The sequence below is a fragment of the Glycine soja genome, chromosome 17, assembly GCF_004193775.1.
Source record: "Glycine soja cultivar W05 chromosome 17, ASM419377v2, whole genome shotgun sequence".
Classification (NCBI taxonomy): domain Eukaryota; kingdom Viridiplantae; phylum Streptophyta; class Magnoliopsida; order Fabales; family Fabaceae; genus Glycine; species Glycine soja.
The window spans coordinates 20,142,475-20,214,563 of record NC_041018.1 but is presented as its reverse complement, the minus strand read 5'-3'; the positions used below and the strand labels follow the sequence as shown (position 1 = coordinate 20,214,563).

Below are 72,089 nucleotides of genomic sequence, written 5' to 3'. Positions count from 1 at the left end.
GGAGTGTAGAAGGCACAACTCCCACTGAGTGGATCCAAGGGCGCCCCAACAGGCAGCTGTAGGGGGGGGTTAATATCCATTATTTGGAAGGTGACTTGACAGGTGTGAGGGCCGATTTGTACTGGGAGATCGATCTCTCCCCTAACCTCTCGGCGAGTGCCGTCGAAGGCCCGAACCACCATTGAACTTGGTTTTAAAAGGGAAGCATTGAATGGTAACTTGTCCAAAGTGCTCTTAGGCATCACGTTTAAACTGGAACCATTATCGATGAGCACCTTGGCCACGATATGGTCCATACACTTGACTGATACGTGTAAAGCCTTATTATGCCCTCTCCCCTCGGCGGGGATTTCTTCTTCGGCGAAGGCAAGATAGTTGTTGGCAGTGATATTGTTGACCAGCCCTCCGAAACCTTCTACCGAAATATCTTGGGCCACGTGAGCCTCGTTCAGCACTTTTACTAGCAGAGCCCGATGAGGCTCGGAGCTCATAAGTAACTCTAGCAGCGAGACCCTAGCCGGGGTTTTGTTGAGCTGTTCGATAACCTTGAATTCGCTCTGCTGAATTATCCGAAGGAACTCGCTGGCTTCCTCTAGCGACACCTCCTTTCTACCATCCCTTTTCTCTGGGGGTCCCTTTGCTGGAATATCTTTATTCGAAGCGTGGGGTGCTTCGCCATCTTGTTCCACCACCTTTCCTTTTCCCTTGACGTCGGCGGGTTGGACCGGTAGGTCCGGAGGTGCGAACACACGACCACTACGGGTCACACCACTCAGTCCCGTGATATTTGTTACTTTAGCCGACAGCGAGCTGACGTCTGTGACTTCTTCTTCCTTCTTCTCCGGAGGTGTATATCTCCACGGGACCGCGTGACTATTCTGGTACGGGAAAGGAACAGGTTTGACCATTAAGGGATGCCCGGGCTTTTGCGAGGCTACACTTTTAGTGAAGTAGATCACCAAGGGTTTGGGCTTCGCAACACCACTCCCCTCCGTAGATTGCATGCATATATGCTGCTCTTCTTTTCCTTCAATGCCAACTTCTAGTCGACCCTGGTCTATCATCCGTTGTAACAATTCCTCTACTTCCAAACACGTCTCCATGTCATGCATCTCGCCGGGATGTAGCAGACAGGAATCCTCCTTACACCCACTATGGGGAATTACACCTCCCTTCTGTAGGGCCTCAAAGATAAACCTCCTAGGGGTTGCCACATCTCTCAACGGTTTAGACCTGTGGGGCCTATCGGATTCAACTGCATTAACTGCTCCCCCTCCATGATTGGCGAGCGGGTTGGTCCTCACATTGGGCCGATCCTCTTGGAAAGTCAGCCATCCGGCATCCATTAGATGTTGGACCTTGTATTTAAGGGCCAAGCATTTTTCGATGGAATGCCCCGGGGCCCCCCCATGGTACTTGCAAGTTGCATTAGGGTCATACCACCTCGGGAAAGGGGGTTCGAAGACCCTTCCGGGAGTTACCACGGCCAAATGATTGGCAATGAGGGATGGTAGAAGATCTTCGTACGTCATTGGGAGCGGGGTGAATTCCGGCAACGGCCTCGGAGGGAAGTTCCTTGTCGTGTTGGAATTACCGGCTGGTCGAGTCGCGTTCGGAGTTGGAACTTGGGGAGCTTCCCTCTGGGTGGGTGCCTTAGGCTGCACGGGTGTTGAGCTAGAGGCGTTCCCAGCATGAGCCGAGAAGCTTGGGTGATGTTGCGCGTACTGATGGGTACCATGAGGTGTTTGCTGGGGTTTGACCCATGCGGGTGTTGAAGAGACGGCATGGGCATCTCCTTCCTTCCTTTTTGCCCCTGTTGCCCCGATTCTTTTGGCGTTCACGTTTGTGGAGGAAACGTAATCAAACTTTCCTCTCTTCAATCCCACCTCGATTCTTTCCCCGGCAAACACCAGATCCGCAAAGCTGGACGGCATGTAACCCACTAGCTTCTCATAGTAGAACACTGGCAGAGTGTCTACCATCATGGTGATCATCTCTCTCTCAACCATGGGAGGAGCTACTTGTGCCGCCAAATCCCTCCATCGCTGCGCATATTCTTTAAAGGTTTCACCCTCTTTTTTGAACATATTCTGCAGTTGAGTACGGTCAGGAGCCATATCAGAATTGTACTGATACTGCCTTAGGAAGGCGGTAATCAGATCCTTCCATGTACGGATACGGGAAGCTTCCAAATTAGTGTACCACACTACCGCAGCTCCGGCCAAGCTATCCTGAAAGAAGTGTATCAACAACTTTTCATCTTTAGAATGAGCGCCCATCTTACGGCAGTACATTTTGAGATGGTTTTTGGGACAAGTCGTCCCTTTATACTTGTCGAAGTCCGGCACTTTGAACTTCGGGGGAATAACAACATCGGGTACTAAGCAAAGATCCGTCATGTCTGCAAACGGATAGTCCCCAAATCCTTCCACAGCCCTCAATCTTTCCTCAAGGAGATCGAGCTTCCTCCTTTCTTCAGTTGCCGGGGACGGCCCTTCCATAGACAAAACTATTGGCGACGCTGCGATGTTGGGTTGGGGCAACGTGCCTGGTGCCGGCCCTTCGGGGATCGGGGGATAAAACTCGACATTCCTCCGAGCATAATCTTGAGGGTCTTTATGGACTTCGTCGGGCTGCTGAGGAGACTCTTTTTCATGGACGGGAGAAGCAATGTGGCCCGCATCTTCTTGCAAGATGGGTGGTGAATAGTTGGGCGGCAATCCATAAGGGTAAGCCGCTCGGTTGTATCCCAGGTGAGGGCTGCCATCGTGCCCCAGTGCGTCCCTTCCCCGTCCTACTATGTTTGAGGGAGGATGGTGCGTAGTTGCCAAGGGAGTCGGGTCTGCTTCGGCAGCCGAACTGACAGCGGCGGCGGTGGCCGCGTTCTTCTCTATGAGCTGCTTCATACTTAACATGGCCTCCATCATGGAGGCCATTTGTTCTTTCAGAGCCGACATGTCGGCTTTCATCTGTTCCTGCGTCTCCTCTTGATCACCCATCGTTCTAGATTTGGATCTGGTGCGATAGGGATCCCTTGCGGCGCGTTTAGTTATGGTGTTTTTCCCTAAAAAACCAAACGTGAGGAGTGGGTAAAGAAAGAAAATGCATGCTAGAGATGAGATGTAGGAGTGATTTGATTTGCACAAGCTTTTTGGAGTAGAAACCTGGGACCAACTCATTTTATTTCAAAAAGGAAGTCATATCTAGTCAAGGTCTGAGAGACCATACAAGTTTCCTAACGATTTCTAATTATGTGGGCCATTAAGTCTATCATATGCTGACAATAGCCGAGAAGCCCATGAATCTCTTCGGGGGCGGAGTAGGTGTCTGCCATCGCCTTGGCCTTGGCTAACAATCGGGGAAGTTCTTGACTCCCGTTCAAGGTAAGAGCAAACCGATCCATCCACATGGTTGCCTCTTGGTGTAAAGAGTCGATCACCCTTCCTCTAGCCTCTTTTTCCGCATATACTTGGGCATACTCATCCACGATTCTATGCTCGTGGGCCGTGGCTAGACCCAACTCTTCTTCGTACTTGGCGATGATAGCTAACATGTTGGTCTCTGTCTCGCATAAACGCTGAGACAAGCTTCTTTTGGACCTTGAACAAGCAATCAACTCCTCTTTCAGAACCATGCTATGTGCTCGCGACTGGTCCCTTTCTTCCCTTCGCAACTTGAGTTCACTATTGCTACCCCATAGAGCTCCGCGAAATTTGTTCCGGCCATACTCTTCCTTGCGAGCCCTCTTGGTCTCTCGTTCAAGGGCCCTTGCAGTAATTGCATTCTCTTCCCGTAACCCGGCACACTCCTTCCGAACGTGTGTAGCAGCCAACTTGAACTTCTCCTTGGCGAGTTTTGCCTTTCCTAACTCGCTTTTGAGAGCTTGGACTTCCTCGTCCTCTTCCGGTGCTTCAAAATTCTCTTCGCTGACTACTTTTACGAATGGTACCCACCAATGATGCCATTACGAATGCCTCTAAGCTCTTGATCTTTCCTTAACGGGGTTTCCCATGCTTTATGGATTCTTTGTATAGTCTTGGAATTTTGCGCGCCGAGATCCCTCATAAGGAAAGGAGACATGCTTTCTTCCGTCGGTGCTCCCCTCATGGGGTACCCTAGTTGTCTTATAGCGAGCGTGGGATTGTAATTAATACAACCCCTCGTTCCTACCAGCGGAATGTTTGGGTACCTTCCACATGAGAAAAGGACTCCTTCTTTTCCTTCCTTCCATAGGGGGAACCAACTGATTGTTCTACCTCCTATCCCGGCCAAGAGCTGGTCCCAATCCATTCTCCTCTTTTCAGTGCACGAGCGATGACTCAGGAGCGGACATGGATGTCTTGTGTCTTGTTGGAACAAGTGTGAAACCAACCAAACACAGAGGGCGGGTAAGCAACAGATGATCCGTGCACTACTCTTCTCGCACCTTCGGTCAAATGTGTCAAATAGATCTGCCAAGACAGCTACCACCGGACTTTCCTTACTATGGTGGTAGGCAAGGAAAGCGTCGATTGCTGCTAGGTCTATCAAACCATCCACGTTTGGAAAGAGGACGACCCCAAAAATTATTAAAGCTAACACATCCATAAACGGGACCCAGTCTCCTTGATTGGCCATACCCCTCGCCTTGTCTTCTAGGTACTTCTGTGGTAGGCCCGCTATGCCGTTCCGAGTCTGTTTTATGCGGTCCAAACCTCTGGCTGAATCCTTGACCACAGTTGCAATTCTGCTCAAAGAGGGGAGACACCCGGAGGAAAGATATGGTTTCCTTCCCCCGAGAGGACATCCTAGAATTTCCTCAAATTCTTCAATGGTTGGTACTAATTGGAAGTCCCCGAATGTGAAGCATCTCAAGGGCTGGTCGTAGTATTGGGTAAGTGATGCAATGGCTTCTATGGACACCTCTGCTATGGTCAATTCTAAGATTTTTCCGTAAGTCTTGCGGAAGGCTTGCATTTGGAGGGGTTCCATCAACCGCCCTAATTCCTTGATGCTGGTGGTATCTGGGCTTTTGACCTTGACTTGGTAGAACCTCTTGCCGGTTTGATTTGTTCCCATGCTTACTAAAGTGAGATAAAAGCCGGTGCAAATCAAAACTCCGATATCTCATGGGTGGAATGGATGAATGCATGATGGAATGCATATGACACAGATGCAATCTAGGAATGCGGGGGTCCGGGGAATTTGTCCCCTTCTTAGATACGACGTATAGGGGTAGCAAAATGCCCCAACGCACGTTTTTAAGAAGGCGACACGGACCCTCCGTTGGTTTGTTTACAGTAGGGATCAAGACAGAACCCATATGCAATGCCTATGCAAAAGACACAATGCGGGAATGTACACAGTATGACAATACTTATTGAACATAAGCAAAAGGGTATATGATACTCATGCATGGCAGTGTGAAAAATGGCACGCAGCGTGTTTGCTTTGTGCCCCTATTTAAAGGACCTATAAGGGAGAGAACTAACTAGGCTTTTAGTAATAATCCCCAAGGTAGTTATATCTCTCTTGATGGTTTCTAGAGGTATCATCCCCTTTGAAAAACACATTGTAGCAGTAGGGACTACTAGCAACAATAGGTTTTCAAAGAGAAAAGCTCTAGATGAGGGTTCACTGTAATCAAGCAAGTCGGAGACCTAGCATGATCACAGATTCACCTCCACTCCTTATGCTCCCATGAACCCGGGTATAGGGCCCTTTTTCACTCACAGTGTGTGCAAATAGTGTTGGTGTTTGTGTGCATCAAATGAATAAATATTTACTTCATGCATACATTTAAAACGCACTAAAAGCAACAAAGAGTTTATATAAGAACATAAGACAAATAAAGGGAAACCAACAAAGGAGAAAGTCATGATAAAACATTGCACAAGATTAAATGGCCTAACTCTCTAAAAAAAGTCCCCAGTGGAGTCGCCAACTGTCGCAACCTACCCTTCGGCGGGAGGGCGACGCGTGACTCGCGGGATACGTGTTCCACGAAAGGAATACGCGCGGAGTCGCCACCAACGTTTATTTGAGGAAAACGTCGGAAAAACCGGAAAAGACGCGATCTACGAACTTTTAAGTTGAAAGGTTCGGGAATTGTATTTACGCACGGGGAAGGTATTAGCACCCCACACGCCCGTCCCAAGGGACGGCAGCCTTTAATCGAATGTGCAAACATGACTTTGATTTTTTTGTTCCCTTTTATGTTCTTATATCCTTTATACCCTTTTTATATTTTTTTCCTTTTTTGTGGTCGACAAGGGTGTTTCCCTTTGCTCCTACGTATTCCTCAATTTGGGATGAGAAAATCAGACCTACGTAGTTCTTTCGGAACAAAGTGTTTGGTTAAGTTGTTTTTTTTTTTTTTATCTTTTTGCAAGATATATTTTGATTGAAAAAAGGTCATTTGAGGTGTTGGACCATTAAACGGTCTTTTGATTTTGAAAGGAGAGAAACGTTAAGGCATTGGACCATTAACGATCTCTTGTTTTTGAAAGGAGAGAAACGTTAAGGCATTTGGACCATTAACGATCTCTTGGGGTGGTCGACAAAAGCGGGGCTTTTGCTCCTACGTATCCTCAATTGCGATGAGGAAATCAGACCTACGTAGTTCTTGCTTATCAAGTGATTCTTTTTTATTTTAAGAGGTGATCATTTTAAGGCGTTGGACCTTAAAAATGATCCATTTTACTTAGTGAGAAAATGAAATGACGAACTTCAAAAGCCTATTTTTGTGGACGAGCTTGACTAGGTGGATTGATTTTAGCCTTTAGTTTCACTTTAGTTATTAATCAATTCGATTAAGAATGAGAAATCCCAAAGAGAAAACGTCCAATTGATTCTCCGCTTTATTTTACTAAAAAGATATTTTTTGATTATTATATTATTTTTTACCCTTTTTTGATTTCCAACGTGGTTACGGCACGACCGAGCGGTCGGAATTGATTTTAACCGAAGTTAGTGGATAATACAATTCAAACGTTCGGTGGAAATTTATTTTATTTTTAAGTTAAGCGAGAAACGACTTAAGTAAAATGGCTTAAGCACGTCAACAGGGGGTATAAAAAGTAAACAAAACGAGAATCAAAATGCACGAAACACAATGTGGACCACTACGGGTACATAGAATGAATCGAAAAGCTTGGTTCGAGGTACTTACCCGTTGAAGATCGAAGAACGATGAAGAACGAATGAAGAACGTCGAAGAACGATCGAAACCTTTGCGAGATTCCTCACGGAAAATGTTACGGAAACGTTTCGGAAGCGCCTCGGCTTAGATTTTCTTCACGGAAACAATTTTCCAAGCAAATTTGAAAGAGAGAGAAGTGCCTAAAGGGCTGGGATCCGTTCCTTCTTCATTTCCTCCCCTATTTATAGCAAAATAGGGGAGGTGGTTGCCGCCCAGCTCGCCCAGGCGAGCAGGGTTGCTTCCTCCAGAAGCAACCGCCTTCTGGAGGAATCTTCTGGAGGGCCCAAGTGGGCCTGGGTGCTATTTGCACCCCCATTTTTACTAAATACACCCCCTCTGCTGTTTTTTTTGGTGATTCTTTTTTCGTAAAGTTACGGAAACTTACGAATTTCGTAACGATACTTGTTTTCTTTCCGTAATGTTACGGAACCTTGCGGATTACATAATCATCCCCTTTTTGACTTACGGAATGTTACGGAACCTCACTTAATTATGCAACGATGCTTCCTTTTGATTTCCGGTGTGTCACGGAAACTTACGGATTGTCCTGGAATTTCATAAATTGCCTAATGATGGGTGCCAAGCACCTCACAAGGACCAAAGAATGGTCGCATGTCATCGAGCAAAGGTTCCCGGACGAAATTAGGGTATGACATTCGGCCATGTTGTTGGTGCAGTCGAATCCTAGCCTGGCTGTGAAGGGTACACATTGATTGTCCGGAGAGACCAATACTGCCCCAACGCCATGGCCTAGAATGTTTGACGCTCCGTCAAACCATACGGTCCATTTGTCCCGATCTTCGTCCGATTTTTCCTCAAACAAGGCCATGATGTTCTCATCCGGGAATTCAGGATGCATGGGCTGATAGTCGTTAAGAGGCTGTTGAGCCAAATAATCTGCTAAGGCGCTTCCTTTTATCGCCTTTTGGGTGACGTAGACTATATCAAACTCGGATAGCAGGACTTGCCACCGGGCGATTCGTCCCGTGAGAGCTGGCTTTTCAAAGATGTACTTAATCGGGTCCATCTTGGATATCAACCAGGTACTATGCCTCAGCATGTACTGCCTTAGACGATGAGATGCCCATACTAAAGCACAACACGTTCTTTCGAGCAAGGAGTAGTTCATTTCACAGGTTGTGAACTTCTTACTTAGGTAGTAAACAACGCGCTATTTCTTCCCGGATTCGTCATGTTGCCCCAGCATACACCCCAGTGACTCGTCCAAGATTGTCATGTACAAAATGAGAGGCCTTCCAGGTACTGGTGGCATAAGCACGGGAGGATTCATAAGGCACTTCTTGATCCTTCCAAAAGCTTCTTGGCAATCCTCATTCCAGCGATCAGTCTAGTTTTTGCGTAAGAGCTTGAACAATGGCTCACAAATGGCGGTGAGCTGCGATATGAATCTGGCAATATAATTCAAGCGTCCCAGGAAACCTCGGACTTGCCTCTCTGTACGGGGTTCTGGCATCTCAAGGATAGCCTTCACCTTTTCGGGGTCTACCTCTATCCCTTTCTGGCTTACAATGAAACCAAGTAATTTCCCTGATTTGACCCCAAAGGTACACTTAGCGGGGTTCAACCTTAATTGATATTTCTTAAGCCTTTCGAACAACTTCCGCAGGTTGACAAGGTGTTCTTCCTCGGATTTAGATTTAGCAATTATGTCGTCCACGTAGACCTTGATTTCTTGATGCATCATATCATGGAACAAAGCTACCATGGCCCGTTGATAAGTTGCCCCGACATTCTTGAGTCCAAAGGACATCACCTTGTAACAGAACGTCCCCCACAGGGTGATGAAAGTAGTCTTTTCCATATCCTCGGGCGCCATCTTTATCTGATTGAAACCGGAGAAACCGTCCATGAAGGAAAATAAAGCGAAATTGGCCGTGTTATCTACGAGGATATCGATGTGTGGTAAAGGAAAATTGTCCTTGGGACTGGCCCGATTCAGGTCCCGATAATCCACACACATCCGTACTTTCCCATCTTTCTTAGGGACCGGTACAATGTTGGCAACCCATTCTGGATACCGAGCGACGGCCAGAAAGCCAGCGTCAAATTGCTTCTTTACTTCTTCTTTTATTTTCAAGGATGTTTCGGGCTTCATCCTTCTCAGTTTCTGCTTTACCGGGGAACACTCGGGATTTAGAGGTAATCGGTGTTGTACAATGTCAGAACTCAAACCGGGCATATCTTGGTATGACCAAGCAAAGATGTCTTGGTAGTCTCTTAGCAGGATTATTAATTCTTCACGGATAGGTGCGGTAATACCTGTGCCTATCTTTACTTCTCTTTTTCCACTGCCAATTCCCAAGTCTATCAGTTCTGTCTCTTCTTGATGAGGCCCCATTTCTTGGTCCTCATGGGCGACCATCCTTTCTAATTCCGGGGGAAGTCTCTCATCCTCGTTCCCTCCATCTTTCGTTTGATTCGTTTCTTGCTCGAAGTTGATAGGCGGGTCCCAGGTATTAGTACCTTCGAGGGACTTGTCATCGGATCTGCCGTTTTAAAAAGTAAAGAAGTAAACATGCAAATGGATGAGAATGGGTAGAGACGTTGGAACAGATGAAGAAAGATCCTTGTATTTATAAATTCAAAACAAAGGACACAAAGCCTTAACAAAAGAAAAAAACTCTAAAGCCTAGGCCCAACTATAGAGCTTTTAAAACCGTAAAGGTTTACATTATGCTCGTTGCGTAAATGCCGGGGCGTTCCTCCACTCGCCAATTTCCCAGCTGGAAATCAGGAGGGCATGGTCGTACCAAATCCAATGTACTCGGAACATCATCTTTGCATATCACGACCACTTGACCTTTGTCTCCCAGACCCGCGCTTATAAAGCTTCTACTTATGTGGCAGGGCGGGCTTCCTTCACTTTCTTGTCTCCAATGCGAGCTTTGACCACCGCTCTTCCTTCCCGCGATGCTTCTCTTCATATCCGCCTGAGTGGGCTTATAGCCTAAACCATATGTCGCAACCTACCCTTCGGCGGGAGGGCGACGCGTGACTCGCGGGATGCGTGTTCCACGAAAGGAATACGCGCGGAGTCGCCACCAACGTTTATTTGAGGAAAACGTCGGAAAAACCGGAAAAGACGCGATCTACGAACTTTTAAGTGAAAGGTTCGGGAGTTGTATTTACGCACGGGGAAGGTATTAGCACCCCACACGTCCGCCCCAAAGGACGGCAGCCTTTAATCGAATGTGCAAACATGACTTTGATTTTTTATGTTCCCTTTTTATGTCTCTATATCCTTTATACCCTTTTTATATTTTCTTTTTTTGTGGTCGACAAGGGTGTTTCCCTTTGCTCCTACGTATTCCTCAATTTGGGATGAGAAAATCAGACCTACGTAGTTCTTTTGGAACAAAGTGTTTGGTTAAGTTGTTTTTTGTCTTTTTTGCAAAATATGTTTTTATTGAACAAAAGGTCATTTAAGGTGTTGAACCATTAAACGATCATTTGATTTTGAAAGGGGAGAAACGTTAAGGCGTTGGACCATTAACGATCTCTTGTTTTTGAAAGGAGAGAAACGTTAAGGCATTGGACCATTAACGATCTCTTGTTTTTGAAAGGAGAGAAACGTTAAGGCATTGGACCATTAACGATCTCTTGTTTTTGAAAGGAGAGAAACGTTAAGGCATTGGACCATTAATGATCTCTTGGGGTGGTCGACAAAAGCGGGGCTTTTGCTCCTACGTATCCTCAATGAGGAACTCAGACCTACGTAGTTCTTTCTTATCAAGTGATTCTTTTTTACTTAAGTGGTGGTCATTTTAAGGCGTTGGACCTTAAAAATGATCCATTTTACTTAGTGAGAAATTGAAATGACAAACTTCAAAAGCCTATTTTTGTGGACGAGCTTGACTAGGCGAGTTGATTTTAGCCTTAGTTTCACTTTAGTTATTAATCAATTCGATTAAGAATGAGAAATCCCAAAGAGAAAACGTCCGATTGATTTTCCGCTTTATTTTACTAAAAGATGTTTTTTTGATTATTATATTATTTTTACCTCTTTTTTTGATTTCCAACGTGGTTACGGCACGACCGAACGGTCGGAATTTATTTTAACCGAAGTTAACAGATAATACAATTCAAACGTTCGGTGGAAATTGATTTTATTTTTAAGTTAAGCGAGAAATGACTTAAGTAAAATGGCTTAAGCACGTCAACAGGGGGTATAAAAAGTAAACAAAACGAGAATAAAAATGCACGAAACACAATGTGGACCACCACGGGTACATAGAATGAATCGAAAAGCTTGGTTCGAGGTACTTACCCGTTGAAGATCGAAGAACGATGAAGAACGAATGAAGAACGTCGAAGAACGGTTGAAACCTTTGCGAAATTCCTCACGGAAAACGTTACGGAAACGTTTCGGAAGCGCCTCGGCTTAGATTTTCTTCACGGAAACGATTTTTCCAAGCAAATTCGAAAGAGAGAGAAGTGCCAAAGGGGCTGAACATTTTGAAACAGCTCCCCCCTCCCCTATTTATAGAAAAAAGGGAGGTGCTTGCCGCCCAAAGACTTAATGAAGAAGATTTCTAAGCGCACCCGAATTACTAAGTTCACCCCCTTTTTCGTATTTTACGGAAAAGTTACGGAAGCCTTACGGAACTGTTTTCGAATTTGATTTTCATCTTTTTTCTCTTCCCTTTCACCAATGTTAAGTGGAATATGCTTACCCAAAGTTTTCGGAAATTTTACGGAAGTATTACGGAAGCCGCGGAAGCCCCGAAAACCATTTTTCAAAAACGTGGAGGAGCTTGCCGCCCAGTTGCTTCCTCCTTAAGCAACCCAACTTCCAAAATGTTCTGGAAGGGCCTAGATTTGAATTTCTATTTACACCCCTATCTTGATAAGTTCACCCCCCTTACCTTTTTTGGTGATTCTTTTTTCGTAAAGTTACGGAAACTTACGAATCTCGTAACGATACTTGTTTTCTTTCCGTAATGTTACGGAACCTTGCGGATTACATAATCATCCCCTTTTTGACTTACGGAATGTTACGGAATCTCACTTAATTATGCAACGATGCTTCCATTTTATTTCCGGTGTGTCACGGAAACTTACGGATTGTGCATCAATATTTTTTTGGTTTTCCGGCATGTCCTGGAATTTCACAAATTGCCTAATGATGGGTACCAAGCACCTCACAAGGACCAAAGAAAGGTCGCATGTCATCAAGCAAAGGTCCCCGGACGAAATTAGGGTATGACAGTTGCCCCTCTTTACTTGTCTTTTATTGGAGATAAAAGGAAAGTAAAGATAAGACACTAATTTCGTTCCTCTCGATTTGACGAGAGTCGCGGGTGACCATAAAATCTCCACATGCAAATGACTTGTTGTTCCCGGAATTTCACAAATTGCCTAATGATGGGTGCCAAGCACCTCACAAGGACCAAAGAAAGGTCGCATGTCATCAAGCAAAGGTCCCCGGACGAAAATTAGGGTATGACACTAATTTCGCTCCTCTTGGTTGACGAGAGTCGCGGGTGACCATGACTTGTCGTTCCCGGATTTTCACAAATTGCCTAATGATGGGTGCCAAGCACCTCACAAGGACCAAAGAAAGGTCGCATGTCATCAAGCAAAGGTCCCCGGACGAAAATTAGTGTATGACACTAATTTCGCTCCTCTCGGTTGACGAGAGTCGCGGGTGACCATGACTTGTCGTTCCCGGATTTTCACAAATTGCCTAATGATGGGTGCCAAGCACCTCACAAGGACCAAAGAAAGGTCGCATGTCATCAAGCAAAGGTCCTCGGACGAAAATTAGTGTATGACACTAATTTCGCTCCTCTCGGTTGACGAGAGTCGCGGGTGACCATGAAATTTCCACATGTAAATGACTTGTTGTTCCCGGAGGAACAAAAGGTGCAGAAGACTATGTCAGCCTCTGCATGCTATCAAGCGTTCTGTCTTACAAATAGCAAAAGAATGTTTATACGGATAATCACTCGGGTATTTCCGCGTATCATCGGGCCCGCCGCCTCTGGATGACAAAAGGGTGCGGATAACCGTAAGGTATCTCCGCGTATCATCGGGCCCGCCGCCTCTGGATGATACAAGGGTGCAGAATGACCAAACTTGGTCTCTGCTTGTCATCGGGCCCGGCGCCTCTGGATGACAAAAGGGTGCGGATAACCGTAAGGTATCTCCGCGTATCATCGGGCCCGCCGCCTCTGGATGATACAAGGGTGCAGAATGACCAAACTTGGTCTCTGCTTGTCATCGGGCCCGCCGCCTCTGGATGACAAAAGGGTGCAGATAACCGTAAGGTATCTCCGCGTATCATCGGGCCCGCCGCCTCTGGATGATACAAGGGTGCAGAATGACCAAACTTGGTCTCTGCTTGTCATCGGGCCCGCCGCCTCTGGATGACAAAAGGGTGCGGATAACCGTAAGGTATCTCCGCGTATCATCGGGCCCGCCGCCTCTGGATGATACAAGGGTGCAGAATGACCAAACTTGGTCTCTGCTTGTCATCGGGCCCGCCGCCTCTGGATGACAAAAGGGTGCGGATAACCGTAAGGTATCTCCGCGTATCATCGGGCCCGCCGCCTCTGGATGATACAAGGGTGCAGAATGACCAAACTTGGTCTCTGCTTGTCATCGGGCCCACCGCCTCTGGATGACAAAAGGGTGCAGATAACCGTAAGGTATCTCCGCGTATCATCGGGCCCGCCGCCTCTGGATGATACAAGGGTGCAGAATGACCAAACTTGGTCTCTACTTGTCATCGGGCCCGCCGCCTCTGGATGACAAAAGGGTGCGGATAACCGTAAGGTATCTCCGCGTATCATCGGGCCCGCCGCCTCTGGATGATACAAGGGTGCAGAATGACCAAACTTGGTCTCTGCTTGTCATCGGGCCCGCCGCCTCTGGATGACAAAAGGGTGCGGATAACCGTAAGGTATCTCCGCGTATCATCGGGCCCGCCGCCTCTGGATGATACAAGGGTGCAGAATGACCAAACTTGGTCTCTGCTTGTCATCGGGTCCGCCGCCTCTGGATGACAAAAGGGTGCGGATAACCATAAGGTATCTCCGCGTATCATCGGGCCCGCCGCCTCTGGATGATACAAGGGTGCACGTCACATGACCTCAGGGTCAGTATGACAAAGATTATGGGGCGGCCGACAAAAGCAAGGCTCTTGCTCCTACGTATCCTCCAATGAGGAACTCAGACCTACGTAGTTCTGGATAACTTGTGAGACTTGAAAAGTCTCCATCGGAAAATGCTGACATCTCCGGAAAAGGCGCAGATGACCACATTGGCCTCTGCTCATCAATTACACTTGGGGTCACTGAATGACGAGGTGCGGATAACCGTAAGGTGTCTCCGCGGGCTACCAGCTCTTGGGTCATGGTAACAGAAAGCGGCGCGGTCGACAAAAGCGAGACTTTTGCTCCTACGTATCCTCCAATGAGGAACTCAGACCTACGTAGTTCTGGATAACTTGTGAGACTTGAAAAAGTCTCGGTGTTTTCTCCACTAAAATGCAAACATGCTTTAGCAAAGAGACAAATATTCCAACTGATTTAGAGCAGCATATGCTTTTTTGAGTGAAAAACAATGCGTTTACCGGGGAAGGAGAGTCTGCTGATGAAATCTCCCATAACCATAAATGAGATTTTGGATGTTAGCATTTCGTTTCTAAATGACCATTTAGAGGAAACACTGGGTTCGACAAAAATAGAAGAAAATCACTCAAAGTGTATCAATCTCGCACAGGTAAGTGTCTCATCCTAATTCCGAACCATAGATATGTCATGACTTGACTTTGCAAATTATTTCCTATCAAATCAAAAATTACATGCGTGATCATGGATCAATAGGACTTCCCTTGGGAATGGGTTTTCTTGATGGGTTTTTCGGCTTTTGTGTGTTTTTGGCTTTTGATTTTTTTGTTGGCTTTTTCTTTTTCTGTTTTTGTTTAGTGCGGGGCGAAAAAGTCGCTAGCGCACGGGATTTTGGTTGGTAATCAAAGGGAGAAGACCATTTTAGGTCGTGGTTTCCTTTCCTTCTTTTTGTTCATTTGGTGACAATTCTGTATTATTCAGATATTGTCCGGTCCAAAGACCTTTCTGCACATTTCTTCTGTTTTCTTTCGATCCCTGATCAGGAGCTTTCTTTCCTTCTTCTTCTTCCTTTTTTACTTTCTCCCATTCTTTGATTGGGAATTTTCTTTCTTTTCTTTTTGCTTTCTCCCACTCTTTGATTGGGAATTTTCCTTCTTTTCTTTTTTTGCTTTCTCTTTGATTGGAAATCTTCCTTCTTTCCTTTTCTTTGATTGGAAATTTCCCTTCTATTCTTTTCGCTTCCGAGGGTAAGGATTGACATTCTCACCCTGGGTCAAGGTTTATGGTGAGTTAGGATTTTGGCTCAAAGCTTGTAGAATGGCTAGACATGATACATGTCAGGGCTTGGTTTGGTTCAAGGATAAAAGGGATGCCCCACATTATTTCCATGACACAAATGCAAAAATGACGATTTGGAAATTTTATGCAAAACTGGTTATGCATGCACCTATGCGGACACTCAAGTGTCAAATTTTTATGGTCATGTGATGCTAGGGCTCAGGATTCATTTCCTCTATTTTAGTCAACCCAACGTTTCCAAAATATGTTTTTTTATCAATTTGTGCATTCATCCGAGTCCATTTTGGGCGTCTGGGAAAATCTTCACAGCATTCACCCTTCAGGTGTATACACATTTTTTCAAAAACTAGTTATGATCAGTGAATTTTTCCAAAGAAAAGTTGGAAGTCATCTCTTTTCAAAAGCATGTTGGTTTTTCAGCTTGACAACTTATTTTTTCTTTTTTCTCCTTCTTTTTTTTTTATCGTTATCATTTGTTTATTTCTTTTTCTTGTTTGTTTTTTTTTTCTTCTCTTTTTTTTTCATGAGGTATTTTGCTATATACATGCATATCCAAGGTATCTTGCTACCTAAACATACATATATATGTTTTGTAAGGTATTTTTGCTATATACATGCATATCCAAGGTATCTTTCTACCTAAACATACATATATATTTTGTGAAGTATTTTTTGTTTACATACATGCATATCTAAGGTATCTTTCTACCTAAACATACATATATATATTTTGTGAAGTGTTTTTTGTTTACATACATGCATATCTAAGGTATTTTTCTACCTAAACATACATATATATATTTTGTGAAGTGTTTTTTTGTTTACATACATGCATATCTAAGGTATTTTCACTACCTAAACATACATATATATGTTTTGTAAGGTATGACTACCTTCCGAGCTTGCGCTTGTTTTATTTAAATTCCCAGGATCATGAGCAACTAGGTGCGTCCTACTATAAAAAGTGATCAAATAGCAGGCAGAAATTTAAAAGGTACTAGGTTGCCTCCTAGTAGCGCTTCTTTAACGTCTTGAGCTGGACGCCTTATGACTTGTCGGTCACTGACCTAGTACTTTTCTTACATTTGGCTTTGGACTTGGTCACCTATTGGTCGGCCATGTTGCGTAGGCAATACTCAAACCTTTTTGTGGATGAGCAGAGGTGAACTCTAGAGGTGATGGCGGTGCGTCTGTTTCCCGCTGCCGACCATCCCAATGCTGCTGTGGTGTTTCGCCCTGCGCCTGTCTGGGGCACAGTACTTCTTGATGAAAGCTCGATTAGTAGGGGGCCTGATGCCCTTGCTGGAGGTGACAGGTACTCCGTAGAACTGACAGAGACCCGTAATTAGAGCTTGACAATTCCAAGACCCTGTTGGACTTCTTCGGGTCCACTAGGTGTCTTGCAGTCGCGATCCCTGCAAACAATAGATGAAATCAGAAATCAGTTGAGCGATGTGCATACTTACCTATGATGACGTGACCTTGCCGGGGGGGTACGGGCACCCCGTAGGACTGATAGAGGCCCGTAACCAGAGCTGGAAACCCCAGGGCCCTGTTGGACTTCTTCAGGTTCACTGGGTGTCTTTGTGGGTGCGATCCCTGCAAACAAATAAATGGTATCAGAAATCAGTTGAACCATATGCATACTTACCCATGTCGGGACGGCACAGACCAACTGATACTTCCGCAGGGGGAGATTGGCATTGCGGTCGCTGGGCAGAATGTTGCTAAGTAGCAATGTCATCTATATCTGTGTAAGAGTGGTCATGTTGGTGCGCATGGTCCGCACTCTTCTCTTTGCAGCGGCACGGGTGAAATCTTGCCCCAGTATGCATAGTAGCTGTGTGATAGCCTCCCTCTCTGGTTGTGCTCGCACAGTTGGCCCTCCTCCAATATCAGGGGGTGGCCCAGGAACTGTTAAAAGGAAACTACTGGTCCCTTAACCGGGAGTGCAAGTCTCGGTTAAGCATTTAAGGACAGAGGACCTTAAATTATCTTAAGGTGTGGATATGGAGCCCACTGAAAGTGAGGACGCGTAGTCCTCTAAAGGCGAGGGCGTGTAGCCCTCTGAAGTTCAGGACGTGTCGCCTTTCGAAGGCGAGGGAGTGTAGTCCTATGATGGCAAGGACGTGCAATCCTCTAAAGGTGAGGGCATGCCCCCCTTTGAAAATGGGGAACATGTAGTCCTCTGATGGCGAGGACGTGTAGTCCTCTAAAGGTGAGGACGTGTAGTCCTCTGAATGTGAGGGCGTGTAGCCCTACAAAGGTGAAGGCACATGACCCTTTGACGGCGAGGACGTGTAGTCCTCTGAAGTTGAAGGTACATGACCCTTTGAAGGCGAGGACGTGTAGTCCTCTGAAGGTGAAGGTAACTAGTACCCAAGGTGAGGGCGTGTAGCCCTCTCAAGGCGAGGACTTATAGTCCTCTGGAGGTGAGGGCGTGCAGCCCTCTGGTGGTGAGGACGTGTAGTCCTCTCAAGGCGAGGACGTGTAGTCCTCTGACGGTGAGGGTAACTAGTACCCAAGGTGAGGGCGTGTAGCCCTCTCAAGGCGAGGACATGTAGTCCTCTGGAGGTAAGGGCGTGCAGCCCTCTGATGGTGAGGACGTGTAGTCCTCTCAAGGCGAGGACGTGTAGTCCTCTGACGGTGAGGGTAACTAGTACCCAAGGTGAGGGCGTGTAGCCCTCTCAAGGCGAGGACATGTAGTCCTCTAGAGGTGAGGGCGTGCAGCCCTCTGATGGTGAGGACGTGTAGTCCTCTCAAGGCGAGGACGTGTAGTCCTCTCAACGGTGAGGGTAACTAGTACCCAAGGTGAGGGCGTGTAGCCCTCTCAAGGCAAGGACTTATAGTCCTCTGGAGGTGAGGGCGTGCAGCCCTCTGGTGGTGAGGATGTGTAGTCCTCTCAAGGCGAGGACGTGTAGTCCTCTGACGGTGAGGGTAACTAGTACCCAAGGTGAGGGCGTGTAGCCCTCTCAAGGCGAGGACATGTAGTCCTCTGGAGGTAAGGGCGTGCAGCCCTCTGATGGTGAGGACGTGTAGTCCTCTCAAGGCGAGGACGTGTAGTCCTCTGACGGTGAGGGTAACTAGTACCCAAGGTGAGGGCGTGTAGCCCTCTCAAGGCGAGGACATGTAGTCCTCTAGAGGTGAGAGCGTGCAGCCCTCTGATGGTGAGGACGTGTAGTCCTCTCAAGGCGAGGACGTGTAGTCCTCTCAACGGTGAGGGTAACTAGTACCCAAGGTGAGGGCGTGTAGCCCTCTCAAGGCGAGGACATGTAGTCCTCTGGAGGTGAGGGCGTGCAGCCCTCTGATGGTGAGGACGTGTAGTCCTCTCAAGGCGAGGACGTGTAGTCCTCTCAACGGTGAGGGTAACTAGTACCCAAGGTGAGGGCGTGTAGCCCTCTCAAGGCGAGGACATGTAGTCCTCTGGAGGTGAGGGCGTGCAGCCCTCTGATGGTGAGGACGTGTAGTCCTCTCAAGGCGAGGACGTGTAGTCCTCTCAACGGTGAGGGTAACTAGTACCCAAGGTGAGGGCGTGTAGCCCTCTCAAGGCGAGGACATGTAGTCCTCTGAAGGTGAGGGCGTGCAGCCCTCTGTTGGCGAGGACGTGTAGTCCTCTAAAAGGTGAGGGTAACTAGTACCCAAGGTGAGGGCGCACAGCCCTCTCAAGGCGAGGACATGTAGTCCTCTGGAGGTGAGCCAATAGGTACAAGTACCAAAGGACTTTACAAGAAAGGAAGAGGTCGACTCTTTGAGAGGGCCTCTCATCTATTCACTTATTACCTAATATGAACATAATGATTTTTTTGGGGATGCAAATGTATGCAACCTTCATCTTGAAATGCAGTAAATGCAGGCTTTGTATGCAATAATGCAATGTTATAGAAAATTGTACAATGTTCATGACATTCTTTCCCTATTTTGTGATTTTGATTTTGATTTTTTTTTTTTTTTGGAAAACACAGATTGACTGTCCTTTTGAAAGAGGTGATAATTCATGCAACCTTATCCTATCTTTTGCAAATCTCTCCGAGAACTCCCTCAGAGTGTGTGTTTTGTTTGATTTAGTCATTTGACCATTTTGGAGTGACGGCAATGGAGTCGTTTGATGTTTAATCAATCCATTGAAATCCTAGGGTTTGTCCCCCTTTTTTTTCTTGTTTAAAAACATCGACGGGTGAGAACTTTTGATCTGCCCCTATGTTCACTTGAGGCTCATGCACGATGCCCCTCATTGCCCCAGTGTAAGGCTTTGAGGTATCAATCGTTGCCTTTCGTCATGACCTTGTAGGAGGGAACCTATTGGGTGAGAACTTCTAATCTGCCCCTAGGTTCGCTTGAAGTTTTTGCATGGTGCCTTTCGTTGCCCCAGTGTAGGGCTTAGAGGTACCAATTGTTGTCTTGTTTTCACGACCTCGTAGTGAGGAAGAATGAAAGAAGCAGTTGATTCTTGCAAAAAAGAATTTTCCAAGGACGAGAAATAATTGAAGGATCTTTCAGTTGATGGATTAAGTCAAATGACTCCTATGTAGAAGCAAGATGTTTTGATGTCTTGATGATGCTAAAGGATCAAGTGCTTCTAAGTTTTATACAAGAAAATCAAGATATATGATCAATTTGATCTCTAGAATCTTAGGAAGAAGTTTCCAAATTGAAGAAGCAAAAGGTTTGACCAAGGAATTCTATCCTTTCAAATTGAGATTTGCTCTCTGGTAATCGATTACTAGCAGTTTGAAAATGTTTTAATTCAAATTTTTAAAACCTGTAATCGATTACATAAGTCTTGTAATTGATTACCAGAGGGGATTTTCAGAAAATAATTTCCAAGAGACATATCTATTCAAATGTTTTATGAACGGCCATTCAAATGTTTTAAAGAGAGTTTTTATTGCCCAAACAGTTTTATCCTCTCGAAAGATCAAGAGTATTTCTGAACTGAAATGTCTTATCCTCTCAAAAAGATTCCTTGGTCAACCACTTGCTTATTCAATAAGGAATTTTGATTGGTCTTCATTGTACAATCTATCCCTTTTAAGAGAGATTTCTTCTTCTTATTTCTGAAAAGGGATTAAGAGACCGTGGGTCTCTTGTAGTAGAGGATTCTTGAACACAAGGGAAGGGTTGTCCCTATGTGCATTGTTAATCCGAAAAGAGAGAGTGAAAGTTTAATTGGGGAATAATATTCGTATCTTAATTCAATCCCCTCTTCTTCTCAAGGTAACTGAGGCCATTTGTCCAACATCCTATTCTTGATAACTCACTTCTCTCTAAAAAGACAAAATGAGGTCACATGAACGTCTATATTTTTACTTGAAAACACAGTCAATCAAATGCCTTTTTATTTTTTATTTTGAAACTTATTTTTTATTTTGAAACTTATTTGTTTTGAACTTTACTCGTTGTTTTACGGCAACCCCACCAACGTGCAAGACGAGTAATCTCTGATTGAACGGTCTTGGAAGTCCAAACTCAGGAGCACAGGTCGCTTGAGCAAATAGACCAATGGCTTGCACCCACATTCCGGTGAAAGTTGAATAAGCAAACATGCGTTTGTGAGAGGATGAGGGACAAGGATGTCCATTTTATCCATATCATTTAGCATTGTAACTGTGGTTTATAATAATGGCATAAACTTGAAAATCCTGATGAGTCATAACAACAGCTTCCAGAATTGCCCCATGTATGGTGTTGCTTGTCAATGTTATGATTCAACAAGCGATTCTCCTCAAATTTCAGCCAACCCGTATCAATTAGACTTCACACTTTATGCTTCGGGGTCATACAATGCTCAATGGAATGCCCCAGGGCTCCTCCACGATAAGCACACGTTGCGTTTGAGTCGTATTCTCGGAGAAATGGAGGTTGATGAACCTTGGCTAGGGTTATGGCTACCATTGAATTATCAAGTAGATATGGGAGCAAGTCAGCATAGGACACTGGAATTGGGGTGAATTCTACAGGCTTTCTCGCTGCAAAATTCACTTCTTGGTTGGTGTTTTTGGTTTGTGCTAAAGGTGGTGTTCGTCATTGGAAGTGCGGTAGACAGACTTTGTGGTAGATTTAGGGATGGCCTTTGTGGATACCTGGGTGGTGGGTAAGGAGAAGGTTTGTTATTGGCTGAGTAAAGATATTGTTGGGTTGGTGGGAAACTTGGCCGTACAGGAATGGCAGTCACAGCATGGGTTTCTCCCTCATCCTCACCCTCTTTATTTGCCCCAGTTTTCTCAGTCGTCCTAGTAGGATGATCAAATTTGCCTTTTTTTCAGACCCACATCGATCCTTTCACTGGCGAAGACCAAATCTGCAAAGCTTTGAGGGTGCGCAGCCCACCATCTTTTCATAGTAGAGTACCGATAATGTGTCTACCATCACGATTATCGTCTCCCTTTCCATTATTGGGGGTACCACCTGGGCCGCCAGATCCCTCCACCTTTTGGGCGTGTTCTTTGAATGATCCGTCCCCCTTTTTGCACATGTTCTGTAGTTGCATCCTATCCGGAACCATATCAAAATTGTACTGATACTGCCTAACAAAGGCAACCATTAGGTCCTTCCAAGAATGGACTCGGGAAGATTCCAAGTTAGTGTACCAGGTAACAGCTACCCCAGTAAGACTTTCTTGGAAGGAATGTATTAGCAATTCCTCATCTTTTGCGTATTCCCCCATCTTCTGACAATACATCTTTAGATGGTTCTTGGGACAAGTAGTCCCCTTGTACTTGTCAAGGTCCAGCACCTTGAACTTGGGAGGGGTGATGATATTGGGTTCTAGGAACAACTCTTTTAGGTTAGCAAAGGCATAATCTTCACCTCCTTCAATGGCCCTGAGCCTTTCCTCTAGATGATCCAACTTTCCCATTTCTTCCATAGCAGGAGGGGCTCTTCCCACCGCAAAATGCAATGGTTGTGGTTGTGGGCGAAACTGAGGGCCCTCCAAAGTGTTTTCAAAGGGTATACCACCAACTGCTTGCCCTTCAGTGGCATATCCGAGCCAAGGCTCGAAGTCAGCTAGATTGTGGTGGGGAATTTCATGTGTCTCCCCCATGGTTTGAGAGATATGTGCCTGATGAGGTTATTGGTCCTCAATGAGTATCGGAGTGGAGTTATTGAGATTTTCATTGAGAGTGTATGCCACATTGGGTGGTGTATAGTTGGGAGGCAAGCCATATGATGGGAAGGCGTACTCGTTTTGAATTTGCACATCATGGGGTCATCCGTACTTCCCAAATCTTTGCCTACCATATCTGAGGTTGGATGATGTATTTGGTTGATGTCGGATGGGGACGTCGGGTTCACCTTAGCAACAACGCTGGTAGCGGCAATTGCAACCGCATTGGCTTCCAATATCTTCTTCACGCTCATCATGGCCTCCATCATTGTGGCCATTTTCTCTTTAATGGCCTCCATGTCGGCCTTCATCTTCTCTTGTATCTCCTCTACTTCACCCATTACTCTAGCTCTAGCACAAGTTCGGTAAGGGCACCGTAAAGTGTGTCCTTTTCTTTTTTATAACAATGATTAAATTCATTTTATTTTATTTTATTTTATTTTTCAAGGAAAGAATGCAATGAGCAATGCAACCAATGAAAAGCATGGATGTATGCGAATGATGTACAGTTGAAGTATTGCGAATTTTTACGCAAGATATGGGGTTGAATCAATTTAGATTTTCAACATGGTCCATGACATCTTTGTCAAGGTGAAACTGGAAGTAACAAGGACATCAATAATCCTAAATATGTTTGGCAGTAGACGAAGCAGTGATGTGACTCGATTCATCTTTTGCCCCAATTTTGCAAGACGGTTACTTCCATATTTCAACTTGACTTGATGAACCTTTTTGTAAAAGCGTGAGCTTGGTTCAACCCTATAATCCAAGGAATGGCAATTCTGATCGCCAATACTTCAACAACATCTCATAGGGATGAATGACTCGGGCATACTTTAAGCTTATGCACGGAAAATGTAATTATGAAATTGAGATGCCCGAAGAAACACCATTTCCTAGTTAACCATGCATTAGGTACCATGTTCAATTATTTTGTTTTTTAAGTGAAACGGGTTTATGATCCCAACATGGTTGGCTCGTGGTGCCTAACACATGAAACTAAGAATGTAGTGTGAAGTTTCACGCTTCCCCCTTTTTTGTTTTTGTTTTGTAGAGGAAAACGCAAGGATGAGCAAACATGAAAACAAATGGTATGCAATTTTGCAGATCAAAAAGTTTGTTGAACGCATATGCATGATGATGCCATGACTCATGCAAAATGTGAGGCTGGAATATGATAACGGACAAATGCAGGATATGTCCATTATGATGTTATGAAGAGATGCTTATGCGATGCATGATATGAATGCATTTTACGGACACGAGAGCCCGGAAAATTATCTCTTCTTACTTGTGCATTTGGGGGCGCAGTGCCCCATGTGTACAATTAAGAAGGTGATATGGACCTTCCGGCTTCCTGTGACAAAGGACGAGACCAACATACAATGCATGCTAGAGATAAAATGCGGGAGTGACTTGATTCGCACTGATTTTTGGAGTAAAAACGTGGGATAAACTCATTTTATTCAAAAAGTTATAACTAGTCAAGATCTGAGCGACAATACAAACTTCCTAGCGGTTTCTAATCATATGGTCCATTAAGTCTATCATATGCTGACAATAGCTGAGAAGTCCATGGATCTCCTTGGGGGCGGAGTAGGTGTCCGCCATTGCTTTGGCCTTGGCTAGCAATCGGGGAAGTTCTTGACTCCTGTTCAAAGTAAGAGCAAATCGGTCTGTCCACATTGTTGCCTCTTAGTGCCATGAATCAATTACCCTCTCCCTTGCTTCGCTTTCTGCTGATATCTTGGCGTACTCATCCTCTAGCCTTTGCTCGTGAGTCGCCGCTAGATTTAGCTTCTCTTTGCACTCATCGATGACGGCCCACATATTCCCTTCAGTCTCGCTTAACTGTTGGGACAAATTTCTTTTCGACCTAAGGTAAGCCTTTAGCTCGTCTTTCAAGATCATGCCTTTGACCCTTGATGATTCCTTTCACCTCTTCGGAGCTTGAGCTTACTATTGCTGCCCTATAAAGCCCCTCAAAACTTTGCTGGCACGTGTTCTTCCTTTCGGGCCTTCTTGGTTTCTCGTTCCAAGGCTTCAGCGGTGGCCATATTGACGTCCCTTAGTTCATCATACTCTTTTCAGACTTTGATGGCTATGGACTTGAACTTCTCTTCGACTACTCGGGCTCTTTCAAGCTCTGCCTTTAGGGCTTGTACCTCATCACTTTCTTCCGAAGCTTTAACCTCATCGTCCCTCACAGTCTTTAGATTTGGGAGCCAATCCAATCCTTGTGTTCGGACTCTCAGCCACTTATGATAGCCGCCGATGATCCCATTACTGCTTCCCCTAAGCTCTCTGTCCTTTCTTCATGCCGCATCCCATGCCTTGCGAACTCCTTGGAGTACCCTCGCGTTGTGGTCACTAAAACCCTGTGCGATGAAAGGCGTGATGCTTTCGTCTAATGGCGCTCCTCTCATGGGGTAGCCAAGCTGTCTTATGGTGAGAACGGGATTATAATTAATACAACCCCTTGTTCCCATCAAGGGAACATTTGGACATCCTTCGCATGAAGATAGAATCTTGATTCTTCCTTCCTTCTAGCGAAGGAACCAATTAACAGACGCCCCCCCATGCTAGCCAAGAGTTGGTCCCAATTCGCCTTTCCTTTTTCGACGCACGAGCGGTAACCTTGTAGCGGATAGACAGGCCTACCTTCTTGGAGAAAAAGGTGTGAAACCAGCCCCACATAGAGAGCTGGAGTACAGCAAACAATCCTTGCATTGCTTTCTTCACATCTTCGGTCGAAGGTGTCATATAGGTCGGCTAGCATAGCGACAACCGGACTTTCCTTGTGGTTATGATAGGCGAGAAAAACGTCGATCGCTGCCAGGTCCACCAACCCATCCACATTTGGAAAGAGGACTCCCTCGAAAATCAACAGTGTGAGAATATCTATGAATGGGGTCCACTCGCCTTTATCTGCCAAGATTCTTGCTTTTACCTCCAAATATTTTCTCGGTATTCCGACCACCCCATTTTCGACTTGCCTTTGGCGGTCTAATTCCTGCGCCGAGATTTGGACTTTTTTAGAAATTCTGGCCAATGAGGGTTAGAACCCTGAGAAGAGGTATGGTTTCCTTCCCCCTAGAGGACATCCTAGGATCTCTTCAAATTCTTCCACCATTGGTGATAGCTGGAAGTCCCCAAAGATGAAGCACCTCAACGGCTGATCATAATACTGGGCGAGGGAGGCAATTGGTTCCATGGAGACTTCTACCCTAGCTAGGTCCCAAATGCTTACCATAGGCTTTGCGGAAGGCTTGCCGTTGAAGTTGACCCATTAATTGCCCGAACTTTCGTAAACTGGTGACCTCTAAGCTCTTGATTTTGACTTGATAAAACCTCTTTTTAAGCGAAGGCTTTTGACTTGATCCCATGTTTTACTAAAGTGAAATAAAATCTAGTGCGAATCAAAACTCCGACATCTATCATGGGTGGAATGGATGAATGCATGAAGGAATGCATATGACACGGATGCAATTTATGAATACCGGAGCTCGGGAAATTGTCTCCTTCTTAGATACAACGTCTTGGGGTAGCAAAGTGCCCAACGTATGTATTTAAGAAGGTGACACGGACCCTCCGTTGGTTTGCCCAAGAGAGGGGATTAAGACGGAACCCGCACATGATGCACATGCGAAAGGTACAATACGGGGATGTACATAGTATGATAATATTCACTGAACATAAGCAAACGGGTATATGATACTTATGCATGGCAGTGTGAAAAATGGCACGCAACGTGTTTGCTCCATGCCCCTATTTAAGGGACCTATAAGGGAGAGAACTAACTAGGCTTTTAGCAATAATCCCCAAGGTAGTTATATCTCTCTTGATGGTTTCTAGAGGTATCATCCCCTTCGAAGAACATATTGCAGCAGTAGGGACTACTAGCAACAATAAGTTTTCAAAGAGAAAAGCTCTAGACGAGGGTTCACTGTAATCAAGCAAGTCGGAGACCTAGCATGATCACAGATTCACCTCCACTCCTTATGTTCCCATGAACCCGGGTATAGGGCCCTTTTTCACTCACAGTGTGTGCAAATAGTGTCGATGTTTGTGTGCATCAAATGAATAAATATTTACCTCATGCATACATTTTAAAACGCACTAAAAGCAACAAAGAGTTTATATACACAAGTATATAATGAAGGAAAACAACAAAGGAGTAAGTCACGGTAAAGCATTTGCACAAGATTAAATGGCCTAACTCTCTAAAAATCAGTCCCCAGTGGAGTCGCCAACTGTCGCAACCTACCCTTCGGCGGGAGGGCGACGCGTGACTCGCGGGATGCGTGTTCCACGAAAGGAATACGCGCGGAGTCGCCACCAACGTTTATTTGAGGAAAACGTCGGAAAAACCGGAAAAGACGCGATCTACGAACTTTTAAGTGAAAGGTTCGGGAGTTGTATTTACGCACGGGGAAGGTATTAGCACCCCACACGTCCGCCCCAAAGGACGGCAGCCTTTAATCGAATGTGCAAACATGACTTTGATTTTTTATGTTCCCTTTTTATGTCTCTATATCCTTTATACCCTTTTTATATTTTCTTTTTTTGTGGTCGACAAGGGTGTTTCCCTTTGCTCCTACGTATTCCTCAATTTGGGATGAGAAAATCAGACCTACGTAGTTCTTTTGGAACAAAGTGTTTGGTTAAGTTGTTTTTTGTCTTTTTTGCAAAATATGTTTTTATTGAACAAAAGGTCATTTAAGGTGTTGAACCATTAAACGGTCATTTGATTTTGAAAGGGGAGAAACGTTAAGGTGTTGGACCATTAACGATCTCTTGTTTTTGAAAGGAGAGAAACGTTAAGGCATTGGACCATTAACGATCTCTTGTTTTTGAAAGGAGAGAAACGTTAAGGCATTGGACCATTAACGATCTCTTGTTTTTGAAAGGAGAGAAACGTTAAGGCATTGGACCATTAACGATCTCTTGGGGTGGTCGACAAAAGCGGGGCTTTTGCTCCTACGTATCCTCAATGAGGAACTCAGACCTACGTAGTTCTTTCTTATCAAGTGATTCTTTTTTACTTAAGTGGTGGTCATTTTAAGGCGTTGGACCTTAAAAATGATCCATTTGACTTAGTGAGAAATTGAAATGACAAACTTCAAAAGCCTATTTTTGTGGACGAGCTTGACTAGGCGAGTTGATTTTAGCCTTAGTTTCACTTTAGTTATTAATCAATTCGATTAAGAATGAGAAATCCCAAAGAGAAAACGTCCGATTGATTTTCCGCTTTATTTTACTAAAAGATGTTTTTTTGATTATTATATTATTTTTACCTCTTTTTTTGATTTCCAACGTGGTTACGGCACGACCGAACGGTCGGAATTTATTTTAACCGAAGTTAACGGATAATACAATTCAAACGTTCGGTGGAAATTGATTTTATTTTTAAGTTAAGCGAGAAATGACTTAAGTAAAATGGCTTAAGCACGTCAACAGGGGGTATAAAAAGTAAACAAAACGAGAATAAAAATGCACGAAACACAATGTGGACCACCACGGGTACATAGAATGAATCGAAAAGCTTGGTTCGAGGTACTTACCCGTTGAAGATCGAAGAACGATGAAGAACGAATGAAGAACGTCGAAGAACGGTTGAAACCTTTGCGAAATTCCTCACGGAAAACGTTACGGAAACGTTTCGGAAGCGCCTCGGCTTAGATTTTCTTCACGGAAACGATTTTTCCAAGCAAATTCGAAAGAGAGAGAAGTGCCAAAGGGGCTGAACATTTTGAAACAGCTCCCCCCTCCCCTATTTATAGAAAAAAAGGGAGGTGCTTGCCGCCCAAAGACTTAATGAAGAAGATTTCTAAGCGCACCCGAATTACTAAGTTCACCCCCCTTTTCGTATTTTACGGAAAAGTTACGGAAGCCTTACGGAACTGTTTTCGAATTTGATTTTCATCTTTTTTCTCTTCCCTTTCGCCAATGTTAAGTGGAATATGCTTACCCAAAGTTTTCGGAAATTTTACGGAAGCCGCGGAAGCCCCGAAAACCATTTTTCAAAAACGTGGAGGAGCTTGCCGCCCAGTTGCTTCCTCCTTAAGCAACCCAACTTCCAAAATGTTCTGGAAGGGCCTAGATTTGAATTTCTATTTACACCCCTATCTTGATAAGTTCACCCCCCCTTACCTTTTTTGGTGATTCTTTTTTCGTAAAGTTACGGAAACTTACGAATCTCGTAACGATACTTGTTTTCTTTCCGTAATGTTACGGAACCTTGCGGATTACATAATCATCCCCTTTTTGACTTACGGAATGTTACGGAATCTCACTTAATTATGCAACGATGCTTCCATTTTATTTCCGGTGTGTCACGGAAACTTACGGATTGTGAATCAATATTTTTTTGGTTTTCCGGCATGTCTTGGAATTTCACAAATTGCCTAATGATGGGTACCAAGCACCTCACAAGGACCAAAGAAAGGTCGCATGTCATCAAGCAAAGGTCCCCGGACGAAATTAGGGTATGACACCATACTTCCCACGATTTCCTTTGGCATTTATCAGGCTAGTTATGCCGCCGTTGTCTTTGCCTAAACCCATTCCGGGTTCGTAACCGTTCCCCAACATAACTCGGGCCATCATTACTGCTGCATCGGACAGGCAAGGCCGCCCAGAGAAGGAGTCCACGGAGGAAATGCTGACCACCTCAAAAGACTGGAAAGCGGTTTCTAACGATTCTTCTGCGGCTTCCACATAAGGCATAGAGGATGGGCAGCTCACCAAGATGTCTTCCTCGCCTGACACGATGACCAAATGCCCCTCCACTACGAATTTCAACTTTTGGTGGAGTGTAGAGGGCACAACTCCCACTGAGTGGATCCACGGGCGCCCCAACAGACAGTTGTAGGGGGGGTTAATATCCATTATTTGGAAGGTGACTTGACAGGTGTGAGGGCCTATTTGTACTGGGAGATCGATCTCTCCCCTAACCTCTCGGCGAGTGCCGTCGAAGGCACGAACCACCATTGAACTCGGCTTTAAGTGGGAAGCATTAAATGGTAATTTCTCCAAAGTGCTCTTAGGCATCACGTTTAAACTGGAGCCATTATCGATGAGCACTTTGGCTACGACATGGTCCATACACTTGACTGATACGTGCAAAGCCTTATTATGCCCTCTCCCCTCGGCGGGGATTTCTTCTTCAGCGAAGGCAAGATAGTTGTTGGCAGTGATATTGTTGACCAGCCCTCCGAAACCTTCTACCGAGATATCTTGGGCCACATGGGCCTCGTTCAGAACTTTTACTAGCAGAGCCCGATGAGGCTCGGAGCTCATAAGTAACTCCAACAGCGAGACCCTGGCCGGAGTTTTGTTGAGCTGTTCGATAACCTTGAATTCGCTCTGCTGAATTATACGGAGGAACTCGCTGGCTTCCTCTAGCGACACCTCCTTTTTACCATCCTTTTTCTCCGGAAGGCCTTTTGCCAGAATATCTTTATTCGAAGCGTGGGGTGCTTCGCCATCTTGTTCCTCCACCACTTTTCCTTTTCCTTTGACGTCCGCGGGTTGGACTGGTAGGTCCGGAGGCGCGAACACATGACCACTACGGGTCACACCACTCAGTCCCGTGATATTTGTTACTTTAGCTGACAACGAGCTGACGTCGGTGGCTTCTTCTTCCTTCTTCCTCGGAGGTGTATATCTCCATGGTACTGCGTGGCTACTTTGGTATGGGAAAGGAACTGGTTTAGCTGCTAAGGGGTGTCCGGGCTTTTGCGAAGCTGCGCTTTTAGTGAAGTATATCACCAAGGGTTTGGGCTTTGCAACACTGCTCCCATCCGTGGACTGCATGCATATATGCTGCTCTTCTTTTCCTTCACTGCCGACTTCCAATCGACCTTGATCTATCATCCGCTGTAACAATTCCTCTACTCCCAAACACGTCTCCATGTCATGCAGCTCGCCGGAATGCAGCAAACAGGAATCCTCCTTACACCCACTATGAGGAATCACACCTCCCTTTTGTAGGGCCTCAAAGATAAACCTCCTAGGGGTTGCCACATCCCTTAAAGGTTTAGACTCGCGCGGTCTACCGGACTCAACGGCGTTAATTGCTCCCCCTCCATGATTGGCGAGCGGGTTGGTTCGCACATTGGGCCGATCCTCTTGGAAGGTTAGCCATCCAGCATCCATCAAATGTTGGACCTTGTATTTAAGGGCCAAGCATTTTTCAACGGAATGTCCCGGGACACCCCCATGGTACTTGCAAGTTGCATTAGGGTCATACCACTTTGGGAAAGGGGGTTGGAGGACCCTTCCGGGAGTTACCACGGCCAAATGATTGGCGATGAGGGATGGCAAGAGGTCTTCGTACGTCATTGGGAGTGGGGTGAATTCTTGAAATGGCCTCGGAGGGAAGTTCCTTGTCGTGTTGGAATTACTGGCCGGGCGAGTCGTGTTCGGAGTTGGAACTTGGGGAGCTTCCCTCTGGGTGGGTGCCTTAGGCTGCACGGGTGTTGAACTAGAGGCGTTCCCGGTATGAGCCGAGAAGCTCGGGTGATGTTGCGCGTACTGATGGGTACTATGAGGTGTTTGCTGGGGTTTGACCCACGCGGGTGTTGAAGAGACGGCATGGGCATCTCCTTCCTTCCTTTTTGCCCCTGTTGCCCCGATTCTTTTGGCATTCGCACTCGTGGAGGAAACGTAATCAAACTTTCCTCTTTTCAATCCTACCTCGATTCTTTCCCCGGCGAATACTAGGTCCGCAAAGCTGGACGGCATATAACCTACTAGCTTCTCATAGTAGAACACTGGGAGAGTGTCTACCATCATGGTGATCATCTCTCTCTCAACCATGGGAGGAGCTACTTGTGCCGCCAAATCTCTCCACCGCTGCGCGTAGTCTTTAAAGGTTTCACCCTCTTTCTTGAACATATTCTGCAGTTGAGTGCAGTCGGGAGCCATATCAGAATTGTACTGATATTGCCTTAGGAAGGCAGTAATCAGATCTTTCAAAGTACGGATACGGGAAGCTTCCAAATTAGTGTACCACACTACCGCGGCTCCGGCCAAGCTATCTTGAAAAAAGTGTATTAATAGCTTTTCATCCTTAGAGTGTGCGCCCATCTTGCGGCAGTACATCTTGAGATGGTTTTTGGGACAAGTCGTCCCTTTATACTTGTCGAAGTCCGGTACCTTGAACTTCGGGGGGATAACAACATCGGGTACTAAGCAAAGATCCGTCATGTCTGCGAACGGATAGTCCCCAAATCCTTCCACGGCTCTCAATCTTTCCTCGAGGAGATCAAGCTTCCTCTTTTCTTCAGTTGCCAGGGGCGGTCCTTCCGTGGACAAAACTATTGGTTGTGTCGCGATGTTGGGTTGAGGCAATGTGCTGGGTGCTGGCCCTTCGGGGATCGGGGGATAGAACTCGACATCCCTTCGAGCATAGTCTTGAGGGTCTTTGTGGACTTCTTCGGGCTGTTGAGGAGGCTCTCTTTCAAGGACGGGAGAAGCAATATGGCCCGCATCGTCTTGCAAGACGGGTGGTGAGTAGTTGGGCGGCAATCCATAAGGGTAAGCCGCTCGGTTGTATCCCAGGTGAGGGCTGCCATCGTGCCCCAGTGTGTCCCTTCCCCGTCCTACTATGTTTGAGGGAGGATGGTGCGCAGTTGCCAAGAGAGTCGGGTCTGCTTCGGCAGCCGAACTGACAGCGGCAGCGGTGGCCGCGTTTTTCTCCATGAGCTGCCTCATACCTAACATGGCCTCCATCATGGAGGCCATTTGTTCTTTCAGAGCCGACATGTCGGCTTTCATCTGTTCCTGTGTCTCCTCTTGATCACCCATCGTTCTAGATTTGGATCTGGTGCGATAGGGATGCCTTGTGGCGCGTTTAGTTATGGTGTTTTTCCCCCAAAAAACCAAACGTGAGGAGTGGGTAAAGAAAGAAAGAAAATGTATGCTAGAGATGAAATGTAGGAGTGATTTGATTTGCACAAGCTTTTTGGAGTAGAAACATGGGACCAACTCATTTTATTTCAAAAAGAAAGTCGTATCTAGTCAAGGTCTGAGAGACCATACAAGTTTCCTAACGATTTCTAATTATGTGGGCCATTAAGTCTATCATATGCTGACAATAGCCGAGAAGCCCATGAATCTCTTCGGGGGTGGAGTAGGTGTCTGCCATCGCCTTGGCCTTGGCTAACAAGCGGGGAAGTTCTTGACTCCCGTTCAAGGTAAGAGCAAACCGATCCATCCACATGGTTGCCTCTTGGTGCAAAGAGTCGATCACCCTTCCTCTAGCCTCTTTTTCCGCATATACTTGAGCATACTCGTCCGCGATCCTATGCTCGTGGGCCGTGGCTAGACCTAACTCTTCTTGGTACTTGGCGATGATAGCTAGCATGTTGGTCTCCGTCTCGCATAAACGCTGAGACAAGCTTATTTTGGACCTTGAACAAGCAACTAACTCCTCTTTCAGAACCATGCTATGTGCTCGCGACTGGTCCCTCTCTTCCCTTCGCAGCTTGAGTTCACTATTGCTACCCCACAGAGCTCCGCGAAATTTATTCCGGCCATACTCTTCCTTGCGAGCCCTCTTGGTCTCTTGTTCAAGGGCTCTTGCGGTAGTTGCATTCTCTTCCCGTAACCCGGCACACTCCTTCCGAATGTGTGTAGCGGCCAACTTGAACTTCTCCTTGGCAAGTTTCGCCTTTCCTAACTTGCTTTTGAGAGCTTGGACTTCTTCATCTTCTTCCGGTGCTTCAAAACTTTCTTTGTTGACGACTTTTAACTTGGTGAGCCAATCTAAACCTCGTATATGAACTTTTAACCATTCATGGTACCCACCAATGATGCCATTACGAATGCCCCTAAGTTCTTGATCTTTCCTTAATGGGGTTTCCCATGCCTTATGGATTCTTTGTATAGCCTTGGAATTTTGTGCGCCGAAATCCCTCACAAGGAAAGGAGACATGCCTTCTTCCGTCGGTGCTCCCCTCATGGGGTACCCTAGTTGTCTTATAGCGAGCGCGGGATTGTAGTTAATACAACCCCTTGTTCCTATCAGCGGAATGTTTGGGTATCCTCCACATGAGAAAAGGACTCCTTCTTTTCCTTCCTTCCATCGGGGAAACCAATTGATTGTTCTACCTCCTATCCCGGCCAAAAGCTGGTCCCAATCTATTCTCCTCTTTTCAGTACACGAGCGATGGCTCAGGAGCGGACATGGATGCCTTGTGTCTTGCTGGAACAAGTGCGAAACCAACCAAACACAGAGGGCGGGCAAGCAACAGACGATCCGTGCGCTATTCTTTTCGCACCTTCGGTCAAATGTGTCAAATAAATCTGCCAGAACAGCTACCACCGGACTTTCCTTGCTATGGTGGTAGGCAAGGAAAGCGTCGATTGCTGCTAGGTCCACCAAACCATCCACGTTTGGAAAGAGGACGACCGCAAAAATTAGCAAAGCTAACACATCCATAAACGGGACCCAATCTCCTTGATTGGCCATACCCCTTGCCATGTCTTCTAGGTACCTCCGTGGTAGGCCCGCTATGCCGTTCCGAGTCTGTTTTATGCGGTCCAAACCTCTTGCTGAATCCTTGACCACAGTTGCAATTCTACTCAAAGAGGGGAGACACCCGGAGGAAAGATATGGTTTTCTTCCCCCGAGAGGACATCCTAGAATTTCCTCAAATTCTTCAATGGTTGGTACTAATTGGAAGTCTCCGAACGTGAAGCATCTCAAAGGCTGGTCGTAGTATTGGGTGAGTGATGCGATGGCTTCTATGGATACCTCTGCTATGGTCAACTCTAAGATCTTTCCGTAAATCTTGCGGAAAGCTTGCATTTGGAGAGGTTCCATCAACCACCCTAATTCCTTGATGCTGGTGGTATCTAGGCTTTTAACCTTGACTTGGTAAAACCTCTTGCCGGTTTGATTTGTTCCCATGCTTACTAAAGTGAGACAAAAAGCTGGTGCAAATCAAAACTCCGATATCTCATGGGTGGGATGGATGAATGCATGAAGGAATGCATATAACACAGATGCAATCTAGGAATGCGGGGGTCCGGGGAACTTGTCCCCTTCTTAGATACAACGTCTAGGGGTAGCAAAGTGCCCCAACGTACGTTTTTAAGAAGGCGACACGGACCCTCCGTTGGTTTGTTTACAAAAGGGATAAAGACAGAACCCATATGCGATGCCTATGCAAAAGACACAATGCGGGAATGTACATAGTATGACAATATTCACTGAACATAAGCAAAAGGGTATATGATACTTATGCATGGCAGTTGTGAAAAATGGCACGCAGCGTATTCGCTCCGTGCCCCCCTATTTAAGGGACCTATAAGGGAGAGAACTAACTAGGCATTTAGTGATAACCCCCAAGGTAGTCATATATCTTTTGATAGTTTCTAGAGGTATCATTCTCTTCGAAGAACATATTGCAGCAGTAGGGACTACTAGCAACAATAAGTTTTCAAAGAGAAAAGCTCTAGATGAGGGTTCACTGTAATCAAGCAAGTCGGAGACCTAGCATGATCACAGATTCACCTCCGCTCCTTATGTTCCCATGAACCCGGGTATAGGGCCCTTTTTCACTCACAGTGTGTGCAAATATTGTTGGTGTTTGTGTGCATCAAATGAATAAATATTTACCTCATGCATACATTTTAAAACGCACTAAAAGCAATAAAGAGTTTATATACACAAGAACATAATGAATGGAAACTAACAAAGGGGTAAGTCACGATAAAACATTGCACAAGATTAAATGGCCTAACTCTCTAAAAACAGTCCCCAGTGGGGTCGCCAACTGTCGCAACCTACCCTTCGGCGGGAGGGCGACGCGAGACTCGCGGGATGCGTGTTCCACGAAAGGAATACGCGTGGAGTCGCCACCAACGTTTATTTGAGCAAAACGTCGGAAAAACTGGAAAAGACGCGATCTACGAACTTTTTAAGTGAAAGGCTCGGGAGTTGTATTTACGCGCGGGGAAGGTATTAGCACCCCACACGTCCGTCACAAGGGACGACAACCTTTAATCGAATGTGCAAACATGACTTTGATTTTTAGTTCCCTTTTATGTCCTTATATCCTTTATACCCTTTTTATATTTTTTCCTTTTCTGTGGTCGACAAGGGTGTTTCCCTTTGCTCCTACGTATTCCTCAATTTGCGATGAGGAAATCAGACCTACATAGTTCTTTCTTTATCAAGTGATTCTTTTTTACTTAAAAGATGATCATTTTAAGGCGTTGGACCTTAAAAATGATCCATTTTACTTAGTAAGAAATTGAAATGACAAACTTCAGAAACCTATTTTTATGGACGAGCTTGACTAGGCGAGTTGATTTTTAGCCTTAGTTTCACTTTAGTTATTTAGTCAATTCGATTAAGAATGAGAAATCCCAAAGAGAAAACGTCCGATTGATTTTCCGCTTTATTTTACTAAAGATGTTTTTTGATTTTTATATTATTATTTTACCTCTTTTTGATTTCCAACGTGGTTACGGCACGACCGAACGGTCGGAAGTTATTTTAACCGAAGTTAACGGATAATACAATTCAAACGTTCGGTGGAAATTTATTTTATTTTTAAGTTAAGCGAGAAATGACTTAAGTAAAATGGCTTAAGCACGTCAAAAGGGGGTATAAAAAAGTAAATGAAATGAGAATAAAAATACACAAAACACGATGTGGACCACCACGGGTACATAGAATGAATCGAAAAGCTTGGTTCGAGGTACTTACCCGTTGAAGATCGAAGAACGATGAAGAACGAATGAAGAACGTCGAAGAACGGTTGAAACCTTTGCGAAATTCTTCACGGAAAACGTTACGGAAACGTTTCGAAAGCGCCTCGGCTTAGATTTTCTTCACGGAAACAATTTTTCCAAGCAAATTCGAAAGAGAGAGAAGTGCCTAAGGGGCTGAACCCTTTTCCTTCTCACTTCCTCCCCTATTTATAGCAAAATAGGGGAGATGCTTGCCGCCCAGCTCGCCCAGGCGAGCAGGGTTGCTTCCTCCAGAAACAACAGCCTTCTGGAGGAATCTTCTGGAGGGCCCAAGTGGGCCTGGTTGCTATTTGCACCCCCATTTTTACTAAGTACACCCTCCTGCCCTTTTTTTGGTGATTCTTTTTTCGTAAAGTTACGGAAACTTACGAAGTTCGTAACGATACTTGTTTTCTTTCCGTAATGTTACGGAACCTTGTGGATTACATAATCATCCCCTTTTTGACTTACGGAACGTTACGGAACCTCACTTATTTGTGCAACGATGCTTCCATTTGATTTCCGGTGTGTCACGGAACCTTACGGATTGTGCATCAATATTTTCTTTTGTTTTTCGGCATGTCCCGGAATTTCACAAATTGCCTAATGATGGGTGCCAAGCACCTCACAAGGACCAAAGAAAAGTCGCATGTCATCAAGCAAAGGTCCCCGGACGAAATTAGGGTATGACAAAGTCCATGCAAAACATCTGAGTCCATTTTGGCATTCGGGAAAGTCTTTCATTATTTTCACCCTCTAGGTACACATTTTTTCAAAAACCATTTTTGTTATGTTTTGATCCACAAACTTTCATAAGAAAATTGGTGATTGTTTTTTGTTTTTTTTATAAAAAAAAACATGCTAGTTTTTTTTAGGAAAAGTTTGAAACCTAGGGAAAGTTGTAATCTGAGACTACACTATCAACAGAACAAAGGGCGCGCAAAAAATAGAAATGAAACCATGCAAAAGTTTTTTTTTTGTTTATTTTTGTGTTTCAAACAATCATCACAACGAAATAACATAAAAAAATACTGAAAGTGATAAATAAGGCAAAGACAAGTTCACAAATTTAGAAGGTCCTGGTCAAGAGGCTTAGTTTCTTCAAAGGAAGAAATCCATCACATCTACCATGTCTTCATCTCCATCTCCTGGGACCTTTGTGGGACCTAGCCTCGCTTGAAAATTAGGCTTGTCCCCAGGCCATGCAACAGTGACCCTGAATTGCTCGGGAGTAGGCCACGGGTAAGGGTTGGGGTCCTGGCGCTGCTGGTGCAGTGTAAACTGATAAAAGCTATCATTCAATTGCACCTGGCCCCTATGGTTGGCCGCCTACTGATTAGCCAAATGCTGCATGTAGAGCTTCATCCTCTGCATGTGAGCTGAGATGGACTCTGGAGATGGTGGCTGATGTGGAGGTGACGGAGGTGCGTCTGCAACCGATTGCTGCTGTTGCTCCTACCTCAGTTGCTATGCCTGCCTTGGCATGGAATACTTCTCAATAAAAGACTTGTTAATAGGAGGTCGAATGATCTTTGTGGATGTAACTGGTGCCCCATAGAATTGGAAGAGACCTATGATCAATGCTGGAAATCCCAGTGCCCTATTGGACTTTTTTGGGTCCACTAGGTGTCTTAGAGGTGTGCTACATGAACACTGATCTAGGTCAGGATAGCATAGACCAACTAACATTTAGGCAGCAAGAGATCAAAATTATGGTCATTAGGAAGGATGTTGCTAAGGAGAAGTGCCATCCAGATCTAGGTCATGTTAGTGAGCATGATCCATATCCGCCTTCATGTCACGCTCCATGCAAAGTCCTATCCCGGGGAGCATAGTAGCTAGCCTATGGCTTCTTCATCAAAACCTGAGACCTGGCTTTTTCTTTCGGTGTATTCACAATGTTGTCCCTCCTCTAGGACCAAAGGATGCCCCAGGAATTGGTTGATAACATCTTCATCGTATGAGATCCATTGGCCCCACACCTGGGAACGCTTATCCATGACTCCTTCTTCCGTGGGCAGGGCATTTGCATAGAACTCCATGACTATCTTAGAGTCATACTTACCCATGGGCTTTGTCAGTTGGGTCCACTGCCTCCTGGCAACCTTTTCCTGGAATTCTGTGTACTCTCCTTCCCTTAGTTGGGCACGCCTCTCTCTAAGGAAAGTGATGCAATCCTCCCTAGGAAGGGACCAGTCACTAGAGCCATGAGCAAGAGGCTCTAAGAGGATTGGGCTAGAGCTTCTGAAGAAGGCCCTAGGGTTCTCATGAATCTCAGGGTAGATTTTTGAGCCCACGGGCCAAAGTTGGGTCCAATTATCTTTGTACATATTAGACTAAGATGTCATTATATTTGGTCCTTGTATTTAGGGCTCCATAATGTAGGTAGGGTACCCTAGAAATATAGGATTTTTCAGCCCTTGTATTTTAGGGCACCTATACTAGTTTTTGAATTAGGGGTAGTTTTTTAATTTCACATGCACTAAGTGAATATTTGATGTGTGTGTTGGGAAATAAATTTAATTGAATTGGTAGAAGCCCAATCCAATTAAATTTTAGAGGGGGAGGAGAGCATTTGCATACTACACCCCATTGCCACATCATATAGTCACACTTTGTGCATGTCATTCATGCTTTACATGCCTCATGACACCTAAGAACACTTAGTGGAGAATCTTGGAATTGATATTGGATTAGTGGGCTGAACCATAACTAAAATTCACTAATCATAATTAGTGAAATTTTGGCTCCAAAGTTTGGCTCTACAAATTCAATTTCAAATTCAAGTGAAATTTGAATTGAAATTCAAATTTCCGTCCAATTTTGTGTGACACTTAGGCTATAAATAGAGGTCATGTGTGTGCATTTTTTGGAACATTGATCATTTGAATATTAAACTTCAGATTTCAGAGCTCTTTTAGAGCACAAAATTTCGTGCTCTTCCCTCCTTCTCCCTCCATTCATCTCCTTCTTCCTCCAAGCTCTTATCCATGACCTCCTATGGTGGTGAGCTTCTTCTAGACTCATCTTCTCCTTGAAGTGGTGTCTCCTCTCTCTCTTCCTTCTCCATTCCGCTGTCATTCATCTTCCAAGAAGCAAAGGAATCCATTGATGAAGAAGATCCTAGGCCTACAAGCTCCAATGGAGCTTACATAAAAAAAGACTAATCCTTAATCGCTTTGAAACGGCGCTGATGCTGCTCGCTTTGGAAACGGTGTTCGTTCAACTCAATCTTCGCTTGCGGGGCCGCACTAGATCCCTCCCCTGCGGCGGCCTTCGGAGCCATTGCCTACAAAGACACATCCATAAAAAATTATTTTGCATGAAATACGTAATCATTATTTTAGTTATCCAAGTATAGCAACCAAGAAGTCAATCAATTTTGTGTGGTTTTTACTAATTACATGTGTTACCATACAACTAATAAAACAAATCACAACTTAGTGTGTATCATTTTGAAAGAAAGAATTTGATATTCTACAGTAATTTAGTTGCAATGTACCCACCATAGTGCAACAAGTTTAACCAACATTTAGGCCAATTCAAACCAAACAATTTTAAGCATTCATGTGACTCATGTAATTGCATCTAAAGCAATGTCCAAAACTTCAAGCTTAGTTCATACCCTTGGCATTTAATTTCAACAACCTAAGTTGATCATACATCTAAAATGATGGCTGGACATGCATAAATTTCATTACTTATTCTAATTTCTAAACAACACATGGAATAGTCATTGTGGCATTTCATCAAACAGTTGGTGTGCACATGTCAAAACATGTATAAATGAGGGATAAGGAGCAACATGACATGCAAATTTACAACAAAATGAAGGATAGGACTAGAGCCATCCATTGCAGCCACCAATCCAAGCATTTTGATCATGGGTTTGCACATAACTTATCTCAAATATTGCAAAGAAAACAATAAATAAAGCACCAAACATTTTGATACTAGGTTGCCTCCTAGGAGCGCTTCTTTAACGTCTTTAGCCGGACACGGGGTGGTGATCAATACTTCGCCATCTCATCCTCCCTAACCCCCCATTTGGTGTGATTGATCTTATCATGGACCTAGCACCTGTTGGCACCTGCCCTAATGCTTTGACAAAGAAAGTGTTAACATGCAAATGTGAAAAAAATACTAGAAGATGCTTGTATCACCTTTCCACTTGCCCCTAGGCTTACCCAAGTTGGTGTGGTGCTGACCATCACCCAAAATGACTCTTCATTCATTTTCCGATTTGCAGGATCCCTTGATGATAAGATGCAGATGCATGCATGTTTATGATCAAACATTAAACATAATAACTAACGGGTGTTGTTGTGTTCAATTATACTTAACGCTTATGGAACCCTTACTGAATATGCCGAATGGCTCTAGAATATCAGTCATGTTAGTGAGCAAGAACGAGAGTGTACGTTCTTAAAGACAATAAAAAATGCAAAGGATACAACACTGGAGGGAGAGATGCAAATCATTAATCCATATTTATTAATGTTGCGATTACGTTCTACAAAAATTTTAAGACATGAAGATCCTAATGAGTCCTTGAGGAGGCCTATACATGGAGCCTTCGAATTGCCCCAAGCATTACGGGTAATACCGCTGGACGATGTTAGAATTCACAGGCGAAGGCAGCTCTTCATCATTCATGATCATAAGCAGCAATGCTCCTCCGGAGAAATCCTTCTTCACAACAAACGACCCTTCATAGTTGATCGAGGCCGAACCCGAATCAAATAAACATGAAAATGCAGTAACTAGGAAGTGATCCTAGGTCGTTTCCCAACGAGCAATGATAAACCAAATGTTCATAATATACTTGCAGTAATAGTAACGATTGGGGGAGGGGGGGGGGTTGTTTGTTTTGTGAAATACAGAACAAGCGAACTAGAATACGAAATTAATAGTATTAAAAACGGGTTGTTTCCTCTGATTCAGAAGCCACTCTCTTGTCCTAGGCTATGGAGAATTCGTCCCTAACAGTTAACCACTTAATCCAACCCTATTTTAATTTACTAAGCGAAAACCAACTTAGGGCTGTCAATACGTGATTAGGCAACACATACACCAATTAAGCCTTTGTCCATTAAGCATGAACGCAAGTTAGGCTCAGAGGCAATTAATTGTGTTAGACCTTGTGGCCTGAATAATCTTAAGAGAGATAGGCTTAGAATGCAGAAGAAGCAACAACAATCAATTTAATAATGTTCTATAAACATGCAAGGCAAAATTGATTGCAATAACATAAATGAGATAAGGGAAGAGAGAATGCAAACACAGTTTTATACTGGTTCGGCCACAACTCGTGCCTACGTCCAATACTTAAGCAACCCACTTGAGATTTCCACTATCTTTGTAAAATCCTTTACAACTTCTGAACCACACAGGGACAACCCATCCCTTGTGTTCAGGAATCCTTACAACTCAAGAGACCCTCGGTCCCATAATTAATTTCATTGAGTAAGAAGAATGGAAGAAGAATTCTCTCTTCAAGAGAAGAATATTACAATGAAGATCCATGGATGAACTCTTAATGGATTTGCAAGTGTTTGCCCAAGAGTTCTTGAGAGAGCATTTTACAATGAAGTTCTCTTGGAATCTCTCTCATTTTCTTTTGAGAGGATAAGACATTTTTGCCAAGCAAAACTCTCTCTTTAATTCGTGCCCTAGTCACCTATTTATAGGCTTTTGATTGCCATTCACAAATCTAATGAAAAGATGTGACTGCTGGCAGATTTTTTGAAAACTTTCCACTGGTAATCGATTACAATGTTTGTGTAATCGATTACACAGTTATAATTTGAAGGGTTATGACTTTTGAATTTGAATTTCCAAAGTTCCGTTGCTGGTAATCGATTACAGACATATGGTAATGGATTACATGTTGAAAATTCAAATTCAAAACCTTTTTCAACAGCTATTTCTCAACCCTGTCTTCTGGTAATCGATTACACTTCCTGGTAATCGATTACCAGAGCCTTCCATGTCTTGAAAGCACTTTGTTTTAAGGCAAGGCTTGGTCTTTAGTGAATCTTGAAATAAGGCTTTGTTTGTTGAAGCAATCTTGAATTATTCTTGAAGCAAATGCTTATCATTTGAAGCAGCCTTGTTTGGTTCTTCTTTGGCATCATCAAAATCATGTATGCATACATTCACATTCTCCCCCTTTTTGATGATGACAAACATGTGATTTCTTCTCAACACCATCAAAGCTTGCATGATTTACATTCTCCCCCTTTCTCAAGAAAATTCTTAATTCTTCTTGACATCATCAAAATCTTCATGATTTACAAATTGAACACGAAGCGTGCACAGATTAATATTAACGAATGTGGGTTAATTGGTGAAGGGAAAACTGCCAGGAAGCTACATTATAAACAGAACCTCGAAGAGAGTTGAGCTTCATCCTCAGAAGGAAACAACACCAGAAAACTTAGCCTTCCATAGATTCAATAAAAGTAGAAACGTAAATGAAAGCAGAAGAAGGAACAAGAAACGAAATTCCAATAAGAAGTAGAGAAACTGAAATTGCATTCAAGTAAACAGTAAACTAAAACGTAAAAACCCTAAACTGTGCTCTAAATAATGAATAGCCTAACAGAATGCCTTGCACGAATCCCAAGGCTGCTATTTAAAAGAGTCCCTCAAAGTCATTGGGCCCTATTACATTATTCTGGCCCAAAACAAAATAAGCACTGAACCACATAAAATAAAATTGCAATCTCCTAATTAGAAATTAACTAAGGTAAACACAGCTTTATTTGCCCTCTTCAAGTCCACAACCAAAATCCGGATTAAGCCCAATGTTTCATTAATTCCTGAAATTAGATTAAAAACATCAAATTAGCTTAATGAGCCCAAATAATAAAACAGACTAATTAATTTGACAATTAAGACTAATTAGTAATTAAAATAGTGCAAAAAGGGTTTAAGAAATAGAAGAAAATGATGACACATCAAAAACCCCCATACTTAGCCTTTTGCACTCCTGGGCAAAATGAAACAAAGAACAAAATCCAAGGATATCAAAGAGAGACAAACAAGAACATTCACATATTTCTCAATGAACATCAAGGAATAAAAGGAATGGGTAACATCTAACATGAAGAGATCCGAGAAGTCAAGACATTCATGAAAATCACCCAAGCAACCCTATCATGGCAAGATAGTTAATCAGCTCAAGAATGAAAAGTGATAAAGCCTCACAAGATATGTGTTCTATCTCTCAAGTGTCTACTCAAGTGTCTAGGCTACTATTTACCCTCAAAGCACCCATGAAAACCAACACCACATAAACTTGGCAAGATTCTAAAATTGACAATCAACCCATAAACACAAGCACATGAGGATCAAAAGGTCTTTTAAGGTTGTAATGGGGCCAAGGACAAGGTAGGGAAAAATATGGAATAAGTGGCTAAATCCCAAAGGAATAGGCGAGCAATGGGGAATAAGTGCATATTAACAAAAAAGAAAAAAATAAGAAGACCTAAAGATAAAATTTAAACATAAAGAGTAGAACCAAGAGTCTCATCATTCTTTTTTCATTTAAGATCTTATTCACTCAACTTTATTGCTTTTCTTTTTCTTTTTCGATTTTTTTTGCTCTGTAGCATTTAAGAAACAACATCTCATTCAACATGTCCAACATTTAACCAATATACACTGTACATCAAGTATGGCCCAAAATACGTCATGTAGCATAGCCAACAAAACATGTTATCCAATGAAACAAAAACCCCCCACACTTATTCCCAAAACAATTCCAAAGCTCCAAAATTCCTTAAGGATATGGTGATATCATGGTTTTTCACTTAAGGCTTGTAGTGAGCTTCAAAACAAGGAAAGGGAAACAAGGCTCAAAAGGGTTAACAAAGGAATTAATTCAAGGTAAGTCCATTTGGCTTGAGGCTTATAAGAACAAAATTGCCTAAATCATTTCCAAATATGCATGTGAAATAGGAAGCATCAACAAGAATCAAGCCAAGGCTATTGTGCAAGCAATCAATGGGGGCAAAACACACCAAATGATTATGATGATGGATGGCTCAAATTCTCACAAAGGTAAACTTATCACTTTCGAATTGAGCTTTCAAAACTATCATGACATGTAGAGGAAAATCAAGGATTTCAAATCACAAAATGTCAAGAGACTTTTATTTTCAAAACAATTACCCATTTCTTGAACATATCCTATAATTCAAAGAAAAACATGCAAAGTCATACATGTACACAGAATTGACCCAAAATATTAAACTAGAAACCCAACAAAACTAACAACATTAACAAATTAACACAACTAACAAATTAACAAAACCGAAAAAACTAGCAAAACCAAAGAACACTCCCCCCCATACTTAAACAACACATTGTCCTCAATGTAGCACAATTAAATGATTAAAAACAATTAAACCATCAAATAGAATCAGACAAGTGTAATAAAAGCAAAGAAGGAGATAGGAAAAGAAGAACTCCCTAAGTCATGGTCGAGGAAGAGTAGGGTGGATTAGGGAAGTATCTTCCACCACTACGTCCACTAAAGAAGGGTTTGTGAGGAATGACTTAAGTCGATGTCCGTTGACCTTGAAGCTCTTGTTTGTGGAGTCGCTTTTGATCTCAACTGTACCATAAGGAAAAACATTAGTAACAACAAAAGGACCAATCCACTTAGACCTCAACTTACCCCTCATGAGTTAGAATTATACAACAACACTTTTTCCCCAACCATGAAGTCCTTCATAATTATCATGCTATCATGGAACTTCTTAGTCTTTTCTTTGTAGAACTTGGCATTCTCGTAGGCTTCTAGGTGGATCTCATCTAACTCACTCTGTTGCAACTTTCTTTCTTCACCAGCTTGATCCATAGAGAAGTTGCAGGTCTTCACTGCCCAATATGCTTTGTGCTCAATCTCCACAGGAAGATGGCATGCCTTTCCAAAGACAACCCGATAAGGAGACATTCCTATGGGTGCTTTGTAGGCAGTCCGATGTGCCCAAAGAGCATCATCAAGCCTGGTACTCCAATCTTTCCTGCTTGGCTGCACAATCTTCTCTAAAATTCACTTGATCTCCCTGTTAGAAATTTCTGCCTGTCCATTGGTTTGTTTGGGGGTGGTATGGTGTGGATACCCTGTGTACAACCCCGTACTTTTTAGGCAAGGCATGCATTATTCTGTTGCAAAAATGGGTTCCTTGATCACTAACGATTGCTTTAGGTACTCCAAACCTACAAAATAGATTAGATCTGACAAAATCTGCAACAACCTTAGCATCATTAGTTCTAGTGGGCTTGGCTTCCACCCATTTTGAAACATAGTCAACTGCAAGGAGAATGTAAACATAACCAAAAGAGATAGGAAAAGGGCCCATGAAATCTATACCCCAGACATCAAACACCTCACAGAATAACATAGGTTGCTAAGGCATTTGTTGTTGCCATGTAAGTGTACTTCCTGCTCTCTGACACTGCTCACAAGTGCTGCAAATCTTCCATGCATCTTTAAAGATGATGGGCCAATAAAAGCCACAATCAAGCACTTTACGAGCTGTCTTTTGAACACCCAGATGACCTCCCGATGCGGAAGAATGATAGAACTGTAGGACTGAGTCAGTCTCATGATCTGGAATGTATCGTCTAATGACCTGATCACTGCATAATTTCCACAAGTAGGGGTCATCCCAAATAAAATGCTTAGCATCACTTTTAATTTTATCTTTTTGAGCCTTCGATGCTAAGGGAGGAAAAACAGAAGCAACTAAATAATTGACAATGTTAGCAAACCGGGGAGTAGAAAGAGAGTCAGAAATACTATACAGTATATACAAATGATCATCCGGGAAATCATCCCGAATGGGTGAATCCTCATCAGACACACGTTCAATCCGACTCAACTGATCAGCAACTAAATTTTGTGCTCCGCTCTTATCACGGATCTCCAAGTCAAACTCTTGGAGCCATAGCATCCATCGGATCAATGTAGGCTTAGAATCAGCCTTCTTCAACAAGTACTTTAGAGCTGCATGATCAGTATAAACAGTAATGCGGCTACCAAGCAAATAAAATCGAAATTTTTCAAGAGCAAAAACTATGACTAGAAGCTCTTTCTCAGTAGTAGTATAATTCGCTTGGGCAGCATCTAAAGTCCTAGATGCATAATTAATCACCCTGGGCAATTTATTAATTTTTCTGAGCAAGGACAGCCCCTAATGCATAATTTGATGCATCACACATAAGCTCAAAAAGGGTTGTTCAGTCGGGTGCCTGGATGATGAGGGTGGTAGTCAACGCTCTTATGAGGCAATCAAAAGCCTCTTTGCATTTATCATTAAAGTCAAACTCCACCTCCTTTTGTAACAAGTTGGACAGTGGAAGGGCTACTTTACTAAAATCTCTTATAAAGCGCGTGTAGAATCCTGCATGACCATGAAAAGATCGCACCTCTCGCACACAAGAGGGGTAAGGAAATTGTGATATAATAGAAATTTTTGCAGGATCTACTTCAATGCCCTTATTGGAAATAATGTGGCCTAAAACTATACCTTGCTCAACCATAAAATGACATTTTTCAAAATTTAGAACAAGGTTAGTTTCAATGCATCAATTCAAAACCCTTTCCAGACTATCCAAACAGACATCAAAAGAGGATCCATATACAGTGAAATCATCCATAAACACCTCTATGCAATTTTCTAAAAAATTACTGAAAATACTGATCATGCACCGCTGGAAGGTACCAGGGGCATTGCACAGGCCGAAAGGCATCCTCCTATAGGCAAAAGTGTCAAAGGGGCAGGTGAATGTGGTTTTTTTCCTGATCCTCAGGAGCAATAGTGATTTGCATATAATCAGAAAAACCATCAAGGAAACAGTAGTGAGATTTACCTGCCAGGCGTTCAAGCATCTGGTCAATGAATGGCAGGGGGAAATGGTCCTTTTTGGTAACCTGGTTCAGCCTCCTATAGTCGATGCAGACTCTCTAACTATTCTGCACTCGAGTAGGAATCAGCTCCTCCTTCTCATTTTTTATCACAGTGAGGCCTGTTTTCTTCGGGACTACCTGGACGGGACTCACCCATTGGCTATCGGAGATAGGATAAATGATTCTAGCTTGCAAAAGCTTGGTTATCTCCTTCTTCACTACATCAAGAATCATCGGATTGAGTCTTCTCTATGGCTGTCTTACTGGTTTAGCTCCATCCTCTAAATTTATTCGATGCATACATATGGATGGGCTAATACCAGGAATGTTCGCCAGGGTCCAGCCTATAGCCTTCTTATGCTTCATGGGAATAGATAACAACTTCTCCTCTTGCTCATCAACAAGGGAGGCATATATAATTATTGGAAAAATTTTGCTATCAACCAAGTAAGCGTATTTTAAATTTGATGGCAGAGGCTTCAATTCTGGTGTGGCCGGTTGGATAGTGGTAGAAGGAGATGGTTTCTCAGCCTGTACCTCATAAAGAAAGTCAGAGGTATATGTACTTCCTGAAACATGGTTAGTTCTATCTAACTGTATAAAATCAATCTCAAGAGGTAAAACACCACCAGACATGCAATCAATATCAATTTCAGATTCACTCTCAGCATCAAATTCAGACCTATGATCAAGTACAATTTCAGACTCAATGCATGAAGAGTGAGAGCCATGTAGATTAGAATAAAGATCAGTCATGTATTCATCAACAACATGGTCAATTATTTCAGCATGAAATGCAGAAAGATCTTTAGATGGGTGTTTCATAGCATCCAGAATATTAAAATGAACAGTTATATCACCAAACTCCATAGATAGTGTGCCTGCATATACATCTATCTTAGTTCTAGCAGTTTTCATAAAGGGTCTGCCTAGAATGATGGGAACTGATCCTTGAGAAAATCTCTCCTCCATATTCAAAATATAAAAATCAACAGGGAAAATTAGTTCACCAACTCTAACTAAGACATCCTCTATGAAACCAGCAGGATAGGAAACACTTCTATTAGCTAAATGAATTACCACATCAGTTGACTGCAAGGGACCTAGAGATAGAGAATTAAAAATAGACAGAGGCATAACACTAACAGAAGCTCCTAAATCTAGCATGGCATTGTCAAACTTACTATTCCCTATAATACAAGGTATGCTGAATGTACCTGGATCTTTACATTTTTTAGGGATTTGGGGGACAGATTTACCAATCAATGCAAAGACATTTCTGCCCATGCTAATTCATTCACTTCCTTTAAGCTTCCGCTTATTAGTGCACAACTCCTTCAAGAATTTAGCATATCTTGGAATTTGCTTTATTGCATCCAGCAGAGGTATGCTTACCTCTACTTTTCTAAATGTTTCCAAGATCTCTTTCTCTTCCTCTTCCATTTTTTTGTTGGGAACTGCTCTTGGAGGGAATGGAAGAGGGATATGCTGCTTCTGCAAATCAAAATTACCAGTGGAAGATTCACCTGCACAGAAATTTTTAGGTAACTTACTCTTTAAATTTTTTTCATCATCTTTTTCTGGAGTAGAGTGAAGTTGGGCAGGTTCATTTGCGGATGAGGAAGGTGCTACTGGTTGAGGTCCTTGACACTGCTTTCCGGACCTCAATGAAATGACACTCACATTTTTGGGATTCTGGACGGATTGAGAAGGCAGCTTGTAAGAATTTTGGGACTGTTGTTGATTTAACTGTGTAGCCAATTGTCCCATCTGGTTAGTTAAGCTCTGAATGGAGGCTCTGGTCTCTTGTTGAAACTGCATGTTTTGCATAGTCATTTGCCTCACAAGTTCTTCGAGGGAAGGTTGCGGAGGAGGCTCAACTGTTTGTTGTTTCTGGGGATGTTGCTGTTGTTGGATTGGTGGAGGAATGTATGGTCTGCTTGGGCTAACAACATTTTGGAAGGAAGGAGCAGGTTGTTGTTGTTGTTGTTGAGGGCTAGACCATATGAGATTAGGGTGATTCCTCCATCCGGGATTGTATCTGTTGCTGGAGAGGCCATAATTGTTTTGTTGTGGTTGATTTTGCTATTGAGGATGAGAAGGTCTATTGTAAATGTTTGCAGCATAAGCTTCAGGCTGCTCAATTGCTCCAGGTTGCTGCATAGAAGGGCAAAGGTCTGTATGGTGGTCAGCAGAGGAGCATAAACCACAGACTCTTGCGACAGGTACAAATTTTTTATTCAAGGCCAGCTGGGTTACCAAGTTAACCAAGGCATCTAGTTTACCTTCAAGCTTCTTAGTTTCAGATGATGCAGATGATTTTGTAGCTACCTCATGCACTCCTCTAATGACTATAGCATCATTTCTGGTGCTAAACTGTTGGGAGTTGGAAGCCATCTTCTCAATTAAATTTCTGGCTTCAGTAGGGGTCATGTCTCCAAGGACTCCACCACTGGCAGCATCTATCATACTTCTCTCCATGTTACTGAGTCCTTCATAAAAATATTGGAGAAGAAGCTGCTCTGAAATCTGACAGTGAGGGCAACTGGCACATAGTTTTTTAAATCTCTCCCAGTATTCATACAGGCTCTCTCCACTGAGTTGTCTAATACCTGAAATATCCTTTCTGATGGTTGTGGTCCTGGATGCAGGGAAATTTTTTTCTTAAGAATACTCTCTTGAGGTCATCCCAGCTCGTGATGGACTTGGAGCAAGGTAATACAACCAGTCCTTTGCCACTCCCTTTAAAGAATGAGGAAAAGCCTTCAGAAATATGTGATCCTCTTGGACATTTGGGGGTTTCATGGTGGAGCAGAAAATATGAAATTCTTTCAAATGTTTGTGCGGGTCTTCACCTGCAAGGCCATGAAACTTTGGAAGCAAATGGATCAGTCCAGTTTTAAGAACATATGGGACATCCTCATCAGGGTATTGGATGCACAAGCTTTCGTAGGTGAAATCAGGTGCAGCCATTTCCCTTAGAGTCCTCTCACGGGGTGGAGGTTGTGCCATGTTCTCAGAATGTTCAAAATCAGAAGCTCAAAATTATAATGCTCAAAATCAGGGTGTTCAAAATCACCAATAACAGAATGCACAGACTCACCAGTAATGGAATGCTCAGGATGATCAAAAGGTACAAAATGATGCCTAACTAATCTATGAAATGTCCTATCTATCTCAGGATCAAAGGGTTGTAAGTCAGATGGATTGCCTCTAGTCATACACTACATTCAGCATGCACAACTAGTTGTCTACTCATGTAAATAAAAGTGTAGATTTGAACTACAGCTACCCTCAAATGATATCAAAATGACTTGAAATTTTGTGAGCAACCTTATAAAATGATGAGAAGATAGCACATAAAATTTCAAACAAAAATTCAAAGTCTAACTATGGAAGCTAAAAATGGTAGGTTAAGAAAAATAAGAGAATAAAACTTGAAAAATATAAAACTTTTGACAGAATCACTTTTTTTGGATGATGGAGACTTCAGCCGGCCTATGGCTGCCAGCCACAGCATAGGAAATTTTTTTCTACCCCAAATACATATATAATAATTGTGATTCTGATAACCGGAACAAAAGTTATGGCCGTTTGAAGTTTTGACAAAAATAAAATTTGCTACTTTTTTGGAACTTTCAAATCTGACCAAACTAAAGGCTCTAGCTATTTTTCTCACAAAATATAGATTAAAAGAAGTTACCACAAAAAAATTCAGCCAAAAATAACAACTCTAGCTACTAAAACAAAAAATCCCAAATAATTCAGCAAGGGTGGTCGCTAAAATCCGTCGCTACATGATTTCCACTACTACTATGTTTTGCCGCAAGCAAAAGTGGTCGCTAAATCCATCGCAAAACACTATTCACAAAAAAACACCCAAAACTGAAACAGGGGAAGCGCTTAATAGAAAAACTAAAACAGAACATGCACTAAACAAAATACCAAGACACTAAACGACACTAACACACACACTAACAATTAAACATAAAACACGAAAGAATTAAACACTAACACGACACTAGCTATTATGAACCTTTGGACACTGCTCCCCGGCAACGGCGCCAAATTTGATCGAGGTCGTACCCGAATCAAATAAACATGAAAATGCAGTAACTAGGAAGTGATCCTAGGTCGTTTCCCAACGAGCAATGATAAACCAAATGTTCATAATATACTTGCAGTAACAGTAACGATTGGGGGGGTTGTTTGTTTTGTGAAATAAAGAACAAGCGAACTAGAATACGAAATTAATAGTATTAAAAACGGGTTGTTTCCTCTGATTAAGAAGCCACTCTCTTGTCCTAGGTTATGGAGAATTCGCCCCTAACAGTTAACCACTTAATCTAACCCTATTTTAATTTACTAAGCGAAAACCAACTTAGGGTTGTCAATATGTGATTAGGCAACACATACACCAATTAACCCTTCGTCCATTAAGCATGAACGCAAGTTAGGCTCAGAGGCAATTAATTGAACACCAAGCGATCACAAATTAATATTAACGAATGTGGGTTAATTGGTGAAGGGAAAACTGCCAGGAAGCTACATTATAAACAGAACCTCAAAGAGAGTTGAGCTTCGTCCTCAGAAGGAAACAACACCAGAAAAATTAGCCTTCCATAGATTCAATAAAAGCAAAAACGTAAATGAAAGCAGAAGAAGGAACAAGAAACGAAATTCCAATAAGAAGTAGAGAAACTGAAATTGCATTCAAGTAAACAGTAAACTAAAACGTAAAAACCCTAAACTGTGCTCTAAATAATGAATAGCCTAACAGAATGCCTTGCACGAATCCCAAGGCTGCTATTTAAAAGAGTCACTCAAAGTCACTGGGCCCTATTACATTATTCTTGCCCAAAACAAAATAAGCACTGAACCACATAAAATAAAATTGCAATCTCCTAATTAGAAATTAACTAAGGTAAACGCTGCTTTATTTGCCCTCTTCAAGTCCACAACCAAAATCCGGATTAAGCCCAATGTTTCATTAATTCCTGAAATTAGATTAAAAACATCAAATTAGCTTAATGAGCCCAAATAATAAAACTGCCTAATTAATTTGACAATTAAGACTAATCAGTAATTAAAATGGTGCAAAAAGGGTTTAAGAAATAGAAGAAAATGATGGCACATCAATAGTTCAGGCCCATTTACCTCGATGACCCTTTTGAACCTATGGCACTTTCTTCAGAACAAGATCCCCTTCGCTGAACTTACGCGGGCATACTTTTTGTTCAAAAGCATTTTTTTCTCTGCTCTGATATAGTCGCCCATGGCTCATGGCAGCCAATCTCTTACCCTCGATAAGATTTAATTGATCAAAGAATTCCTAGGCCCACTCTGCTTCTTCCAATCCTTACTCTACTAGGATTCTTAAAGAAGGAATCTCCACCTTAAACGGGAGCACAACTTCCATCCCATACACCAAAGAGAAAGGGGTTGGCCCAGTAGATGTGCGCACAGAAGTTCGATAACCATGCAATGCAAAGGGGAGAATCTCGTGCCAATCCTTGTATGACACAGTCATCTTCTAAACAATCTTCTTGATGTTCTTATTGGCAACCTCAACTGCCCCGTTCATCTTGGGCCTATAAAGCATGGAATTATGGTGTTGGATTTTGAAGTCCTCACACATTTCCTTCATCATCTTGTTGTTTAAATTGGTGGCATTATCGGTGATGATCTTCCTGGGCAACATATATCTGTAAATTATCTCCTTCTTAATGAATTTGATCACCACATTTCTAGTCACACTAGCATATGAAGCTGCTTCCACCCATTTGGTGAAGTAATCAATGGCGACAAAAATGAAGCGATGCTTGTTTGAAGCCTTGGGTTCGATGGCCCCGATCATGTCTATGCCCCACATTGAGAAAGTCCATGATGCTACCAACACATTCAATGGTACAGGTGGAGCATTAACATTATCAACGAAGGTCTGACACTTATGGCATTTTCTCACATGAACGAAACAATCGTTTTCCATGGTGAGCCAGTAATACCTTACCCTCAAAATCTTTCGGGCAATGGCATGTCCATTAGCATGTGTACCAAAGGATCCCTCATGCACCTCCACTAGCATTTGTTCGGCCTCTCTTGCATCCACACATCGAAGCAACACCATGTTATGGTTTCTTTTGTACAAGATATTTCCACTCAAAAGGAAACCGGCTGCCAACCTTCGTAACGTCCTCTTGTCATTGTCAGAGGCCTTAGGCGGGTATTCCTTGGCTTCAATGTATTGTTTGATATCGAAGTACCAAGGCTTACCATCCTCTTCTTCTTCTACCAAACAACAATATGCAGGCTCACCATGACATCTGAATTTGATGTATGGAAAATCTCTGTGAGGGCTCATTTTGAACATGGACGATAGAGTAACAAGGGCGTCGTCCATCTGGTTTTCCTCTCTAGGAATGTGATGGAAAGGTATGTCATCAAAGAGTTCCATCAATTTCTTGATGTAAGCCTGGTAAGGCACCAATTTGTGGTCCCAGGTCTCTCATTCACCTTTCAACTGATGAATCACCAATGTTGAGTCCCTGTATACCTTGAGTAACTTGACCCTGAAGTCGATCGTTGCTCGGATCCCAAGAGCACATGCCTCGTACTCTGCTATGTTGTTAGTGCAGTCGAATCACAACCTAGCCATGAAAGGTATATATTGTTTATCCGAGGAAACCAATATTTCCCTAATCCCATGGCCTAGTGCATTAGACACACCATCAAACCATGCAATCCATTTATCCTTATCCTCATCCTTGACCTCCTCCTCAAACAAGGTTATGATATCCTCATCAGGGAATTCTAGATGCATCGACTGATAATCATTGATGGGTTGTTGAGCTACATAATCCACCAAGGCACTCCCCTTTGTTGCCTTCTGAGTGACGTTGACAATGTCGAATTCTGACAACAGAACCTGCCATCGAGCTATACTTCCAGTGAGAGTGTTCTTTTTGAAGATGTACTTGACGGGATCCATTTTGGACACCAACCAAGTAGTGTAACTCAGCATATATTGCCTCAAACAGTGAGCTTCCTACACCAAGGCACAACACGTCCTCTCTAGCAAAGACTAGTTCATCCCGCACACTTTGAACTTTTTGCTCAAGTAATAGATGACCCGTCCCTTTCTTTCGGATTCGTCGTGCTGTCCCAGCACACACCCTATCAACTAATCTAATATTGTCATGTATAGGATAAGAGGTCTTCCGGGCATTGGTGGCACGAGCACATGAGGATTCATCAAACACCATTTAATCCTTTCAAATGACACTTGACAATTATCGTTCCATTGGACAAATTGATTTTTACGCAATAATTTGAAAAGAGGCTCGCAGGTGTCGATTAACTATGATATGAATCTCGCTATGTAGTTCAACCTTCCCAAGAAACCTCGGACTTGCTTCTTGGTACGTGGCTCCAGCGGATCCACCTCTATTCCATTCTGGCTAACGACAAAGACGAGCAATTTTCTGGATTTTACCCCGAACGTACACTTTGCGGGATTCAACCTTAACCTGTATTTACGCAGTCGCCCGAACAACTTCCGCAAATTGACCAGGTGTTCCTCCTCCGTCCTTGATTTGGCGATTATGTCATCCACGTAGACCTAGATCTCTTTATGTATCATGTCGTGGAATAATGCCACCATGGCCCACTGATATGTTGCCCCAACGTTCTTCAGCCCAAATGACATCACCTTGTAGCAGAAGGTTCCCCATAGAGTGATGAAGGTTGTCTTTTCCATATCCTTTAATGTCATCTTTATCTGATTGTAACCCGAAAACCCATCCATGAAAAAGAATAGGGCAAAATTGGTTGTGTTATCTACAAGAACATCGATGTGCGATAAAGGAAAGTTATCCTTTGGACTGGCTCGGTTTAGATCCCGATAGTCCATGCACATTCACACCTTCCCATCCTTTTTTGGGACTGACACGATATTGGCGACCCATTTTGGGTACTGTTAACTCGTTGGCAAGTGTAGCAAATTTGTCACAAGTAGTAAAGTACTCGAAAGTTCGAGTGTCGAATCCACAGGGACTTTGTTTGTACTTAGATTAATGCAAACCCAATTTAAAAGCATTAGATAAAGAATTTAAAATAAATATAAGAAAATAGATAAGGTAAAGATTTAAAGATCAAAATAGAAGATAAAGAAAATAAGAAAATAAAAGTAAAAGATAAGAAAAATAAAAGATTAAGATAAAGATAAAAAAATAAGATAAGATAAGAAAAATAAAAGATAAAAATAAAAGAAAATCAGAGCATGTTAATGTTGGGACCTAGTATGCCTTGTTTGCCTAGTATGTATGAGTTTATGATTTTTCTTTATCAATTTAGGTGATTCTATTCTACCCACATCTCTTCATTTACTTGCCCCTGATTCCTCACGATGACAAGCCTATTTTATTTATCTATCTCCCAAATTCCTTTGCAAAGACTCAACAAATAAAATGCATGAAGTATGAATTCTAGATGTTTGCTTTGACGCATGGGCATAAAATAACCATTCTATGTCTAGCAATAACTTTATTAAGATATCCTTTCTTCTTGTTCTATTAAAGGTTACCCTCTCTCGTGCATCTAACCCCTAAAACCGATACATGCATATTCTCCTTAAATCTTAATTAAAGGTTACCCTCTCTCGAGTACCTAACCCCTAACAGAATAATAAGATGAAGTATGCAAGATAAAAATAGAAAAGATAATAGAATAGAAAACACCTGGTATTGCATTGATAAATAGTGAAGAGTACATTATACATTGCTTTGGCTTTTAGGCCTGCCAGGCTCTAACTAGGGGTTTAGCCACTCATGGCCATGAGGGCTTTACAATGAGAGGGGGTGAAAGAAAGAAAAGGAGTAAATGATTTCTCCTAGAGGGGATGTGTAGTGGTGCCCTTTTTTCCCTTGGCTTGACTCTCTATTAATAGCTGCTGAAGTGGACTTGGGCCTTCATATGCTCGCTTAACGCACCCTGGCTCGCTTAGTGCACGCGCTTAGCGAGCTCCTGTCGCTTAGCGCGTGTTGTTCTGGCATTGCACGCTTAGCACGTGTTGTGCGCTAAGTGCGACTGCTAATTCTCGGTGCGCTTAGCACGAGTTACATGCTGAGCGCGATGTTGGGTCGGGCCTTGTTGCAAGTTATTCTTTTCTTCGTTATTTCTCCAGCTTTTTGCTTTTAGCACCTTCAGTTTTTATATCTGCAGCCAAGATTTTGTTGGATCAAGTGGCCTCAGAATAATTAAGAAGGGGGGTTGAATTAATTATGAATGTGTCTTGACTAATTAAAAATTTATCCTTCTTAATATTACTAGATTCAATTAGGCGTTACTACTAAGTTATGAGAAAGTAAAGAATAGAAACAATAACTTAGACAAAAGTAAAGCAGAAATAAAAAGTACACAGTGAAAGGATAAAGAGTGTAGGGAAAAATAGGACAAACACAAGATTTATACTTGGTTCGGCCACAACCCGTGGCTTCGTCCAGTCCCCAAGCAACCACCGATTCTTGAGATTTCCAATAACCTTGTAAAATCCTTTGCAAGCAAAGATCCACATGGGATGTACCCTTCCTTGTTCTCTTTGAACAACCAAGTGGATGTACCCTCCACTTGAACTGATCCACAAGAGATGTATCCTCTCTTGTTCTCAGTATTACAACCAAAGTAGATGTACGCTCTACTTGTACCACAAAGGATGTACCCTCCAACGTGTTAAGACAAAGAATTCTTAGGTGGCTAGTCCCTTGAATCTTTGTAAGGGGAAACAAAAGATATCTCAGGCGGTTAGTCCTTTGAAATCTTTTGTTTAAAGGGAAGAGGAAGAATCAAAAGAATTCTCAGGCGATTAGTCATTTGAATCTTTTGGCAAGAGGGAGAGGAAGAATCAAAAGAATTCTCAGGCGGTTAGTCCTTTGAATTCTTCTGGCAAGAAAGAGAAGGAATGAAGAAGAAGAATAACACAAGTTTTTGGACAATGAACTTTTCTTGAATAAAGAAAGTTTTGAACAAAAACTCTTAGAAGAATGCTTTGAATGAATGAAAGAAATTTGAAAGTTGTTACTATAAAATTCATGCCATGGTCACATATTTATAGTCATTTGATGACTCAAGTTAAAAGTTTATGACTCTTGGCTATTTCTTCAAAACTAGTCACTTTTTAAAAGTTGTGACTCTTTTGAAAACTAGTCACTTTAAAAGTTGTGACTTTTGAAAAATCTTCAAAAACTAGTCACTTTAAGAATTGTGACTTTTGGTAATTTAATTTTCAAAATAAGTCATTGGTAATCGATTACCATTGTAGTGTAATCGATTACACATCAATAGATGTGACTCTTCATGTTTAAATTTGAAAACCAATGTTTAGAAACACTGGTAATCGATTACAAGTGTTGTGTAATCGATTACACAAGTTTGAAATGATTTGAAAAAGTTTTATCACAAGTTGTGACTCTTGAAATTTGAAATCTAACGTTTTAAAACATTGGTAATCCATTACATGATTATGGTAATCAATTACAGCTTTGTATATCAGTTTGAAAAGAATGTTGGCTACTGGTAATCGATTACTGTCTTATGGTAATCGATTACCAGAGAGTAAAACTCTTGGTAAAATATTTTTCTTTGAAAAATTCTCTTGAACAAAATTGTGCTATTCAATATTTTGAAAAACTCTTTTAATACTTATCTTAATTGAGTCTTCTCTTGAATCTTCACTTTAATCTTGAATCTTGATTGAACGACTCTTTGATTCTTGAAACTTGCTTTGATTGAACAACTCTTTGATTCTTGAAACTTGCTTGACTCTTGATTCTTGACTTGAGTCTTTGGCATCATCAAAATAATCTTGGAAAGCATTGCTTCCATAATCTCCCCCTTTTTGATGATGATAATCCTGAAATCAAAAGAATACATGCAAGTTTTGTTCTATTGTTCACTCATCTCTTTCTCCCCCTTTCTTTTTGAATTTATGCTTAATTTTAAAGCTTTGAAAATATAATATCTTGATTTTTAAAATACCCATTTTCTCTCCCTCTTTGGCAACATCAAAAAGGCCAAAGTGCATTGCAACATAAAATCATACACAAATGGATAAACATACAAGAAATGTATTCATACAAGAAAAAGGAGAAACTTATAAAAAAATCAAACAAGATAATAAATTATCCACAAATCATAATAAAAGCATATGTATCAAATAAGTCATAAGACATCATGACATAAAACAAATCATTTATCTAAGTCACTAACATCTAGAAGTCCTAATTCTCTTCTAATGGTGTAGAAAGAATCTTTGGGTAGTGGTTTTGTGAAGATGTCTGTGAGTTGGTTTTTGGTATCTACAAATTCTAGAACACAGTCACCTTTTAGGACATGATCTCTAAGAAAATGATGCCTAATTTTTATGTGCTTGGTTCTAGAGTGGAGGACTGGGTTCTTAGACATATTTATGGCACTCGTGTTGTCACATTTTATGGGAATATGGTCTAATACAATCCCATAATCATATAGTTATTGTTTCATCCACATGATCTGTGCACAACAACTACCAGCAGAGATGCATTATACTTTGGTTGTGGATAATGCTACATTATTTTGCTTTTTGTTGTGCCAAGAGACAAGAGCAGACCCTATGAACTGACATGTGCCAATAGTGCTCTTCCTATCTGTTTTAGATCTGGCAAAATCTGAATTTGAATATCCTATTAGATTGCATAAAGAATTTTTAAGGTACCATAATCCTAAGTTAATTGTTCCTAAGAGATATCTTATGATTCTTTTTACTACAGTTAGATGTGAAAACTTTGGATTTGATTGAAATCTTGCACACATGCACACACTAAACATAATATCTAGCCTACTTGCAGATAAGTAAAGTAGAGATCCAATCATACCTCTATATTGTTTTTCATCAACGGGTTGACCGGACTCATCTTTGTCAAGGTAGCAACCAATGCTCATAGGAGTATCCAAGTGTTTTGAGCTCTCCATTCCGAATCTCTTGATGAGTTCCTTGCAAAAATTTTCTTGGTTGACAAAGATCCCATAATTTGTTTGTTTGATTTGTAGTCCAGGAAAGTAATTTAACTCACCCATCATGGACATCTCAAACTCAATCTGCATGTCAATAGAAAACTCATTGCACAAAGATTCATTAGTAGATCCAAAGATTATATCATCAACATAAATTTGTACCAATAAGATATCATTATTCTTCTTATTTATGAATAAGGTGGTATCTACCTTTCCTCGAATGAAATTCTTTTCTAATAGGAATTTACTTAATCTTTCATACCAAGCCCTAGGTGTTTGTTTTAACCCATAAAGTGCTTTCTTTAATCTATAGACATGTTCTAATTTTCGTGAGTCTTTAAACCTGGGAGGTTGTTCTACATATACCTCCTCTTGGATTAGACCATTTAGGAAGGTACTCTTGACATCCATTTGATATAGTTTAAAGTTCATAATAGATGCATAAGCTAAAAACATCCTAATGGCTTCTAATCTAGCTACGGGTGCAAAGGTTTCTTCATAGTCTATCCCTTCTTATTGGTTGTACCCTTTTGCAACTAGTCTAGATTTATTTCTAATTACTATACCATTTTCATCTAGTTTATTTCTAAATACCCATTTTGTTCCTATAATGGGGTAGTTATGTGGTTTCTCAACTAGTTCCCAAACATTATTTCTCTCAAATTAATTTAACTCTTCTTGCATATCAACTATCCATTGATCATCTATTATGGCTTCTTTAAAGTTTTTAGGTTCTATCATAGAAACAAATGTCATGTTATTGCATAAATCTTTGAGAGAGTGTCTAGTTGTTACCCCTTTTGAGATATCTCTGATGATATTGTCAAGAGGATGATTTCTTGAGGTTTTCCATTCTTTGGGAAGATCATCATTTTCTTAGGCTATGTCATCTTGAACATCCTTGTTTTCTTCATTTCTCTTCCTTTTTAGATTCTTTTCTTGATTGTGCATATCTTCCAAAGAATCTGCAATATCATCAAGAAACTCCTTTCTCGGAGAGGTAATATTAGTTTCATCAAAAGAAACATGTATTGATTCCTCATTTGTCATGGTTCATTTGTTGTATATCCTAAAGGCTTTGCTATGTAGGGAATAACTAAGGAAGATGCCCTCATCTGCCTTAACATCAAATTTACCTAGGCTTTCTTTACCATTGTTTAGGACAAAACATTTACATCCAAAAACATGTAAATGAACAATGTTTGGTTTTCTATTGTTAAACAGTTCATATGAGGTTTTCTTATGAATGGGTCTTATTAAGGGTCTATTCATAATATAACATGTGGTGTTGACAACTTCAGCCCAAAAATATTTTAGAAGTGGAGTGTCATTTAAAAGGGTTCTAGCTATTTCTTCTAAAGATCTATTTTTCCTTTCAACTACACCGTATTGTTGGGGTGTCCTAGGTGCGGAAAAGTTATGTTCTATGCCATGTTCATCGCAAAACATTTCAAAATCCTTGTTTTCAAATTCACCTGCATGATCACTTCTAATGGAGATGATTTTGAGACTTTTCTTGTTTCGGATGACTTTGGCAAGTCTCATAAATGCATAAAATGCATCATTTTTATGAGTAAGAAATAAAGTCCAAGTATAGCTAGAATAATCATCAACAATTACTAATGCATAGTAACTATCACCAAAACTCATGACTCTAGAGGGTCCAAACAAATCCATGTGCAGTAATTGTAATGGTTGAGTGGTAGAGACAATATTTTTATATTTGAAAGATTCTCTTGTTTGTTTACCTTTTTGACATGCATCACATAATTTATCTTTTTCAAACATTAATTTTGGTAAACCAACAACTAGGTCTTTTGAGATTAATCTATTTAGATGATCCATGCTAATGTGAGCAATTCTCTTATGCCACAACCAAGGATCTCTATTGATTGAGGCCGTACCCGAATCAAATAAACATTAAAAATGCAGTATCTAGGAAGTGATCCTAGGTCGTCTCCCAACGAGCAATGGTCAACCAACGTTCATAATAGATAGTGATAAAACAATAACGAATTGGGGGCGGGGGTGTTTGTTTTTGTAATTTAAACAGCAAGCAAATTTTAATTAGAAAATAACATAATTAAAACATGTTGTTTCCCCTTGATTCACAAGCAAGTCTCTTATCCTAGGTTACGAGAATTTATCCCTAACCAGTTTAACCACTTAATCCAACCCTAAATTAAATTACTGAGCAAAAATTAACATAAGGCTGTCATTATGTGATTAAGCAACACATACACCAATTAATCATGAACGAAACTGATCATTAAGCATGAACGTAAATTAAGCGCAGAGACAATTAATCAAGCACTAAGCATGCATGGATTAATGGCAACAAATACAGAGCAATTGGTGAAGAGGAAAAACTGATCAGAATTCAATAGTAATAACAAAACCTCAAAGAGAGCTGTGCTTAATCCTCAAGAGAAAACAACGTTAGAGACTTAGCCTTCCATTAATCAGCAGAAAACGAAATTTCAATTGGAAGCAAAAAACGAAATTGCAGATTGAACAGAAAATGAAATTGCAGAAAATGAATTTTATTGCTACATGAACAGTGCGCATGAACAGTAAAAATTGGAATTGCAAAACCCTAAAATTATTCTCCTCTCCAAAAACTCACCCTAAACTAAAACCCTGGTGCTATTATATAGGTCCTCAGCCCCAAAGCTTACAAATCTATTTTAAGTCCAAGCCCATAAACAAAATAAAATAAAATCTGGACAAGATAAGATAAGATTGGATGAAATAAAATCTGGACGAAATAAAATCTAGATGAAATAAAATCTGAATCAGATAAGATTTAATAAAATAAAATTGTCTACTCTCTTCAAGTCCAAGCCTAATTCCGGATTCAAGCCCAATTGCTTATAATTCTCTTGAAATTAAATTAAAAACACAAAATTAGTCAAGCAGGCCCAAATGATAAAACTGCATAATTAATTTGACAATTAAGGCTAATCAGTAATTAAAACAGTGACAAAAAGGGTTAAGAAATAGGAGAAAATAATGACACATCAAATCCCCCCACACTTAGCCTTTTGCACTCCTGGGCAAAATCAAAAAGCAAAGCAAGGAACAAATCCAGAGACATTAAAAAGAAACAAACAAACACAAAAACAGTTACCTATTTCTCAATGAATCTCAAGGAATGGGCAACATCCAACACGTAAAGAGTTAAAGAATCAAGATAGTCATGAAAATCATCCAAGCATCTCAAACATGGCAAGATAGTCAATCAGCTCAAGAATTGAATGAAAAGTGATAAAGCCTCATAAGATATGCACTCTATCTCTCAAGTGTCTAGGCTACTGTTTACTCTCAGAGCACCCATGAAAACAAACACCACATAGACTTGGCAAAACTCTAAAATTGACAACCAAACTCGACAAACACATACACATGAGGATCAAAAGGTCTTTTAAGGTTGTAATGGGGCCAGGGATAAGGTAGAGGAAAGTATGGGATAAGTAGCTAAAACCCAAAGGAATAGAGGAGCGATGGGGAATAAGTGGAAATTAAGAAAGAGTAGTAAACCCCAAAACCAAAATTAAAAATTCAGCTATAAAAGTAAACCCAAAACAAAATCAACCAAGTCCTCAAACCAATCCAAGTCTTCAAACCAAGACCTCATTTATTCAACTTCATTCTTTTTCTGTTTTATTCTTTTTTTCATTTTTTTTACGTGAATAGTAGCATTTAAAAGCATTTGAAAATAAAGCAACAATTAGGCAATATATGTATATATATCAAGCATGGCCAAAATACATCATCAAGCATGCCCAACAAAAACATTTCATCCAATGAAACATACCCCCCCACACTTATTCCTAAAACAATTCCAAAGCTCCAAAATTCCTTAAGGGTAGGGTGAGATCATGGTTTTTCACTTAAGGCTTGTAATGAGCTTTAAAACAAAGAAAGGGGAACATAGGCTCAAAGGGGCTATCAAATGAATTAATTCAAGGTAGGCTTATTTGGCTAGAGGCTTATAAGAACAAAATGCCTAAATCATCTCCCAACATGCATGTGAAAAAAGAAGTATCAACAAGAGTCAAGCCAAGGCTATTGTGCAAGCAATAAATGGGGCAAAACACACCGAATAAAATAGATGATGAAGGCTTAAATTCTCACCAAGGGTAAATCTATCACTTTCAATTCGAACTTTCAAAACTAACTTGGCATGTACAGAAAAAAAAGGATCTCAATTCACAAAATGTCAAGAAACTCTTATTTCAAAAACAATTACCCATTACTTGTACATAACCCAAAATTCAAAGAGAAACATGCAATGTTGTACACAGAACATAAAACTAAAATAACAAAATTAACCTATAAAACCTAACAAAATTAAACTAGAAAACCCAAACAAATAACCTAGAAAACCTCAAATAAAGAACAATCTCCGCCAAACACTTAAACTACACATTGTCCTCAATGTAGCACAATCATAAGATCAAGAGCAATCAAAACAATCAACAAATTTGGACTAGTGCAATAAAAGTAAAGAAGGAGATAGAAAAAGAAAACTCCCTAAGTCATGACGGGAGAGAAGTAGGGTGAAGTAAGGAGGTTTCCTCCACCACTACATCCACCAAGGAGGGATTTGTGAGGAATGGTTTCAGCCGGTGTCCATTGACCTTGAAGCTCTTATATGTGGACTCACTTTTGATCTCAACTGTACCATAAGGAAAAACATTAGTCACCAGAAAAAGACCAATCCACTTTGACCTCAATTTATCACTCATGAATCCGAGCCTAGAGTTATACAATAAAACTTTCTGTCCAACCATGAAGTCTTTCTTAGCTATCAAACTATCATGGAACTTCTTGGTCTTCTCCTTGTAGAATTTGGAATTCTCATAGGCTTCTAAACAGATCTCATCTAGCTCACTTAGTTGCAACATCCTTTCCTCTCCAGCCTGATCAATAGAGAAGTTGCAGGTCTTTACAACCCAGTAGGCTTTGTGCTCTATCTCTACAGGAAGATGACATGCCTTGCCAAAGACAACCCGATAAGGAGACATTCCTATGGGTGCTTTGTAGGCAGTCCTATGCGCCTAAAGAGCATCATCCAACCTGGTGCTCAAATCTTTTTTGTTCGATTGCACAATCTTCTCCAAGATCCTTTTTATCTCCCTGTTTGAAATCTTAGCCGGCCCATTAGTTTAGGGGTGGAAAGGTGTGGAAATTCTGTGCATGACCCCATACTTTCTGAGCAGGGCATACATGGACCTGTTATAAAAATAGGTGCCTTGATCACTAACGATGGCTCTAGGGACTACAAATCTGCAAAATATATTAGATCTAACAAAATCCACAACAACCTTAGCATCGTTAGTTCTGGTGGGTTTGGCTTCCACCCATTTCGAAACATAATCAAAAGCAAGGAGAATATAAACAAAAACAAAAGAGACAGGGAAAGGCCCCATAAAATCAATACCCCAAACATCAAACACCTCTCAAAACAACATGGGTTGTTGAGGCATTTGTTGTCTCCATGAAAGTGAGCCACATGCTCTCTCACAAGGCTCACAAGTGCATCAGATTCTCCACGCATCCCTGAAGATGGTAGGCCAATAGAAACCGTAGTCAAGAACCTTGCAAGCTGTCTCCTGTATGCCAAGATGGCCACCTGGTGCGAAAGAATGACAAAATTGCAGGACTGAGTCAATCTCATGGTCTAGAATGCATCTCCTAATAACCTGGTCACTGCACAACTTCCACAAATAGGGATCATCCCAAATATAATGCTTAGCATCCCTCTTAATTTTATCAGTTTGAGCTTTAGATGCTAAGGGAGAAAAAATAGAAGCAACCAAATAATTCACAATATTAGCAAACCAAGGAGTGGGGAAGGAATCAGAAATACTATACAGAATGTACAAATGGTCATCCAAAAAATCATCCAGAATGGGTGAGTCCTCAGACGCACGCTCAATCCTACTCAGGTGGTCAGCCACGAGGTTCAGTGCACCAATCCGATTACGGATCTCCAAATCAAAATCTTGGAGCCAAGGCATCTACCTGGTCAATCTAGGCTTTGATTCAGCCTTCTTCAACAGGTACATCAGAGTTTCATGGTCAGTATAAACAATAACACGAGTACCAAGTAAATATGAACAAAATTTCTCAAGAGCAAAAACTATCGCTAATAGCTCCTTCTCTGTGGTAGTGTAATTTGCTTGAGCAGCATCCAAAGTTCTGGAAGCGTAGTAGATGACCCGAGGTAGCTTATCAATCTTTTGAGCAAGGATAACCCCCAATGCATAATTAGATGCATCGCACACTAACTCAAATGGGGTTGTCCAATCAGGTGCCTGAATTATAGGGGTGGTAGTCACTGCACGCTTGAGGCAATCAAAAGCCTCTTTGCACCAGTCATCAAAATCAAACTCCACCTCCTTTTGCAGCAGATTGGATAGTGGAAGGGCCACATTGCTAAAATCCTCGATAAAGCACCTATAAAACCCTGCATGACCAAGAAAAGAACGAACTTCTCGCACGCAAGAGGGGTAAGGCAATTGTGAAATAACAGCTATTTTTGCAGGGTCTACCTCTATGCCCCCACTGGAAATGATATGCCCTAAAACTATACCTTGTTCTTCCATGAAGTGACATTTTTCAAAATTCAGAACAAGGTTAGTTTTAATGCACCTATTAAGAACTCTATCCAGACTATCCAGACATGCATCAAAAGAGGATCCATAAATAGTAAAATCATCCATAAACACCTCTATGCAACTCTCTAAAAAATCACTGAAAATGTTAAGCGTACACCGCTGGAAGGTACCAGGGGCGTTGCATAGGCCAAAGGGCATCCTCCTATAGGCAAAAGTGCCAAAGGGATAGGTGAATGTGGTCTTTTCTTGATCCTCAGGAGTAATATGAATTTGTAAATTACTAGAAAAACCATCAATAAAATAGTAATGAGACTTATCTACCAAGCGCTCAAGCATTTGATCAATGAATGGCAAGGGAAAATGATCTTTTCTAGTTACCTGGTTCAGCCTCCTATAATCAATGTAGACTCGCCAGCTGTTCTGCACTCTTGTGGGGATAAGCTCATCCCTCTCATTCTTAATCACTGTTAGACCTGTCTTCTTAGGAACCACTTGGACTGGGCTCACCCACTGGCTATCAGAAATGGGGTAGATGATTCCAGCTTGTAAGAGCTTGGTCACTTCCTTATTCACCATATCTAGAATGACGGGGTTGAGTTGTCATTGTGGCTGCCTTACTGGCTTAGCTCCATCCTCTAAAAGCATCCTATGCATGTAGGTAGATGAGCTAATACCAGGAATGTCTGCTAAAGTCCATCCAATGGCTTTCTTGTGCTTCTTGAGCACTAGCAACAACTTCTCCTCTTGCTTAGCAGTAAGGGAGGCAGAGATGATCACTGGAAAATTTTCCTTGTCCTCTAAGTAAGCGTACTTGAGGTTTGCTGGTAAGGGCTTCAACTCTAGTGCGGGTGGTGGCTAAACAGTGGGAGGAACCAGGGTAGGAAAAGAGGAGGGTTCCTCAGCCTGTACCTCATAAAGCAAGCCAGAAGTGGATGTACTTCCTGCAACATGGTTAATGCATTTTGACTCTAAAAAATCAACATCAAGAGGTACAACACCCAGAAAATCAGAATCGGACTCAAATTCAAATTCACTCTCAGCATAAAAATCAGATACAAGATCAAATTTAAACTCAGATTCAGATTCAATGCATAAGGAATGACAAGTATACAGATCATATAAAAATGGATGCTTCCTACCATGAAGAACAGAATCAAAATCAAACATATAATCATCAACAATCTGATCAATTATCAAAGCACGAAAAACAGAATGATCCTCAAATGGATGTTTCATGGCCTCAATAATGTTAAAATGAATTGCAATATCACCAAATTCCATAGACAATGTGCCAGCATAAACATATATCTTTGTTTAGGCTGTTTTCATAAATGGTCTGCCTAAAATAATGGGAACTGAACCATGGGAAAATCCCTCTTCCATATTAAGAACATAAAAATCAACAGGAAAAATAAGTTCACCAACTCGAACCAGGACATCCTCTATGAAACCTGCAGGGTAAGCAACATTTCTATTTGCCAAATGAATCACCACATCTGTAGATTGTTAAGGTCCAAGAGGTAAAGAATTGAAAATGGAAAGAGGCATGACACTAACTGATTCTCCTAGATCCAGCATGGAATTCTCAAATTTATTGTTCCCAATAATGCAAGGTATTCAGAAAGTACCTAGGTCCTTACATTTCTCAGGAATGTGAGGAATAGATTTACCTATCAATGCTAATACATTTCTGCCAATGCTAATCCTTTCATTGCCTTTGAGCTTCCTTTTTGTGGGTGCACAGCTCCTTTAGAAACTTGGCATATCTTGGAATCTGCTTGATGGCATCTAACAGAGGTATGTTCACCTCTACTCTCTTGAAGGTCTCCAAGATCTCTTTTTCCACTTCTTCCATCTTTTTGTTTGGAATTGCTCTAAGTGGGAATGGAAGACGGATATGAGGCTGCTGCAAGTCAGAACTACTTGAAGAAGGTCCACTTGCATGAAAATTTTTGTTAGCTCCCTCATGATCAGGAAGCTTTCTCTTTTGTGCAACTATATCATCTTTTTTTTCAGGTGCAAGTGCTGCTACTGGTGGAGGCACTTCAATTTGCTTGCAGACCTTAAGGTGATGGCACTCACATTTTTCAGATTCTGCACTGTTTGTGAAGGCAATTTGTCAGAATTTTGTGACTGAGCTTGGTTCAACTGAGTAGCCATCTGCCCCATCTGATTTGCCAAACTCTGAATGGAGGCTCTTGTCTCTTGCTGAAATTGCATGTTTTGGATGGTCATTTGCCTCACTAACTATTCTAAGGAAGGTTGAGGATGAGCCTTAGTTGCTTGTTGTCTTTTTTGTTGCTGTTGTTGTTGTTGCATTGGAGGAGGAATGTATGGCTTGCTTAGACCAGCAGCATTCTGGAAGGAAGGGACAGGCTGTTGTTGTTGTGGGGGACTTGTCCATCTCAGATTTGGATGATTCCTCCAACCTGGATTGCATCTGTTGCTTGAAAGATCATAATTATTCTACTGTTGTTGGTTTTGGTACTGAAGGGGTCTATTATAAATGTTTGCAGCATAAGCTTCAGGTTGCTCATTGACTCCAGATTGCTGCAAAGAAGGACAAAGATCTGTATGGTGATCTGCAGAAGAACATAGACCATAGAATTAAAACATGATGTTTCCCCTTGATTCACAAGCAAGTCTCTTATCCTAGGTTACGAGGATTTATCCTTTATCAGTTCAACCACTTAATCCAACCCTAAATTAAATTACTAAGCAAAATTTAACATAAGGCTGTCATTATGTGATTAAGGAACACATACACCAATTAATCATGAACAAAACTGATCATTAAGCATGAACGCAAATTAAGCGTAGAGACAATTAATCATGCACTAAGCATGCATGGATTAATAGCAACAAATATAGAGTAATTGGTGAAGAGGAAAAACTGATCAGAATTCAATAGTAATAATAAAACCTCAAAGAGAGTTGTGCTTGATCCTCAAGAGAAAACAATGCTGGAGACTTAGCCTTCCATTAATCTGTAGAAAATGAAATTGTATTAGAAAAGGAAGAAATCTAGAATTATTCTCCTCTCTAAAACGAAAAAAGGGCCCTAAAACTAAAACCTTGGTGCTGTTATATAGGTTCTCGGCCCCAAAGCTTACAAATCTGTTTTAAGTCCAAGCCCATTAATAAAATAAAATCTGGACAATATAAGATAAGATTTGATAAAATAAAATCTAGATGAAATAAAATCTAGATAAGATAAGATAAGATAAAATTTAGATGAAATAATATCTAGAAAAGATAAAATCTGGATAAGATAAGATTTGGTAGAATAAAATTGTCTGCTCTCTTTGAGTCCAAGCCCAATTCCGGATTCAAGCCCAATTGCTTATAATTCTCCTGAAATTAAATTAAAAACATAAAATTAATCCAGTAGGCCCAAATGATAAAACTGCATGATTAATTTGACAATTAAGGCTAATCAGTAATTAAAACAGTGACAAAAATGGTTAAGAAATAGCAGAAAATGATGACACATCAAATCCCCTCACACTTAGCCTTTTGCATTCTTGGGCAAAATAAAAAAAAAACAAAGCAAGGGACAAATCCAGAGACATTAAAGAGAAACAAACAGACACAACAACAATTACATATTTCTCAATGAATCTCAAGGAATGAAAAGAATGGGTAACATCCAACATGTAAAGAGTTAAAGAGTCAAGGCCATCATGAAAATCATCCAAGCATCTCAAACATGGCAAGATAGTCAATCAGCTCAAGAATGAAAAGTGATAAAGCCTCACAAGATATGCACTCTATCTCTCAAGTGTCTAGGCTATTGTTTACTCTCAGAGCACCCATGAAAACAAGCACCACATAGACTTGGTAAGAATCTAAAATTGACAACCACATCACAAGCACATCCACATGAGGATCAAAAGGTCTTTTAAGGTTGTAATGAGGCTAAGGACAAGGTATATGAAAGTATGGGATGGTAGCTAAAACCCAAAGGAATAGAAGAGCAATGGGGATGGCCAATAAAAACATATCATCCAATGAAACATACCCCCCTCTCACACTTATTCCTAAAACAATTCCAAAGCTCCAAAATTCCTTAAGGGTAGGGTGAAATCATGGTTTTTCACTTAAGGCTTGTAATGAGCTTCAAAACAAAGAAAGCGGAACATAGGCTCAAAGGGGATATCAAAGGAATTAATTCAATGTAGGCTCATTTGGCTAGAGGCTTATAAGAACAAAATGCCTAAATCATCTCCCAACATGCATGTGAAGCAAGAAGTATCAACAAGAGTTAAGCCAAGGCTATTGTGCAAGCAATCAATGGGGCAAAACACACCGAATAAAATAGATGATGATGGCTCAAATTCTCACCAAGGGTAAATCTATCACTTTCAATTCGAACTTTCAAAACTAACTTGACATGTAGAGAAAAACAAGGGTTTCAATTCACAAAATGCCAAGAAACTCCTATTTCAAAAACAATTACCCATTACCTGTTCATAACCCAAAATTCAAAGAGGAACACGCAATGTTGTACACAAACATAAAACCAAAATAACAAAATTAACCTAGAAAAAAAAACAAATAAAATTAAACTAGAATACCCAACAAAATTAAAGAACAATCTCCCTCCCCCCCCCCCCCCCTCACACTTAAACATCACATTGTCCTCAATGTAGCACAATCATAAGATCAAGAACAATCAATATATTTGGACAAGTGCAATAAAAGTAAAGAAGGAGACTGAAAATGAAAACTCCCTAAGTCATGGCGGAAGAGATGTAGGGTGAAGTAAGGAGGTCTCCTCCACCACTACATCCACTAAGGAGGGATTTGTGACGAATGGTTTCAGCCAGTGTCCATTGACCTTGAAGCTCTTATCTGTGGGCTCACTTTTGATCTCAACTGTACCATAAGGAAAAACATTAGTCACCACAAATGGACCAATCCACTTTGACCTCAACTAACCGCTCATGAGTCTAAGCCTAGAGTTATACAATAAGACTTTCTGTCCAACCATGAAGTCCTTCTTAGCTATCAAACTATCATGAAACTTCTTGGTCTTCTCCTTGTAGAATTTGGAATTCTCATAGGCTTCTAAATAGATCTCATCTAGCTCACTTAGTTGCAACTTCCTTTCCTCTCCAGCCTGATCAATAGAGAAGTTGTAGGTCTTTACAGCCCAGTAGGCCTTGTGCTCTATCTCTACAAGAAGATGACATGCCTTGCCAAAGAAAACCTGATACGGAGACATTCCTATGGGTGCTTTATAAGCAGTCCTATGCGCCCAAAGTGCATCATCTAGCCTGGTGCTCCAATCCTTTCTTTTCGGCTACACAATCTTCTCCAAGATCCTTTTTATCTCCCTGTTTGAAATCTCAGTTTGCCCATTAGTTTAGGGGTGGTAAGGTGTGGAAATTTTGTGCACGACCCCATACTTTTTTAGCAAGGCATACATGGATTTGTTGCAAAAATGGGTGCCTTGATCACTAACGATGGCTCTAGGGACTCCAAACCTGCAAAAGAGATTAGATCTAACAAAATCCAAAACAACCTTAGCATCATTAGTTTTGGTGGGTTTGGCTTCCACCCATTTTGAAACATAGTCAACAACAAGGAAAATATAAACAAAACCAAAAGAGACAGGGAACGACCCCATAAAGTCTATACCCTAGACATCAAACACCTCACAGAACAACATGGGTTGTTGAAGCATTTGTTGTCTCCATGAAAGTGAGCCGCCTGCTCTCTGACAAGGCTCACAAGTGCTACAGATTCTCCACGCATCCTTGAAGATGGTGGGCCAATAGAAACCGCAGTCAAGCACCTTGCGAACTGTCCTCTATATGCCCAAGATGGCCACCTGGTGCGAAAGAATGATAGAATTGCAGGATCGAGTCAATCTCATAGTCTGGAATGCATCTCCTAATAACTTGGTCACTGCACAACTTTCACAAATAGGGGTCATCCCAAATATAATGCTTAGCATTGCTCTTAATTTTATCATTTTGAGCTTTAGATGCTAAGGGAGGAAAAACAGAAGCAACCAAATAATTCACAATATTAGCAAACCAGGGAGTGGGGAAGGAATTAG

General features: G+C 41.9%; 1 protein-coding gene and 1 non-coding gene across 2 annotated transcripts; one reads left to right on the top strand and one right to left on the bottom strand.

Moving 5' to 3' along the window:
* Nucleotides 1–39,590: 39,590 nt before the first annotated feature.
* Nucleotides 39,591–54,339, bottom strand: LOC114391535. Its single transcript, XM_028352533.1, has 4 exons — nt 54,078–54,339; nt 53,905–53,966; nt 53,092–53,823; nt 39,591–39,716 (listed from the first exon to the last, which is right to left on the bottom strand). Exons 1-4 carry the CDS (start codon nt 54,337–54,339, stop codon nt 39,591–39,593), a joined length of 1,182 nt encoding a protein of 393 aa, XP_028208334.1.
* Nucleotides 49,879–49,985, top strand: LOC114394354. The gene has a single exon (XR_003662754.1). It is a non-coding gene; the product is annotated as a small nucleolar RNA R71 (small nucleolar RNA).
* Nucleotides 54,340–72,089: the final 17,750 nt, after the last annotated feature.

Coding starts and splice junctions, on each gene's coding strand:
- LOC114391535 (XM_028352533.1), bottom strand. CDS start 54,339: ATGGATCCCGTCAAGTACATCTTCAAAAAGAACACTCTCACTGGAAGT. Junction 53,967..54,077: donor ATGGATTGCATGGTTTGATG/GTGTGTCTAATG, acceptor ACAACATAGCAG/AGTACGAGGCATGTGCTCTT. Junction 39,717..53,091: donor CTAGTGTGACTAGAAATGTG/GTGATCAAATTC, acceptor GTGTCTTTGTAG/GCAATGGCTCCGAAGGCCGC.